Genomic DNA, 60,948 nt, shown 5'->3' on the forward strand with positions numbered 1-60,948 from the left:
ACATCTTCAAAGAAAAACAAGAATGTCCAGTTGCCTCGTGAAAAAGCACCTTTGGGACAACCATGACTGAGAATCTCCGTAGACATTCTGTAGAGCAAGTGTTTTGCTTTAAGGGAATCCTAGACATTACAGAAGATCTGTCTTAAAGCTTATATTTGTCTGCACTTAATGTTATGGAGGGTAAAGAAACAAACACTGCAAATAGTTGTAATAGCTGTATACGACCAAAAACCTGAAGAGCCATATAAAGAGAAGCTATCAGAATCCCATGCAATGTTGGATTATCGTAATCCCTTCTATCTCAGAGCTAAACTATTATGTATGTGTACCTAAGAACCTGTTCTGCCTTTGCTTATCCACAACATATTCTTCTCTAGTAGTTTTCCTGTGTCTATGCTAGATTGCAAGACCCTAGTGATCAGTATAAGATATAGACGTTCTTTGTAAATAACTTTTGCGTACATAGATAGTGCTAGATTTTATGTATATATGTTATTTGTTGGTGTGTTATATGTACTGTATTGTAAAGTAAAGTAAAGTAAAGGGATGTGGTGGCTCAGTGGGTTAGGACACTGAGCTTGTCGATCAGCAGGTCGGCAGTTTGGCGGGTCGAATCCCAAGTGCCGCGTAACAGAGTGAGCGCCTGTTACTTGTCCCAGCTTCTGCCAACCTAGCAATTCGAAAGCATGTAAAAATGCAAGAAGAAAAATAGGGACCACTACGGTGGGAAGGTAACAGCGTTCCATGTGCCTTTGGTGTCTAGTCATGCCGGCCACATGACCATGGAGACGTCCTCGGACAAGCGCTGGCTCTTCGGCTTTGAAACAGAGATGGAAATGACTAGCACGCATGTGCAGGGGAACCTTTACCTTTACCTTTATATGTATTGATCAGAGGAACCCAGCTCTACCTTGAGAGTACTAAAATATAATTTTAAAAGCTATGTAATATAATAATAACAGCATTGTGATGACAACAAAAGCAGAGAATATCAACATGTAATCAGAAATACACATAAATACTGAAATTTTCCAGAAAGCCCATTTTGTACAATATGGAAGAAAGCAAATAGTTTCATTATGAGATTGGAAATTGAGTCCAGCACTGAAAAGGTGAACTGTGTTTTTATTCCAAATCCAGTTTACAAATCCAATCCACCTCATCTTTTAGGCAACTCAAGACTTTAGGCTAAACTTTGAATGTATCAGAAAAATCAGGAAGTGGCCTTATTGTGTTCATGTCTTTTCTTCAAAACAGAATGATAATCTTGCTTTCTCTTTGCTTTCCTTATTTGTTGAATACTGGAGATCTAACAAAAGTTCCTACATTAGCAACAGCAGAACATTTTCTTGAATTTGGGAAAGTAGCAGGAGCATTCACAGACAACAATCCAAATAATCCTATGTCTAAGTGGTGGCAATTATTGCTTGTGGGACTGGAAATATCAACCGTGTTTCAGTGAATGACCAAGATTTACTGGCAGCACAATATGTCTTTTCTCAAATATTGTAAATTTAAATGTTTGTAAGCTCATAAGGTGGTAAAATTAAATATATTACTTAATCTAAGAAATAAAGGTAGACGCTAAGTATGTATGAGGATTGTCAATCAGGCTTCATAGTACAAAAAAGCAGGGAATGGAGAAAGACACATAAAAGTCTAAAAACAGAGGGATTTATTTTCCAAGTGAAGCGGACTAAGCTTGTGCTACTACTGTAGTAGGAGAAGCATCTCATTCTGATTGTGCTTCTGATGGACTAACAACTGAAATTCATTGTGCACTGCATCCATCTTTCCCGCCAAATTGGATTTTCTCCGGAAGACAAAAGATGGAAGAAGCACAAGAACACAGAACAATGACAAATGTTACTCAGTCCTCTTGCAAGATGTAGAATTGCAGCTAAAAGATTTCACAACATAGGCTTGTATGTAAGCAGCCACATTGCATAACGGCAATGCTTAGGGTTACCAAAGCATTGCTCACACCCTAGGTTGCCATTGTGGTGTCCTGCCCTGCACACACCTAACTTATTGTATTATGGATGACAGCATTCAAAGTACACTGATTTCTGAACATGTACAGTAGGTACCTGATTTGCATGTTGTAGAGGTTTTGTATATATTCATATCGACCAACTTGAAAGATTGCTCTGATAATTGTGGCACTGCAAACAGCTGTTTTCTCTTTTACTCTTATTGTAATAGGTGAGATGTACTTTACATCAGTTTCTCTTTGATGTTCCTACTCCTTTCCTGACAACTTATCTTGCTAAAGTGTCAGATGCCAAAAGGCAGTTCATAGAATACAAATCGAGCCCTAAGGTTTTCTGACAAGAGAAATGTGATGGTGCAATGGAACACAAGAAGAAAAGCATCTGTGATGCTCCAAGTGGACATGTTCCTGGCAGTGTTTGGAGGGCCACATGTCCCCTATTCCTCTGAGAATAACTTGAAATGCTGCAAAAATGGAAGAAAACCTAAACTGCTGATTGCATTTTGGGAAAAGGAAGACTATAGTTCGGCAGTCAGAATCAAGTCAGCACAGGCCGCATGAAACCGCAGCATCAGCTTATCACCCAGTCAAGGACAAAGAGCTTATAAGAGAAGAAACACGGACTGAGATTGTTTCTCTTATGGAAGAATGACTTGACAGTGAACATATTCAAACTCCGTAAGGCTCCTCCTCAATGATAGAACCTCACCTCCAAGGCCCCTTTGAAGATATATTGCATCAGAATCGACAACAGTCATATTCTGCCATGAAACTAGCTTAAAATACGTAATGTGTGAGTGTATGTGTAGGAGTATGCGTGTATTTTTAAGAAATACACCTTCGCTCTGGGATTGAAGGATAATTTGGTGCAATAGAGGAACCCTTCTTGTGCCGACAACACCCAGGTCTCCTGAACTTCAGTTCTCTTCATTCTGAACCATCTGGTCTAGTTAGGATGACTGGGAATTACGGTAGCTGAATTCCATATATTGGAAGAACAACAGATCAGGAATTAGGCTGGTCAAGTGTATAGGCCTGGCTAGGTGGGTCATTACAGATGTCCATCTAATCCTGTTTTTGCTATTTTCTTTCTTATTTTACTAGATGCCCAGTATCGTAGGCCATTTATTCTAAAGCTCAACTCAGTGCAGGAATCCAGATTCAACAAACTCTACAGATGGCTACCTAGTCTCTTGAACACACCAACAGGAAGTCCATCTTCCAAGATATTTTTTTTACTTTTAGGAAGGGATAGGTTTTTTTTTCTAATATTCTATGGGTTTCTAGCTTTTTATAACTTAAATCCATTTTTCCTCCCCAGGGGTATGATAAAGAACAGATCTTGACCTTTTATATAGTATCTTTTTTAGGTATTTCAATAATGCCGCCCCCCCAAAGCTCTAAATTCCCTATCATTTTGATGAAAACTACACTTAGCTTCACCTGTCTTAAAATCAAGAACTTCAGCCTTACACGACCACTTTGCCCTGCTGTTCTTTCTGCTTTCTTTTATAGTTCTTCCCAGTGCTTTTTTTGTAAAAGAAAAAGGTGACGGAACTCACACATGTCATACAACCCGCCTTGCCTACCCTACAAGGTTCCATCCAAAAAAGGTGCCGGAACTCCGTTCTGAGCGTTCTATGAGAAAAAAAGCCCTGGTTCTTCCATCTCTCCTAGCTGACAGGGGAAGTGGGGGGGGGAGAAGAAAGATTTTAGGTTGAAATGATGCATACATGAGACATTGTTTGTCCTTCCTTTAAAAAAATAGCAAGCCACAATTCTTATGAATGATTAAGCTGCATTAAAAAAATAAGAGCACAAGGAAACTGGACAATGCCTCTGCCAGATGCCTACAAAACAGTGCCTCTTCATTCAGAACTGGGGGAAAAAAGTCAGTGTGCTTGAGAAGAATGCTTGGGCATTTGCATGACAAGGTGTGGTTTCTTCACTAGAACCATCTTAATTGCCTGTAGTTGAAGAAGCCTCTTGTCGCATGCTATAATTTAGGCTATGATTACAGTGCAGTACAGCCCATTACAAATATGCAGACTCAATTTGTAGCACTTGGGTTGCCTCTCTGCCTAATTTAAAAATGAGTGCCAAGGAGCCCGAGAATGCAAAACCTCTTTTCAGAGGCAGCAAACTGAAGACAGAAAAGAAGGAAGGAAGGAAATAAAACTGCAAGTTTGCTCTTTAGGCAACGCTCAGGCTGCGCTTACCGCTCGGCACTGTTTCTACCAAAGCTACAGATGTCCTGGTAGTGCAAAGCTTGGACGTAAGAGGCAGAAGAGGTCCTATCCTTATCAACAAGGCACCGGATTGGGGAAGGCTAAATTCATGACAGTGGTTATGTAAGGCATTGTGCAATACAAAAATGACTGTCTGCATGGGATGGATACAAGTGGAGCACAGGCTAGAAACTAGTCATAAGGAGCCTTGGTGGAGCAGTGGGCTAATGCCTCCTTAAGTAACACCAGCTGCCTGCAATTAGTGCAGGTTCGCATCCCACCAGGCTCAAGGTTGACTCAGCCTTCCATCCTTCCGAGGTAGGTAAAATGAGGACCCAGATTGTTGGGGGCAATTAAGCTGACTTTGTAATAATGCCGCTTGGGGTGTGTGTGAAAGCCCTAATAAGCAGGCATATACATAGAATGAAGGCTACTGCTAAGCTTGTAAGCCGCCCTGAGTCTTCGGAGAAGGGCGGGATATAAATGGAATTAAAATAAATAAAATAAATAAATCTGGGAAATAGGGGAGATGGAAAACACAGGCTGGCTAGTTTAAAACAATCTTTATAAAAAGTATAAATCTTTAAAAAGGGGAGGAGACAAGTAGAAAAACATTTCCAAGCATGACCAAAAGGGTGACAAGGGAACTGGAGAGTGAAGCAGAGCAATGTATTTTTTTTTTTTTTTGAATAGCACACCAGTCAGTCTGCTGTAACGGCAAAAACAATTGATATGACTCCTAAAAAGCCAATTTCAGCTCATACTTTTGAATAAGGTTGCCAGCTGATCTTGGAAAATGACATAGCTTATTCCTATGTTTTTCACTAAATCTGGTTTAGCAAAAATATTCAAGTGAAGAATTTCACTTGTCTGGAGATAACAAATCTCATTCTGTCAGTGAAAAAGTGTAGTTAAAAGCATCCCACCCTGAGGTTTGGTTGAGCGGCTGTAGCCGTCATTTCTTCAGTTTAACTGACCTCAAAGGAGATGAAAAGCAATAGAACAAAAATAAAATAAGCCACTTTGAAACTTCTTGAAAGATGAGCAGAATGCAAGGAAATCGTCATACTACCAGGAAGTGTTCTCTGGAAATTTCAAAGAAAAATGACATATTTGATGCAATGGATGAAATGTTTGTTTAAATGTCAGCTGGTGATTAAGAAAGAAAAGTGGTCATTTGTTACTGCTATGTTTCTAAAAGCGTTGCTGATATATTGCAAAATCATCAAGACAGAGGTCAGAGGTGCCATCAGGACAAGCCTTTAGCACTGAAATCCCAAGCCCACACAGCTACAAGACCAATGATGTTTACCTTCAGAGAGTACTTATGTAGTCCATTGCACCACTGCAATCCATTTGCAATCAAAGATCCTATCCATGAAAAATATGATAGGATAGAAGACCAGCAATCTTCTAGGCTGGAGCAATCTAGGTAGACAATCACAACATGGAACTTCATGTTAGAAGATAGCACTTAGTTATGGACTTTAGAAAAGGGATGCAGTGGCTCAGTGAGTTAGGACGCTGAGCTTGTCGATTAGAAGGTCGGCAGTTTGGCGGGTTGAATCCCGAGTGCCACGTAGCAGAGTGAGCGCCTGTTGCTTGTCCCAGCTTCTGCCAACCTAGCAGTTCGAAAGCACGTAAAAATGCAAGTAGAAAAATAGGGACCACTACGGTGGGAAGGTAACAGCGTTTTGTGCACCTTTGGCATCTAGTCATGCTGGCCACATGACCACAGAGACGTCCTCGGACAAGCGCTGGCTCTTCGGCTTTCAAACGGAGATGAGCACCGGTCCCTAGAGTCAGAAACGACTAGCACGCATGTGCGGGGGAAACTTTACCTTTACCTTTATGGACTTCAGAGATGCAGGGGGTAAAAAAACAACAAGACCGAGTATATTATAAGATTATAGAAAGAAAAAGGGGAAGAAGCAAGCTCACAATGCAGCTGCATACCATTTTCTTGTTACTTCTTCAATTAGTTTTCTGCTTCTGTGGTCTTCTCTGTTCTTAATGCTTCCAAAATGAGGGTTAGAGGAAAGGTATCTCATTTTTTTAAGCTCTGGGATGACAACCAGCCACTTCTGAGTGCCTTACAAATCTGGAAAATGGTAATTCTTCAAAGGAGATAATAGTGTCCGAAGTAATGAAAATGACTGTGAATAAGAACATGGATAATGACTGTTTTCTTACCACACTTTCTTTCCAGTGTGGGGTGTAGCTTGTCATATAACTGATAATCACTTTTTTAGTTTAAAAATCTATTCCCCGAAACATTCCGAAAGAAATATCGCCTAAGATAAAAGTGGAACTTTGGAATAAAAAGAACAGCAAACCTTTATACTGTACAGACATCTCATAGTGTAATTTCATTTAATGGGATGACTACTGTATGCTAAAAGCATCCTTAATTACTCTTTTTATGTAATGTCATCTATCTCCATTGCCAAACATTATGGAAGCAATAGTATCTTTCATTACTGCACCAACAAAGATCTCAGATTCAAGAATTGTCAACTAACCTTTCTAGCAAACACTCAGCAAATCAAGAACCAGAGGTTCCACACAAGGGAACATAGCTTCTTTTGAAAGTCAAAATTCAATCAAAAGCTTTTTTTTCCCATAAAAAAACATTTATTAACAATTTAGTATAATACCAAATGTGATAGGTGGCATAAATTGGTTCTATATGAATGGAGAAACATTCAAGAAAAGGGATGCCCTTATTATACTGAAGTTTAAGGAAGTATTTTAATTTTATCAGCATATTAATTGGACTCAGAAACTAAATATCAGTCAAGCAATGTCTTCAAGTTCATACAATGTGACTATGACATTCTGTCTTTAGGGATTTTTACTGTTTAGTGATGTCAAACATATTGATAGTTGCTATTTAATGATACAAGTTCTTAAAGAGATGGGAGTACCAGACCATCTTATTTGTCTCTTGAGAAAACTATATGCGGGACAAGAAGCAACAGTGAGAACTGGACACGGAACCACTGATTGGTTCAAAATTGGGAAAGGTGTCCGGCAAGGCTGTATACTGTCGCCTTGCCTATTTAACTTATATACAGAGCACATCATGAAAAAGGCAGGGCTGGATGAATCAAAAATTGGAATTAAGATTGCCGGGAAAATTATCAACAACCTAAGATATGCAGATGATACCACTCTAATGGCAGAAAGTGAAGAAGAACTAAAAAGCCTCTTGTTGCGGGTGAAGAAGGAGAGTGCAAAAGTTGGGTTGAAACTTAACATTAAGAAAACCAAGATCATGGCATCTTGGCCCTCTCAATTCCTGGCAAATAGATGGGGAAGAAATGGAGGTAGTGACAGATTTTATTTTCCTGGGCTCCAAGGTTACCGCAGATGGGGAATGTAGCCAAGAAATTAAAAGATGCTTGCTCCTGGTGAGGAAAGCCATGGCAAACCTAGACAGCACACTAAAAAGCAGAGACATCACCCTGCCAACAAAAGTGTGTATAGTCAAGGCTATGGTCTTCCCAGTTGCAGTGAAAAAGTTGGAACATAAGAAAGGCTGGGCACCAAAGCATTGAGGCCTTTGAACTATGGTGCTGGAGAAGATTCCTGTGAGTCCCTTGAACTTCAAGGTGATCAAACCGGTCAGTCTTAGAGGAAACCAACCCTGACTGCTCTTTAGAAGGCCAGATCCTGAAGTTGAAACTCAAATACTTTGGCCACCTAATGAGAAGGAAGGACTCACTGGAGAAGAGCCTAATGCTGGGAAAGATTGAGGGCAATAGAAGAAGGGGACGACAGAGAATGAGGTGGCTGGATGGAGTCACTGAAGCAGTATGCGTGAGCTTAAATGGACTCCAGAAGATGGTAGAGGACAGGAAGGCCTGGAGGAATGTTGTCCATGGAGTCGTGATGGGTCGGACACGACTTCGCAGCTAACAACAACAACAACATTTAATGATAAGGTTTCTTTCCTGGCTTGACTATTTTAGCAAGGGCCAGAAAATGACATTTTTTTACCCTTCCCAAGTTCTTAAGAATAAAAGAGCCTTAGTGGAGCAGTGGGCTAATGCCTCCTTAAGTAACACCAGCTGCCTGCAATTAGTGCAGGTTCACATCCCACCAGGCTCAAGGTTGACTCAGCCTTCCATCCTTCCGAGGTAGGTAAAATGAGGACCCAGATTGTTGGGGGCAATTAAGCTGACTTTGTAATAATGCCGCTTGGGTGTGTGTGTGAAAGCCCTAATAAGCAGGCATACACATACAATGAAGGCTACTGCTAAGCTTGTAAGCCGCCCTGAGTCTTCGGAGAAGGGCGGGATATAAATGGAATTTTAAAAAAAAACCCTAGAGGTAAAATGAAAGATATCTACAAATAGCAATATTTATGCATGCTGTTATGTATTGGGCTCAGTTGTAACACCATGTGGTAAGCTGGAACAGCTAATGGCTCTCCAGCAACCCAGACTCCAGGTCTCCAGTGCTGCTATTGGCTGTCCCTAGGTGGCAATGGGTTGCTTTAAACCTATTGGCTGCCACCTAGGGGCCAGGCTATAAATTGCTGTAAGCTGCAGTCCAATTCTCAGTTCAGATCCTGCAAGCCATAAACCATGAGTTTTGTTGAACTCACTTGCCTCGTCTCCTTTCCTGCGCGAAGAACTCACTACACAACACATGCCTTCTTAGCATTAAGTCCCTTTATATTCACTGGGATTTATATACAGATAAAGACAAACATAAAGAGCTATATAGCCACGCTGTGTTCTACTAATCTTAATCCAATTAATTTCTAAATCAGTACGATACATTCAGGATTTATTGCATTCTGTCTGAATTCAGAATTCAGAATTCTGTCTAAATTGGGTAGCCTTATAAATCTAAATAAATAATAACTATATGGGTATCTTTAAAATGTGTAATCACAATGATGTTATTTGTTTATTCAAGTTATATCCTGCCTCTCTAACTATACCGGCCTTGCATTTTTCCCTACATTTATTACACTGGAGTGAGTTAAACTATTAAAAAGTATTCTAAATACCCTTCCAAACGATTCAGAAATTTCAACTGGTGCAGAATGCCACTGCCTTAATTGCACTTCCAAGTGGCAGGATTGTGTGGGCTTTTTATTGTATTGTATTAGATGTAATTCAAGACAGTAGCAATTGTAGCAAAAACAATGAAGAAAACCTACTTGAAATAATCTCATTCATTCCCCAATGAATGTATTTAGCAGCATTTAGCTATATAAGTAGAATGAAGCCTTTTTCTCTAATGGCAGATGCTTTAGATCCAAATAAACCAAGCATGCTTTATTAAGAAAGTTGTGTACGGTGACAAATTGCTTCCTTTGTGAGTGTTCTGTCTTATGGAGAAGGAAGGAGAAAAGGGAAATACTTTTATTTTTTCATGGGAAGGAGGCTAAAGGAGTACTAAAAGCAACAGTTTTCAAACCAGCGCAAAGAGTAGAGGAGAGAAAAAACAAAATGGAGATCCCTGGATTGTTAATTCTAGACCTCACAGTGACAGGATAAAATGTACACAGGGAGGAACTGAATCTATAGCAATGATGGCTAGTTATAAATGATGTGATGGATCTGTAACCTGACTTCAGGATATGGAAAGGACGAAAAGTAGGGAGAAAAAGGTAACTCAAAGAGAGAAGATAAGAGATGTAAAAAAAAAATGTCTATGCAGCTTGGACCACAGCCAGCCACAGTAAAGTGCTGTGTTCCAGTCCATGAGCTATCAGAAAAGTATGTTGCCATACATTGCAGAGCCTTCATTGGTCATCCCTACTTAGGCTCAAGAACAGTGATCTAATAATGGTGATTGTTCTAAGGTAGGTCAAATTGAAGTGGCTCGTGGAGTCCCCTATCTTGGTTTCTCTCCTCACATGTAACTCTGAACTATGGTGCTTTAAAAAGGGGGGGAAAATCCTTGCATTGTTTTACCTGCATTATTATTATTTTTAATGGTAACATTAAATGGATTTTGTTAGGAATCAGGTCTCATAAGAAATAAATTACACATTAATGGGTACAATGTTTCGAGCCCATCTATTCCTGTATTGTGTTAGGAAGTTTCTTTAAATCATACATCATTTTAATTATGTCTGTTATTTCACCTCATTAAATTAATTCTAGTTCTTAGCAACGCTCCCAACTTGCCCTATTCTATTATCTCTTAAGTACTTTGGGGATATAAAGGGGGTCCAGGATGGAGTCCTTGAACATAATTTTGAAGTCCCAGCATTCTTTCAGGTTCATCTGCCCATTATTCTGAGTCCAAATTCGGTATGCTTCTCTCGTGCAGAGAGGAAAAAAGTAAGATTAAATAATTATTTGTAAACTTAGACCTCTTTATTTTATTAAAGTCAGAGACTCTAGATGTCAATGAACTACCACTCATGAAGCTTTTCACCACTGGCTTGCTGTTTAGAATAGCGGTGAAAAAACTCTGAAGGGCCTCTGGTTTTCCTTCACTCTACGCATCATAATTTCATATAGAATTTAACCCACATTCAGCCTCTGTGAAGGTAAATTCTGCTACCAAAATAGATTATGGAAACATATGTATTTAATAATTTTTCATTATTCACTCTGTTTTTATTCATAATGAGGAGGAAAAAACCATAAAAGAATTTAGTTGCTTTAATCCAAGTCTAGTTTTTACTTGTGACTCTTTGGCTTTGAAACGGAGATGAGCACCGGCCCCTAGAGTCGGAAACGACCAGCACGCATGTGCGGGGGAACCTTTACCTTTACCTTTTTAATCACACAGAGAGTGTTACTTATTTTATTTTTTTAAAAAAACACACACACAGTAAGAACAGATTTTCCAGGTTGTCTCTCCTGCAGTTAGAAAATGTCAGCACAGAGTTTCTCTGCCTTCTCTGATTCTTCCCAGCAACAACATACCTGTTATTTCAAGCTCACTTTACTGAATCATACATATTTGAATTGGTGCCATGGAATAGCAGGCAGGGATCTGTTGCATTTACCATAAGTTATTTAAGTAGTTGTCTATGTCATTGTTCTTGTTATCCTTACCAGGGCTTTTCTTCTCATAGAACGCCCAGAACGGAGTTCCAGCACCTTTTTTGGATGGAACCTTGTAGGGTAGGCAAAGTGAGTTGTATGACATGTGTGAGTTCCGGCACCGTTTTCTTTTACAAAAAAAGCACTGATCCTTACTATTAACGTATTTTAATCTCAGTTCTGTGTAGTAACATTAAGGTTTAAGATCACTTGATATTTTAATGGAGAGCATTTATATCCCCAAGGTGGTGCAATCATATTGGGGATCTGGTTGCAACTGATTTTTTTATTGAAAAGTTTTAAAATACAGTTTTCCTTTAAAAAGCCCCCCTTCCCCCTCCCCCCTCCCTCCTCCCCCCCTCCCTCCCCCCTCCCTCCCCCCTCCCTCCCCCCCTCCCTCCTCCCCCCCTACCTCCCCCCTCCCCCCCTCCCCCCCGACTTCCCAGAGCTAAATACAAGGTATATATATATAAAAAAGCAATCATAAACAACCATATACTAACAACTATAAATTCTAAAATCCATCACTCTCTAGCTTATATAGGATAAAACAAACCTTAGCAATATTAAATATATATAAAAAACTAAAATAGAAAAAGAAAAAAAAACGAAAGAAGACTTATTCGAATGCTACATAAAACTTCTTAACCCTATACTTGTTCTGGATAAACTCAATCCATTTTCTCCATTCCATAATATAACGTTCTTGCGAATGATCTTTCAAATAGGCCGAAATCTTCGCCATCTCTGCCAGGTCGGAAACCTTTAAAGTCCACTCTTCTATGGTCAGCAGTTCCTCTTTCTTCCAATATTGACCTATCAAAAGTCTTGCTGCCGTAACTAAGTTCAACATCAACTTGGAGTCCACAACTGTAGCGTCGACAATTATTCCCAACAAAAAAAATTGCGTACAAAACTTTATCCTCCGTTTAAAAATCTTCTGCATATTCCACCAGACTTTTATCCAAAAAACCTTAACCTTCTTACATGTCCACCATATGTGAAAATATGTTGCATCTTCATCACCACACCTCCAACATTTAGGCTGGTAATTCGGATACATACTTGCAAGCTTTTTAGGATCTAAATGCCATCTATAAAACATTTTGTAAAAGTTCTCTCTTAGATTTTGAGCTTGAGTAAATTTTACATTCCTCACCCAAATCTTTTCCCACGTGTCCATTGTAATAACTTCCTGAATGTTTTGGGCCCATTTTATCATACAATCCTTAACAAGCTCTGTTTCTGAATCAATCTCTATCAATGCAAGATATATCCGTTTGATATGTGCTGGTCCCTGATTTCTAATTTGCTTTATCAAATTTTCATCAGTCATTGCAAATCCATTTTTCTGGTCTTCTTTCCACCTGGCCCGTAACTGAATATATTGAAACCAAGTTTGAACAACCTTCTCTTCTCGCAAGAGGCTATATGATTTCAAACACCAAACATTCCTTTCCAAGCTTAAAATTTCCTTGTACGTAGTCACATCATGTTTGAAACCAGCATGTATATTTTCTATTGCGTGTTTTGGAATTGCCCACAATGATATCTTGCTGCTTAACTTATGTCTATACTTCTTCCAAACTCTCAGCAATGCCTGTCTTAAAATATGCATCCTAAACACAGTATCTACCTTCTTATCATACAACAAATATGCATGCCAGCCAAACAACAAATCATGGCCCTCAAGATTTAATAACCTCGGTTGCGTCAAATTAATCCAATCGCTTATTCCTACTAATGCAGCAGCTTCATAATATAATTTAAAATTAGGCAATTTAAGGCCACCTCTCTCACGAGTATCCTGCATAATCTTAAGTTTAACTCGTGGCTTTTTCCCTGCCCACACAAATTTATTGATACCACGCTGCCATTCCTCCAAGTTAGAATCTTTCTTAAGAATCGGTATCATTTGAAATAAAAATAAAAATTTGGGCAGGACATTCATTTTCACTGCTGCAATCCGTCCCAACAAAGACAATTGCAATTTTTCCCAACTCTCCAATTCTTTTTGAATTTTCCCCCATAGTTTTTCATAATTATTTTTATATAGCTTTGTATTAGAGGGCGACAAAATCACCCCCAAATATTTAACCCTTTTAACAATCTCAAATCCAGTTAATCCTTCTAAGAGAGCCTTCTGTGAAACTGTCATATTTCTAGCCAAAATTTTAGTTTTCTGTGTATTTACTTTAAATCCAGAAACCTTCCCATATTGTGTTATTATCTCCATCAGGTCCACAACAGAGTTCTCTGGCTGGGTCACTGTAACAACCAGATCATCTGCAAATGCTCTCAATCTATAGTCCTGATCTCCAACTTGTATCCCCTTAATTTTTTCCGAATTCCGAATCTTAACCAATAATATCTCTAATGTTAACACAAATAACAAGGGCGATAACGGACACCCTTGCCTTGTGCCCTTCTCAATATTACATGCTGCTGTCAGGCTATTATTAACTATGATTCGGGCAGTTTGTTTTTGATATAATGCCCTAATCGGTTGTAAAAAATTTTCCCCAAAATCCATTTTGTCTAAAACTTTCAACAAAAATTGCCAATTCAATTGATCAAAGGCCTTTTCAGCATCTAAAAAGATTAGCGCTGCAGAGATCTGGTTGTGCCTTTCCAAAAACTCTAACACATCAACTATATGTCTCACATTATTTTTCATTTGCCTACCACTAATAAACCCCGTTTGATCCCCATGAATCACCTGTTGCAGAACCCTCATCAGTCTATTAGCCAAAACCTTAGCAAATATCTTATAATTTGTATTTAAAAGCGATATCGGTCTGTAATTTTTAACTTGAGTAGCATCCTGGTCTTCCTTCGGAATCAAAGAGATAAAAGCTGTTCTCCAAGACGGTGGCACCTTTCCCCCCCTCTGGATTGTCTGGAACAGTTCCTTTAACGGTTTTATCATCTCTAATTGTAAATTTTTATAATAGGCCGCAGTCAAGCCATCCGTGCCTGGTGCTTTATCCACCTTCAGTTCCTTAATTGCTGTAAAAATTTCTTCTTCTGTAATCAGTTGATTAATCCCCTCTTTTTGTACTTGCGTAAGAACCGGGATGCTAGCATTCTCCAAGTATATATCAATATCTTTTGCATTAATTTCCTCTTTAGTATATAATTTCGAATAAAAATCCACAAAAGCATCCTTAATAAGATTCTGTTGAAACACAACCCTTCCTTTATACTCAATCTTATCTATATTAGAGGCCCTTTGTTTTTTCCTCAGTCTATAAGCTAACCATCTGCCTGGTTTATTAGCGTTGCAAAAAGTATTATGCCTAGCAAACCGCAGATTGGTCGCCACTTGATCAGCCATTAATTTATCAAATTGTCCTCTTAGCAGTCTAATAGCCTCCTTGATCTTCACATCCTCTGGGTTCAAAATCAAAGCCTTTTCTTTTTCCTTTATTTCATTCTCCAGTTCTTTCCTTCTAGTTTCCACTGCACGTCTATGTCTATTATTCATATATATCAACACCCCTCTCATATAGGCCTTGCTAGCATCCCAAACCATATCCATAGAGGTACCCTTATTCATATTAATCTCAAAAAAATCCTTCATCCGCTGTTTGCATTCTTCCACATTTCTCTGATTTCTAAACAAATTCTCATTTACGCGCCACGAGCGCCTATCTCTTTTCTCCTTATCAATCTCCAACCAAACTGGACTGTGGTCAGAGATAGTTCTTGCACAAATCTTCACCTTTTTAGTTCTCAAAAAAAATCATTAGTCAACAAAATAAAATCAATCCTCGAAAAGGATTGGTGTCTGTCAGAATAAAAAGTATAATCCTTCTCCTGCAAGTGTCTCTCACGCCAAATATCTCGCAATTCCAGGTCATCCTTCATTTCAAAAAAAGATTTAGGCAGTCTAGCATGACTTGGAATGCGCTTAAAAGCTCCAGCCTTATCCAACTGTACATCCAAAACACCATTCCAGTCCCCCATAAAAATAAAAGATTTATAATCCAACTGGGTAAGCTTTGTGTGAAGTAAGCTAAAAAAGTCAGCTTGTTGTTGGTTAGGTGCATATAATCCAACTAAAAGCATCTTTTTACCTTCTAACAACAGCTCAATCATAACATATCTTCCATGCTTATCTGCTTCAATTAAGTCTGCTGTTAAGGCACTTTTAACATAAACAACCACTCCATTTTTCTTATTCTCTGCAGAAGCAACAAATTGCGTACCCAGCCTCGAGTTCAGTAAGTGCTTTTGATCCAAAACTCTAATATGCGTTTCTTGCAGACATATAACATCTATCTTAAATTGTTTTAAATATTGAAAAACTTTCTTCCTCTTCTGCGGTGAATTTAGTCCATTAACATTCCAGGTTAAAAATTTAGTTGCCATGCATATCCTCCAAAAGCTCTTGGACCACAGCTTTGATAGGACTAACTTCTTTAGGCCGTGCTCCTCCCACTGCTTGGCTATGAGTACGTTGTGAAGAATCTGAAGACTTTTGCTGATCTTGTTCTTTTATTTTCTTTGCTCGTTTTAAAGCAGCATGCGTTACTCTTTGCTCTCTAGGATCATCCAAAGAAATTGTAGCTTGATCTCCTCCAGCACCATTTTCCTCTGTTTCATCCTCTTGATGTTCTCCTTCTCCAGATCCCTTTACAGCTTCCAGAAGTGTTAATGGGGTTGCTTTTAAGACATTATTGTAGAAATCACGCGCTTGCTTCACAGTAATCAGCCGATACCTTTTACCTTCATGCATCACCATCAGCCCATCTGGAATCTCCCATCTGAACCTTATATCTCTTTGCTTAAGCTCATGCACGAGAAATGTATAGTCCTTCCTTCCCCTTAAAATCCTTGGAGGGATTTCTTTTAAAACCAAGACTTCTTGTTCAGCAATCACAACTTTAGCGTCATAGGCAGCTTGTATAACTTGATCTCTAATTTCTCTTTTTGCAAAATAAACCACCACATCTCTAGGCAACTTTCTCTGTCTGGCAATCCATGAATTCACCCGAAACACTTTATCCATAGCTGCTCTTATTTCAGATGCTGGCTGGTTCAATACCACTTCGAGAGCCTCAGAGATCAGCTGCTTTAAATCTTCTTTAATATTCTCTTTTAAACCTCTAATTCTGACAGCAAACTGCATCTGGTAATATTGGGCAAGGCTTAACTCCCTTTCCATTTTGTCTCTTGCATTTTCATTCTCCCGTGCTTTTACTTCTAATATAGCATTCCTTTGAGCCAGATCATCCATTTTTTCATCTAAATCTTCCACACATTCCGCCACTTTATGCACTGAGGACAAAATGTCTACCTTCATCACGCTGAACTTCTGTTCCATCCTCTCTTCCATTCTCTCCTCCAATTTCTCCAATTTCTCCTCCATCTGTGCAAATTTATCAGCAATTGATTGATTAATTGATTCCAAAAGTACCTGGGCATGTTTATCCAAAGCATCTCGCAAATCCTTCGATGTCAGCACTTCAGGAGGGTGCAACGCCTGTAGTGATGATTGTTGCACCGGCGAGGATCCACCACTCCGAAGAGTTTTAGGGGGAGGTTTCGCCGCCATCTTTTAGTCCTCAATTATGACGCACTTTCACTTAAAGTTTAAAAAGTCCAACAAGCTCGAGAGTATAGTAAAATAATCCTCTTCACCTTTTCCTCTTGTACCGCTATGCCTGCTCCTTTAAACCATAGTCCTTTCTTTAGGCAGGGATGGTTCGCAGACGCCTGGCTCTGCTCCAAGAAGTTCGGAGCAGAGACGCCGGCCAGCTGGGAGCAACCCAGGTTTCGGGGGAGTTCAATCCTTCAGCCACCCAAGCTCCAAGCTCAGGCGGCCCCGGAGAACTCTACCCCTACCTGGGGCCTCACCCCCTCCTCTTCTCCCGAGGAGGGGGCTTCAATTTCGCCCAAACAGCTGATCGGCGCTGTTTCGGGTGAAAAAACAAACAGCTGAGCCGCGGGCAGCCCGGGAAGGCTGTCTTCGGCGCCACGCCACCACCGGAAGTCGGTTGCAACTGATTTTATCTGATGAAGATTGGGAAGTATAGACTGCTACCTTTAAACATGTCAATAGCAAAAATCACAGCTCCAGTCTCAAAGATTGAAATGGGTTTCACAGGTTACTTTTATTCTTTGGATCATTTTCACATTAATCTAAAAGCTAAACAATGGGCTATGTACTCCAGATAACATAAATGGTTCTTTCCCCTTTTTGTTTCCACATGATCAATCTAACTGTAGTCTAATCATAAACAATAAGATCATTTAAGACAGCATGCAAATTTTCTCTTTCAGTCACAAGTGTGTACTAACTATTGTAAAATTCTGATGAAAGAGCCAGCTAGGTTTTTGCTGGCTCTTGCCATTTCCTTAGAATCAGATGCAAATTTGATATAATAAGATGACTACTCTTTTCCAATTTACATTGCTCAGTTTTAATAGTTACAGTTTTAAAATTGTCCAGTTTGAATACTCCAACATATATTTTGATTGTGGAGTTCTGTGGAAGTAGAAGCTATTAATAAGACCATAGTATTTTATTTTTCTTCCTGCATCCCATCTCTCTGAAAATAAAATACAATTACTTCTCTGTGTGCATAATATGAGATAATACTACATCCAGCTGCCTCCTGTTTTCAATGTGACTGGCTTTGTGAGTTTTCCCAGAATATTTTGGATAAACCTTTAAATTAAATTTATTCTCATAATTTCTTCCATTGATGGACATAACATAGAATATGTTAGTATAGAAGAAAATACTTACAAAGTAATTAAAGTGATTGGGATTTGTGTCAAGTTAGGATTATGAAACATAGTTTATTGGGAAAAAAACTATAGGTAGTCCTCTACCTACAACCATTTGTTTAGTGACCATTCAAAATTACAACAGCACTGAAAAAAGTGACTTACAACTGTTTTTCACACTTAAAACCATGGCTTTTTTTGTCATAGAACATCCAGAACAGAGTTCCGGCACCTTTTTTGGATGGAACCTTGTAAGGTAGGCAAGGCGGGTTGTATGACATGTGTGAGTTCCGGCACCTTTTTCTTTTACAAAAAAAGCACTGCTTAAAACCATTGCATCATCCCCAGGGTCACGTGATCAAAATTCAGATCCATGTCCTGGAGACATGTGATCACATTTTGTGACCTTTTGACAACCAAAGTCAACAGGGAAGCCAGGTTCACTTTACAACTGCGTTACAAACTTAGCAACTGCAGAGGTTCACTTAATCGCAAAATGGGGCAAAACCTACTTAGCAACTGTCCTGCTTAACAACAGAAATTTTGGGGTCAACAGTTGTCGTAAGTTGAGGACTAGCTATATAATGACCTAGTTCACATGCAACGTAAAGCTTTAATGGATGGATGGATTCACATATCGTGCTGAGCTAAAAAGAAATTATGTGTCTTATTTTATAGCCTTGAGGAATGCTACAATATGGGAAAGTGCTGCATCTGCTCCAGGAGGGGCCCTGCCCACTTATGGTGCCTGCAGTCTGGCAACAATTCATTGCAGGCAAGCCAAATTCTGGGATGAAGTCATAAGGTAGTCCTTGACTTACAACTGTTCATTTAGTAACCATTCAAAGTTGCAAACTGGACTGGAAAAAGTGACTGTTTTTCACACTTACAACGGTTGCAGCATCCCTGTGGTCATGTGATCAAAATTTAGACACTTGGCAACTGACTCATATTTATGACGGTTGCAATGTCCCGGGGGGTGGGTGGGTCATATGACCTTTTGCAATCTTCTAACAAGCAAAGTCAATGAGGAAGCCAGATTCATTTAACAACTGTGTTACTAACTTAACAGTCCCCAGGGAGAAGGGCGGTATATAAATTAAATAAAACCTTAAAACCTTAAAACTGCAGTGATTCATTTAACAATTGTGGCAAGAAAAGTCATAAAATGGGGCAAGCCCGCTTAACAAATGTTTCACTTAGCAACTAAAATTTTGGGCTCAATTGTGGACATAAGTCGAGGGCTACCTGTAACTGGAACTATAAATAGATGGATGAGAATATTTCTAGACTAACTTTAAGGCACTCAGAGAATGGCTAGCAAACTGCACAGATTGGTGAATATATACAGTAGCTCATTTACCAGTTCTACGTCTTTGGATGTGGAAAACATTATTTATTTGGCCTTATTATTAAAAAAGATGTTCCTTATAATTAGTCAAATGGTAAGTAATGCTTTGGAGGGAGAATTGTTTTACTTTGTCAGTCTTTCCTATGGACCCTTTTTACAAAACCTGTAAAACCGAGCAGCTAGGGTTTATTCCAGTCATGCTTCTTCTAGAGAACTGACTTCTAACTTACTTGTCTAGCAGCAGACATAAAAGGAATTCATCTGCAGTTGGGGGCCTTCTAAACATCTAATGATGAATCACACAGCAAACTCTATTAATGGAGAAAGAAGATGATTAAATCAAATGAATATTGTAGACATGAGAAGTCCAACTAGAAAAAAAAACACACTCTGTCATCTTACGCTAATATAAGGGTAACTAAGTAGTCTAAGTAACTAAGTAGTTTGGCGGGTCGAATCCCGAGTGCCACGTAGCAGAGTGAGCGCCTGTTACTTGTCCCAGCTTCTGCCAACCTAGCAGTTCGAAAGCATGTAAAAATGCAAGTAGAAAAATAGGGACCACTACGGTGGGAAGGTAACAGCGTTCCGTGCGCCTTTGGCGTCTAGTCATGCCAGCCACATGACCACGGAGACATCCTCAGACAAGCGCTGGCTCTTTGGCTTTGAAACGGAGATGAGCAACGGCCCCTAGAGTTGGAAACGACTAGCATGCATGTGCAGGGGAACCTTTACCTTCTTTAAGTAGTCTAACCCTAATCCTGAATTGCTTTCCAAGAATTTTTTCCTTTATGTTGCTTGACCTTGACTTTGAAGAGGGATATTGAAGTCTGTCTTTTGCTGCTCCCAGTAATATGTTGTCGTGGTAGTGCTTTGCATGTTTTTTGCAGAGGAAAGGAAAAACAGAATACATTCCAAAGTGCTTTGAGCCATTCTTGGATATGTAAATGGCCTTTCCAGCAAAAAACTTGGATTTCTTTTCTGGCAGCATTTTTAAATATTGAGAAGCTATAAGGTACACAAAATTTATACATATATGTGGTGGTCAGTGCTAGTGGCACCCGCAACAACTAGTGAAGCTTCCCAATTTCTTGGTATAAAACAAGAACATCAGACAAGCAAACAGTGACTACAGTCAAGCTTTTCTCACTCATGCTACCTTTTTTTAGCATTGTAAACCCCTCCCCTCACCCTTCAAATTAATATGACAAATGTATTGGGCTGTGTTCAGGTAAGATTTCCTTCATGTGGTTAGCTTTTTTTTCCATCTTCTTTTTGTGCAACAGGCCTTCTCTCCACTACATCTTCAGCCTGCTAAACACTGTGGGTGCTTCTTACTCTTTCTGCGTATATAAATGTAAAAGCTAGAAATCCACATTTTTTTAAAGAAAGTCATGGAATTAATCTGGCTAAGCCTTCTTACTTAATATCAGTTTTTTTTATTTTAAAACAAAAAAGCCATTAATAATATAACCTTAGTAAGAGAATTTATTAAGTCAGCTAAAGCAGATGAATTAAAACAAAGCCAAACAATTGTGGACTGCCTGCAACTTTCCTGAACTATCCAAGAAGTAATTATTGACAATTGGTAGTGGCATATATTTTTGTATTTTTAAATGAATTAACTGCAGTTAGTTGAATGTGTCTACTTCACTTTCAAATCCTCAAAATACAAGGACACCCATTCGCCTCATAATGTTGCTCTCTAGCTAAAAAGGCAATAGTTCCAAGATGGTTAGTTCAGATGTCACCTAGAAAGCTGTTAAGTCGCGTGGTCTCCACAATGACGGACACTCGGCTTGGGTATGTAGAATTCTTTATTGCAGTCAGGAACGGAGCTGGGGAAAAGGGGTTACCTGGAGTACCTTTATACCTGCCCAGGTGAATACCAGCCAATGGATTCAAACCTGGGCTTCCCGCCAGTGCAGGTGGCCAATAGATTTAAACCCTGACTTCCCACCAGGACTGGCTATAGCCCGGGGCTGTCAAACTCATTTCAACCAGGCTTTCCCACCAAATGCGGTTATAGTCTGAAGCTGTCCAGCCCCGCGCCTCCTGCTGTGCTGACAGCCTGTGTATGCTTTTAGCTGCATACACTACAAAAGCTATTATCTTGATTCAGAAGATAGAAATTATTTGATAATGTTCTTTACAGTTTTGCTTGATTTTCAGAGACTGAGAACAAAAACAGACTGTTAGAACAGCGAATTGAAACAGTAGAAAAACTAAGTGTCCAAAAAACTGAAGCTTGAATTATGCCAGTTCTAAACTTTTTATTAATAACAGACTAGCTGCATGAAGATTAATAATGTGGTATTATTCCAGTTCTTTGTACTGATGGGCTTTCATCATAAGATTTGATTGTTTAAAGTTTATATATAGCCGTCATTTTGTATGAAAACATAAGTGTGGGCATCATGGAATTCAGTAGGACAAGGGAACTAAAGTATATTTGTTATGGACAATAATCAAAAGTTGGCATCTTCAGATAGTCTTATGGAAAGGAAGCCAAGTCATTTTCTACTGTGCATTAAGAAAAGAATTCTTTGCATTTGTATAATAGGTCTTCCATCATTTTAGATGCCTTGTTTTTTAAAGCCTTTTCCTAGATGCAGGGTAAAAGAACTGGAGATGTGGATGACTCGAAATTTGAAAGAGGTGATGCAAAGAACTAATATTCAATTTTATTTTTTGAAATTCTGGATTTCTCTACACCCTTGAACCCCAAACTGAGGTGTTCAGTAAAGGAGTAAGAGAGGATTGAGCATTGTTGCAATTATGGAGCCACAAATTTATTGAAGAGAAAAATGATGGAACATCCAGATTTATAGTTTTTTTTATCTTACTGAAGAAAAGCTGGGTCAATAACAGCAAAATAAATAAATAAATAAAGATTTCTTCTAGCTTCATTTCTAACACATTGTATTAAAACACACAAGCTTTTGTGAACTACTGTTCACTTCCTCAAATTCATTAAGAATGGATGCAAATACGATAGTGACTCAAAAGAAGGACAAAGTAATATCAGAACATCTCAACTTCCAAATAAGCTTATTTGAAAGATCATTCACAGGAAAGATATATTTCAGTTTGGAGGAGATGGATAAATTATACTCAGAACAAATATGGGACTAAAAAGTTCCATTTAGCTTATGAGTAGATTTTAGTGGGATATTGTTATCGGTACTTTGTTTGTAGTTATGTTAAAGGGGAGTTAAAGCACATTATGAATTTGGTTAATTGTATATTGTGCATAAAGGGACGCGGTGGCTCAGTGGGTTAGGATGCTGAGCTTGTCGATCAGAAGGTCGGCAGTTTGGCGGGTCGAATCCCGAGTGCCGCGTAACAGAGTGAGCGCCTGTTACTCGTCCCAGCTTCTGCCCACCTAGCAGTTCGAAAGCACGTAAAATGCAAGTAGAAAAATAGGGACCACTCTAGTGGGAAGGTAACAGCGCTCCGTGCGCCTTTGGCGTCTAGTCATGCCGGCCACATGACCACGGAGATGTCCTCGGACAAGCGCTGGCTCTTCGGCTTTGAAACGGAGATGAGCACCGGCCCCTAGAGTCGGAAACGACTAGCATGATTGTGCGGGGGAACCTTTACCTTTACCTATATTATGCATAATTTTTATTTAGAATATGATTATTGTAACTATAATCCTATTTTTAGCTCTGGGAAGTGGGGGGGGAAGTGGGTGGGTTTGGGGTGGGGGGATTTGGGGATACTTTGTTTTTGTAAAACTCTTTAATTAAAAAAAAGAACATCTCAACTTCCCTAATGATTTATTGCAGATCTCAAAATGACAATATTGGGGGAAAATGGGACTTTAACTGCACTATTGGTGGACAGTGAGCCTGACGTCTTTGATGCAAGCACGTTCAGCAGTCTGATGAATCCCCATCCTCCACCTCAGTTTCAATCCTATATTAGTCAAGCCAGTCTGTCTATCTAGTAAAGTGAGCTGCCAGATCACAGAAAGCTTATGCCTTTAAAAAAAAATCTCAGAAGGAAATATTAGTCAGATTCTTTACTGGAAAGAGAAATGTGACAGGGAAGGAAAAGGGAAAGGCAAAATGTGGGCTGAGGAGGTGGTTTAGGGTATCCATGAAATAGATGGGTTAACTGGAGACAGTTTTACTCTATGAATAAATAATTCATCAATATATTTATTTATTTATTTATTTATTTATTTATTTATTTATTATTAATTTAATTTGTATACCGCCCTTCTCCCGAAGGACTCAGGGCGGTGAATAGGGCAATACATAATAAAAAACAAGATACAAAAATTAAAAAGTAATTAAACAGCAATGCCCATAATAAATTAATACAAATTAAAAAGTTAAGATCAATTTATAAAACCCGACCCCATCCCATCAGGCCAGGCCAGCTTGTTCAAAGAGGTAGGTTTTAAGATTGCGCCGGAAGGAGCGGAGATCAGGCGCCATCCGGAGCTCGACTGGAAGATGGTTCCATAAATCCGGCACGCCCACAGAGAACGCCCTCCCCCTGGGGGCCACCAGTCGGCATTCTTTGACCGGTGGCACCCTGAGGAGGCCCTCTCTGTGGGAGCGTACTGGGCGGAGGGAAGTTGACGCCGGCCGCAGGTGCTTCCCAAGGTATTCCGGACCCATGCCATGTAGGGCTTTGTAGGTCATTACTAACACCTTGAATCTCACCTATACGTATAGGCAGGTCTTCTTTAAAGGAAAAACAGTTCTTGTGTAGCCTTTCACATTTCTGCCCTGTTGTTTTTCTTCCCAAGAGGTTTGCTGGTAAGGAAAAATGATGGTCTGTGAGTTCAGTCTTACTTTTCCTCTCTCTTAATTGTAAAATGAACTTAGGCGGGCCAATGAAAACTCAATATTTAAAGCCTGAAGGGATAGCTATATTGACAAATATGAAATAAAACAGGTGCCCATGTCTCTACAGCAATGTTTCTCAACCTCAGCAATTTTAAGACGTGTGGATCTTAACTAACAGGACCATGCTAGCTGGGGAATTCTGGAAGATGCAATCACCACATGTTAAAAGTTGCTGAGGTTGAGAAACAGTGGTCTAGAAATAGAGACACTCCCTGCAATGACACTGCATCTCTGGCTTTAAAGTATTCCTCTTTAATTTACAAACAGTTCCTTGATATACTGTCAGCCTTTGCAACACTCTTCCACTGACAGTTTTATTAAAAAGCTATGCTAATGGAGAGCTATTATCTTTGTTCCTACAGGTCTCAAATTGCCTGAATAAGCTTACCGTTTGAACATGCTCGGGATTTTCTGTGGAAACGAAAAAGAATGTTGCTTTATTATTAACAACCCTGTAGGCAAATCTCACATTTTTTCATTCATAACCCTTCTGTTGCACAATCTGGACTCTGCAAGACAGGTTTACTAGAAAAACCAGACTCATGCAAGGTTGTTTTAAAAACCAAGATACCCTGTTGGAGATGTTAGCGAAGACTATAATATTGCAAAGGCCACCCATTCAAAAAGCAAGATAGCAGCCAGTGTTGACAAGTGAGAAAGGGAAACAATTATTAGAGTTTTTTTATGTGTACTTCAAGGCTCTCACCCAGGGAAGAATGAATGGGAAAGAGGCTTTCTTTAACATGACCTATTCCTTTTGCAACCGCTCATTCAAGTTAACACAAGTTCCTTTGTCGACATTTGTAGAAACCACTAAATGACAAGCACTTTCATCGAACTGTATAAAAGAACTTTTCTATCATCCCACTAAGGATGTTTCACACTTTTTATGTTACCTGATTTATATTTTGAAGGGCAAATGTTTTCTCACTGTCTTTCCTAAACATTACTTTATATTTAGGAATTGCAACTGATTCTATGAGCTACTTATGAGCAACCAACAAAATTATGGGATATATATTTTGCTGCTTTATGAACATATATCTCAACTTATGTGCATTATCTCTCTGTTTAGTACTATCCTTAATCTATTGTTTACATTCTGTTCCATTGATCTTGTAACTAAAAGATTATATTGATCAATTTGGGGGTCCAGTTTGTTCCACCTGATATCGTCCTCTCCCATAATCATGACTTTACTGACATCAGCAATGTATCATAACAACTCAGACTTGGCATCAGTTGAAGCAGCAAGTCTTGCATAACTTATTTAAGCAATTGGTGACACCATCGACCAGATGAATTAAGACAGAGTGTCCAGAAATTTCATTTGTCTTGGAAATTACGTATGTGTTGAGAATTAGGGAATAGGTCCTCACATAGGAACTTTCTACATTGGTGTATTTTTCCTACCACAACATTTAGTGTAATGTTGGGAAATTACAAGATGCTTGCCAAGATTAAGCAGTGGTTGTACTAAAATATGAATAACGTGCCTGATATTATTAAAGATAACCTGGAAAATTTTATTTGCAAGAAATTTAATCCTTCATAATTGACAGTGTGGCACCATTCTTTAAACCCAATTTAAATGTTAACACTCTCTCCCCAATACTATACTAAGCAACAGTAAAGACACAGTGTAATCTTTTTTTTTCAATTATCATTTTATTTAAGAGGATGTTGTACTTCATAGTTTTTTATGAAGTCTCCACACAGTCTGCTGCTTTCTACAGCTACTATTCTTGAGTAGCTAGGCAAAAATCCAAACTATCACCAGCCTGCTGACTTATCTTACTGATGCAAAATATGTTTTGTTAGAAACAGCATTCTCACATTTCAAAATCACTATTCAGTCAGATAACTGAATTCTTTTTAAACCAAACGTGAGAATCCATGTACTGTAGCTATATTGTTTCTACTTGATTTAGAACAACCTTCCTAATCTGATCTCTTCCATATATATTGACTATGGCCAATGTCAAGCTTTTATTATGTACATATTGTTCTAGTCTTGGTATAAATGCCCAGTTTGGTTTAAGATGGGTGGCTATACAAATGTTTTAAATAAAATAAATCATCCCAATTGAACCATTGTCTATACTGGTAGGGCATAATGAGAACTGTAATCAAACGTATCTAGAGGCACCAATTTTGGAAAATGGTGATTATAGAATGCAATGGGCAGTCATGTCTAATTCTGTAAGATGGGAATATTCCCTGACAGGAATTATTTCTGGCAGGGATGTGTCTACGATGTAAGCCAAAAACTATAAATTTATAAAATGCAATTGTTCTTTAAATATAAAGCACAACTATTTTCTCAAAAGCCATTTTACAACTTATTTTATTGGTAAAACAGATCACATGTGAACTTCTGAAAACAATGAACATTACAAAAGGTGTATTAAAACATACTCCGACCTAAAAAAACCTCCATTTTCTTCTGTAGAAAAAAGAGCATGCAATGTCCTGAATTATATACACAGTATATTTTTATATTAGTCTATTATGCACAATAAATCTGTTTTGGAGACATTGCTATACCTGTGGTTCTGTAATTTACAACACTTAAAAAGAAACATATAGATACAATCTATTCTTAAATTTAATGAAATAAAATTTTCATGTGCTTATGCACACTTGTACAAATGTTATTGTACTTGTGCTTTCTTCCATTTAATCACATGTTGAAGGTTGAAATATTATGCATATACACTGTATATATACAGAAGCTGGTACTGCATATTAGAAATGATTTTCTAATTAACACAGGGATGCTCAGTTATTGTAAGCATTAGCTGATAGTAATGACCATGGAAAAACTGACCATCAGAGAACTAGAAATGTGTAGTTTTGAAATAGGTACTTCCTACTTTTTTTCAATAATAAAACTGAGATTTTAATTTCTATGTGGCTTTAGGACAATTATCCCTGCAGTACTTTTTCAGGAATGCAGACACTTGTATTGATTGTAAATAGTCAAGGAAAAATCAATTTTAAAAAAACATTCCAGAGTGAGATTTAAAGATACCTCACCCATTGAATGTAAAGAATCATTGAAATATTAGAAACTGACTTTACACTGAAAAAAACAAGGGATAACCCTGTCTCTTTTTTTAATCTCTTCATATCATCTATCCAGTGAGCCAACACCCATGATGTTGAAGTATGGGGAAAGAACATCATGTCTTCACTAAAGGCTTACTCAGTGCTCCTTTACACGGAAGTGTGAGATCGAACCCAGAACTTTATGACTCTTACTCCCTTGTCTGCTTAGTTTATTAAACTGAATTGCCACATTAAGAAGTAGCTTCTGCTAAGATGGAAGTCAGACTTATATGTGAAGTTTAAGCAGATACTCATGCTATAGTCATCATTAGCCTGTCCCATATGTATTAGAAAGCAAACACCTATCTCTGGCTGAGCAGCGTGATAATAGTATTGCTCCCATTTTGTTTAGCCAACTGTAGTGGGGTCTGAAATGCAAAGCTCTGCATATTGATGCAGGCACCGTGTTTTAACAGAACTTCAGCTGTTTGTGTGTGTCCACCTTTTGCAGCAAGATGCAGAGCCACCAAGCCTTCCTCATCTGAATCATTTATATTTTCTAGGTTGACAAGGACGTCTACCACCTCATCATGTCCATTTTCAGCAGCAAGATGCAGTGCTGTCCTGTTTAAAGGACCCCTTGCCAGGATATTGGCACCTTCTTCGATCAACAGCTTGGTTGTGGATAAATGGCCATTACGGGCTGCTAGGTGAAGGGCAGTACAGCCTTCTGCTGTTGTTGCTTCTAGATCTGCTCCACGGTTAAGAAGCAGCCTGGAAGTGCTAGTGTGGCCAGTTTCAGCAGCTACATGAAGGGCAGTCTGAAAAAACACATTTCTTATATTGACATCTGATTGGAGTTCTACTAGTATTCGAGCAACTCTGTAATGTCCTCTCTGGGCTGCCAAATGAAGAGGGGTTCTTCCATCTACAGTCTGTGCATTCACATTGACTCCAGGCTGCTTGGCCAGAAGCTTCACAATGGGTAAGTGGCCTTTCCATGCAGCATAATGTAAAGGCACCCAATTATCGTTTCCTCTAACATCAACATAAACCCCTTTTCTCAGAAAGATGCGCACTACATTCTCTTGACCATGCTGGCAAGCAACATGGATTGGTGCTCTTCCTTTAAAATCCACTTCATTCAGCAAAGCATTCTTTTCAAGCAACATTCTTGTGATCAGTTCATCCCCATTTTGGCCAGCAAAATGAAGAGCTGTCCACTGGTCCTCATCTTTGGCATTCACATTAATTTTCCTTGTAAGAAGCAGCTCAACAATGCTTTTGTTCTTCTTCTCTACCGCAATATGGAGGGGTGTAGAGTTTTTCCCATTGGTCAGATTGGGATTGGCATTGTTCAGTAGTAGCCACTTAACACATTCTTCTTGGCCTGATTCAATAGCCAAATGGAGAAGGCCACCGTTCCCATCCAAAATGAGGTCTACGTCTTGAGGCTGAAGAATTTTCATCAGTTTACCAGTGTCTCCAGATGTGATTGCCTCAGCCAGTTTTCTTTTCTGGATATCTGTGGTACCAATGTCTGGAGAAGCAAAAACAAATTGTTCTATTTCAGTCTGGTTTTCACAGAAACACAAAAGGGCCAAGAGTCCCATTAGATAAAATAGGACAGCTTCCCTGCTAATACTTGGGAAATTCTGAACTCCTCCACACACTTTTTTGACCTCTGGGAAAAATTTCCATGCTTTTATCTCACTATTCATACTTTGGTATCTGACTATTAGTATTTATTATTTATTCATTCATTCATCTTTTGGCTTGTTGACTTACATATAATGCCGCTTGGGGGGGGGGGCGAAAGCCCTAATAAGCAGGCATATACATAGAATGAAGGCTATTGCTAAGCACATTGGTTTGTGCTTAAATTGTAAGCCGCCCTGAGTCTTCGGAGAAGGGCGGGATATAAATGGGATTAAAACTATATATCTATATCTATATCGATAATCTATATATATATACTCAAATTAGTTTGCACAGGGAAGAAGACGCATGCTCACCCACAGAACTATAGTTTAGCTTTTTGACACATTCTTAAATATTTAAGTACTTTATAAGTAATATTCTAATATTCAATATTTTTCATTCAGCTGTATCCAATTCTCAGCAACTACTTGGACAAGTCACAACAGTTTTCTTGGCAAAGTTTTTCAGAAGAGGTTTGCCCTTGCTTTCTTCCTAGGCTTAGAGAAAATGACTAACCCAAAGTCACCCAGCTGGAAAGCTAATTCAGAGATGTTTGACTTAAATCAGTATAGCTTCTCCTTGCATAGAAAGAGTTTCCCTATAACCCCTTGGCAATTGCAAATGGAATGACATCCAGACAGCCTATTTAGCTAATTAATTGTCACAATCATAGTCCATAACATGCCTGGAAATGCATTTAGGAATTCATACACAACATGACATGCCATTCATACAGCTAACTGTCAAAAAGAAAAGACCAGAGGGTACTTTGCACTGCTTTGATCACATCAGTTACCATCTCTTTCTGAATTATTTTGCCCTTCCCCAAATATATACATTTTATTTATTTATTTATTTTTATTTTAATTCCATTTATATCCCGCCCTTCTCCGAAGACTCAGGGCGGCTTACAAGCTTAGCAGTAGCCTTCATTCTATGTATATGCCTGATTATTAGGGCTTTCACACACACCCCCAAGCGGCATTATTACAAAGTCAGCTTAATTGCCCCCAACAATCTGGGTCCTCATTTTACCTACCTCGGAAGGATGGAAGGCTGAGTCAACCTTGAGCCTGGTGGGATGCGAACCTGCACTGATTGCAGGCAGCTGGTGTTACTTAAGGAGGCATTAGCCCACTGCTCCACCACTGCTACACCTTGCCCAACAAAACTTACCACTTCCAGAATTCTCTCTCTCAAACGACAGTGACAGGGAACCTCGTGAAGAAAAGGCCGAGTCTACGGAGGACACTCCTGACAGTCTCTTGTCACTGGTGGCAAGCCTAGATTCAGAGGCACTGCGACTGAGTTCCTCGGGCTGTTCCGTGTGTGAAATTCCTGAGTCTAGCTGGGATAATAATTCAGAGAGGCTGTAATCTTTAACTGACGCAGGATCAGGCTCTTGTTTTAGCTGGGAAATACTGGACATCTCCTGGAAAATAGGGGGTGAGGAAAAGAAATTAAATTAAAATATGAGCTGAGTGAAAGATATGAGAACATATTAAAATTCCCTCAATTTTCCATATATATCGCTGTAATAAATACCTTAGAATAGGTCTGTGAAGCCTTTGCATCCTCCTCAACTGACATTTCCTTATTCTCATACTCTGGTTTTTCACAGAGCTCTTCTGTTTCAGAAGTAATTTCTAAAAAAAAAAAGATACAATTTATTTTCTTCACACTTGTTATAGACCTCCCTTTTCACTAAAGGGATATTTTACAGATAATTCAGATAACGGTTAGTTGTTTTGCCTTGCCTAGTAGCTTGGTTAACTCCGCCAATAAACTAAACTAAACGCAAAAGAACAGCCATTTTCACCAGCTCAATACACACCTTTCCACCATTTTTTTTAAAAAAAAATTCCTCTTAACACACCACCATGAATAACTTCTGCACTATCAATAGAATACAATGTGATCCTGACTGATTCAACTGAAGCAAAATACTAGATGCCAGTTCCCCATTTTAAAAAGATATATTTTATCATATTTTAATCTGTTCCACAAACTGGGGAACAGGGAAGATTGGTCACTGCAGAAGGGTCAAAGTTGATTTCAACTTTAAACATTTTTAGAAAGAGCTGCCAATGCTTCTCTGGCTCTTATTCCCGTTCCCCTCTCCCTAAAAAGATATTTGCAAGATAACTGCAATGGTAGCTTTCTGTCGTCCAAGACTAACCACAGAATGAGACTGTTGCCTTGGGCCGCAGATGCTGCATGTTATGGAGGAGGCAATTCAGCAGCTCCCTACTTCTCTTTTTAGTTGGAAAAAAGGTAGACTCCAATGCCAATTGTGTACATGAACTGGAGGATGAGAATCTCACCTCCGGTTTGGTTGCCCTTGCTATGGAATCTGAATGCTTTTTAAACATCCAGAACGAATTTGCACCACTGAAGCCAGAATCATTTTTTTTTATTTTAATCCCATTTATATCCCGCCCTTCTCCGAAGACTCAGGGCGGCTTACAATTTAAGCACAAACCAATGTGCTTAGCAATAGCCTTCATTCTATGTATATGCCTGCTTATTAGGGCTTTCACACACACCCCCAAGCGGCATTATTACAAAGTCAGCTTATTGCCCCCAACAATCTGGGTCTTCATTTTACCTACCTCGGAAGGACGGAGGCTGAGTCAACCTTGAGCCTGGTGGGAAGCGAACCTGCACTAATTGCAGGCAGCTGGTGTTACTTAAGGAGGCATTAGCCCACTGCTCCACCAAGGCTCATAAATGAGGCTTCCCATATTTTTGCTTTGTGTTGAATATATTGTAGCAAAGCTAATTCAGATTAGAAAGTTCCACCCTAGGCAGTAATTTGGGGAGTTAACTAGATTGGTACACATCTGATGCCTAAATCAACTATTCATGTTTAGACAAGTTCCCCTGTAATCCTTTTCCTGTAATAGGATGTTCCCTGACTATTGCCAGCACAATAATGCATTGTGTTTATTTTGCATTCATCATTTTTAACAAGATTTTGGTGGGGCTCCACTGGGGATTAATGCAGGCTTTTACCCTGAAATGACTCATTATTTTACCAAGGAATTTGATTAGAAGCAAAGTTCACCTTTAAACGTTGGCCTCTTGCTAGGGTCATCTTGCCAGCACTTTTGCATCAGCTTGATCAAGTTATTATATGCGTGAGGTCTGGATTTGGAAACAGGTGGCAGCTCTGGGCGATGACCATTAACCACTTTTACCATAATGTGCAGAATGTTATTTTCTTCTACAGATGGAAAGCAGAAAATACAGATCAGGTAGATGCCTCCTTCTTAGATTCCCTGTCTAGTGCCAGGCAGACATTTTTCCACCAATGAAATTCTTTTTCTTAACATCTAATCCTTCAGTGTCTAGTAACATGTTATACATGTGACCCTATCTATAAATGGACTCTTCTGGAGAGTTTTCTTACTCTATTTGAACAAGATGAAACAAAAAGATGAACGGTATACATCGCTATATTAAAGGAATCAGCGTTGGAGACTAAGCATGGAAAAGACATCCAATGCGTTTCCTTTCAATAGCTGTAAATCATAATCCTCAAAGTAGTAACGTCTAGAGCTAATACTGGTGACAGAAGTCATTTATTTGGCTTTTTTACATGCTATCCCACATTACAAGCCACTCCATATAATCCAACTACTCTTTCTTTAGACTAGAGACTTCATCTCATATACTTCCATGACTAACATGAATGGTAAATGCAATATTCTTTTCTGGAATTTCTCACATCTGATGGCTCCCCAGATAGCTTTTAAGAAAGAAATGATAGCAGGAAAGCCATCCTCATATCATATGGACAATATTTTAGTAGTTGGGACAGACAAATGCAATCAGTTATTCTGGCTGGATATTTTGAAGAGTAATCATATCACAATAAAAACATGTTGTCCAAGGAGGAATTCTGTCTGACATAGTCATTTACAGTATGATTCACAAGAAGAGATGTTACTTGCTTACCTGAAAAAGGCTTCTTCTGTGTCAGAACTCCCCAGATAACAATGGAAAAGCTGCAAAAGACATAATTAATAGATTTATAAAACCATTAATGCATATAGTATGTTGTGTTTATAGCTACGTCATGCAATGCTAATTACATCCGATTATCAGATCCGAAATGGCAATACTTGTCAAGATTTCAAGAACATAAAAATTCTCTTGCAATAGTCTATATGGTAAGTCTTTCAGGTTAAAGAAGACAGCTGATGTGCAGTCCACTTGTGGAAACACACAATCCCAGTCTGCAAGTGCAGAGTCTAATATAATGGAGACACTGGAAATCCACTGCTGCAGTAATTATGGGTTTTATTCTGTGATTCCACTCACAATTTTTTATCAGTTTTTGGTAGGACCTGTCTTCCGAAGCTGGTGAAGGCTTCATAGCACAGGGCTTGCCATAGGTTCAGTTATCCCCCAGTCTATCCAGCACTGTTATATTTAAGGCAGCTAGGCTGTGGCTAGCAACTACCAATGAGAAAGAGATACAACAAGGAAAGGAAAGAAGAAAACAGAATAGACACTTACCTATATACATCATGCTTTGTATCAAAGTATCTATTCTTCTCTTTAATTCGTTCTGGTGGCAGATATGCAATAGTGCCACAAAGTCCATCCATGCTGAGATCATGAGAATGAGAAAGCCCATTGCACTTGGCCAATCCAAAGTCTGAAATCTGATAAAAAATGAAAGGTTTCATTTTTTCCCCAAATATCCCATCTTCTTATTTTGTATTCCTAGACTACTGTGTAAAACTGGAAAGCAAAAATGTGAACCCAACCTGTCCCCATACAGTCCATAACTGGCAAAAACCAAACAAGCAACCAACTAAAGTAGACGACTAATAGCAGAAATAGCCTATTCAAATAATTATCACACCAATGCTTTCAAAGGAATAAAATTTTGGTTACTTCCTAGTGTGTTCACTTCTTTAATTCTTCTGATAATCATAGGAAATGTTGTAATTCTCATCTTATTACAAGGCAACCTCCTATGAATGTATCACAATATGCAAGTATACAACCCTAACACTAACACAACATATGTAGAAAGCTGAACTTGTAGAGATGCACACGTATTCAAGACTAAAAACACAGTATGCCCAGTTGTTTATCATTAATGCATTTTTGCCTTCCACATAAGACAAAAAGGCAGAGATACTAATCTCCCATTAAAAATGAAAATATCCCTCCCTCAAGTGAAGAACACTAAAACTTCTGTACTGCTGCTATTCTTAAGTAAAGGAACCCCAAATAGAAATTTCAAGTGAGCTATAATTTCTCAAGCAGGGACAAAGATTGTGTGTGTATTTTATTATTTAATGTTACATGAATTAATGGGCTCATCAACGCAAGCATGCATGTTTGTGATTTCAAAGTACAATGGTTTTGAAAGGCATCTATCATTGCCTTCTGCATTTCATTTTTGCACACTTCGTTTGTTCCGTGTGTATATTGTACATATCTGTTATTCGGTGTAGCTTTTCAAGTAGCTGACAAACTAGATTTTAATCCAAAGAGACTCAGGCCATTATACAATTTGTCCTTGTGATGCTAAAAAAGATCTCTCCCCCCACCTTATCACAACAAGTACATCTTGTCCAGTACAAGTCCAGCCAAAATTATTTTTTAAAACCCTACAGTATTTTTGAAGAGAAAAATCAAATGCTGAGATTATTTGGTCTTGAACGCTTTACTCTAGTTTGATTCCCAATTGCACTTTCTTCAAAAATTAATGCTGCTTTTCCCTCCAAGCAACAAGCATTTCAAAAATACATGGCAGATTTTAACAGGCTGAGTGAACGGTTTGATGAAGAAAAGATCAACTCAAGAGGATAAGTTTTGCCTAAATGGCAACAAATATTTGGGTCCAGAGAATAAACAAAAAGTTTTATTGTAAGGAAAAAAGAAGTTCTCATCCCTCTATAGCCAATCCAGTGTGTCAGGGAATTATTTGGTAAAATATGAGCAATACTTCTCCAAATTTGTACTTGATTTATTCCCAATACAGAGGACTTTTAAAGGGTGAAAAAGAAACAATTCAGCAGTCTCAAAATAACTGCTGTTAATTGTCCATGCTTCTGTAGCCATTGTGCAGAAGTATTGCCCTTTGCATTCTCTATATTCTAAGAATTTGTTTACTAAAGCACTCTAAGAATATAATGCCAGCAAATCAACTAATGGTATCTTGTACGACACTATACAGGAGCTTTCCATTTCCTGAGTATATAAAGAAATAAACCTCTTCTTATAAGAATCAACTATAAAATTAAATATTTAGGATAAAATAATGTGCAATAGAAGCCATGCCGGGAAAACATGTCCATTCAGAAACTCTGTCAAATTAAATTCAACTGATTTCATATATAGTACAGATGGTCTTCGACTTAACAACAGTTCATTTTGTGACCATTCAAAGTTATAATGGCGCTGATAAAAGTGACACAATCATTTTTCACACTTATAACCTTTACAGCATCCCCATGGTCACATGATCTACATTTGTGATGCTCATCCACTGACTCATATTTATGATGGATGCGGGTATACCAGGGTCATATGATCATCTTTTGTGTCCTTCAGACAAGCAAAGTCAATGGGGAAAGCAGATTCACTTAACAACCGTTTTACTAACTTAACAATTGCAGTGATTCACCTAACAACTGTGGCCAGAAAGGTCATAAAATGGAGCAAAATTCACTTCACAATTGTTTCACTTAACAACATAATTTTGGGCTTAATTGTGGTTGTAGGTCAAGTACTACCTGTACATGTATGGACTGCAATCTGAAGGAGATAAACAGTGAGAGAATTAAAAAAAACAGAATGTTTTGACAATTGCTGATTAAGGACTATTTATTTTGACTTGTAATTTATCATCCCAAAGTTCAGATAGACAACATTATGTACACACTATTGCAAACCACCTACATATGGATTTTTAAAGGTTAGCCAGATGGTGAAGTGCCAATATTAGCTAATGATTAAGTGTTGTTTACAGAGTAAATGGATTGGGGAACTAAAACACATTTAATTATAAACTAACAACAAGGAAGTAGCAAAAGTGGTGGGAGCAGAAAGGAAGAAAGGAAAGATATATTCTAACTTCACTGTTTTTGTAAAGAGTTTAGATTATTAAAAAAACTATGAGGAAAAAAAAAGAAAAACAATCAGTGCCTTAAAGATTTTTTTTTAACAGCATTATGTATTGTTTGCTCATATATTCCCTGTTAAAAGCAAGGGGAATCTCTCTCTCACACATACACAGGCAATTTTTAATTAGGCTACAATTGGATAGGGTCAAAAGCCATGAGTCAGTATTTCGCATTCAACACGAAATATGAGATTTCCAAATTTTACTCAATAACACAATTCTTTCAAAATGATAGCCTGTTTGAGACCAAAACATTAATGGAAGAAATATGATGATGCAACTTAGATAATCTACTAGGTACATTATTCATATACAATGGAAGAAAACCATTGTAAAAAAAAATCACATAAAACTATATCAGAACAAGAGCATCTGTGTCACCACTAAGCCTTCTGAAAATAACTTTTAAGATTCTTTCTTAATTTATTTAGCTAAGTTATCATAAAAAAACCTGAGTCAGCTCACGATGGACAATATATCCCCTCCAAATGTTACTGAACTACAAATCCCAGCTTCTCTCATCATCTCTCAGTCACTCAGATAGAGATGATGGAAAATGGACTTCAACCATGTACTAACTGCTCCTTCCCGTCAGCCCTTTCTCTCAGTGTGTTGGGGATACATATCCAATCATAGGAAGTAGTCCGGTAACAGCAGCACTACACCTCTTATGACATACATGCAGCAAATATGACTGTGAACAATTATGGAGACTGTGCCTATCCACGTATTGGATTGGTGCAAGAAAAAGAAATCTGAATATCTGTTTAGAACCCAAATTCCAGAGCCTGCCTTCAAAAATCATTTCAAAGTAATTTATGTAATGTACTTTAGCAATTCAACTCGCGCCTAGAATTCAAGCCGTTCATAACAATGGTAAGAGATAAACTGGCTGAAGAAAGATATTGGTTGTGATGGATGCAGCAGACTTCCAAACTTACTTAAAGAGGAAGTTGTTAACAATTCTAGACATCATCAACTAGACTGTTGTTGGGAAATACCAGCTACATCTTAGTGACCCTTTATATAGGATTATAATGCAGGAAGTATTGTTTGGCAAATTAATAAACTTTGATTAAAAATTAAGCCCTGTTGCTATGACCTTTGTTTATTTAGTTGTCAGATGTAACTATGCAAATGCGAGTTAGGGCATAGACTTGGATCCATCTGCTTCCTTTTCTCTTTCAACTTTATTACATTCTTGTAAATGCATACTTCTGATTTTATTTACTTGCATTTGTATTCCATTTTGAGTTTTCAAAAGCCCAAGCAGGGCCAGACAAAATGTACACATGATGAATATAATTTATGAATATAATATGTTGTTGTTGTTGCGAAGTCGTGTCCGACCCATCGCGACCCTATGGACAATGTTCCTCCAGGCCTTCCTGTCTTCTACCATCTTCTGGAGTCCATTTAAGCTCACGCCTACTGCTTCAGTGACCCCATCCAGCCACCTCATTCTCTGTCGTCCCCTTCTTCTATTGCCCTCAATCTTTCCCAGCATTAGGCTCTTCTCCAGTGAGTCCTTCCTTCTCATTAGGTGGCCAAAGTATTTGAGTTTTAGCTTCAGGATCTGGCCTTCTAAAGAGCAGTCAGGGTTGATCTCCTCTAGGACTGACCGGTTTGATCGCCTTGCAGTCCAAGGGACTCGCGGGAGTCTTCTCCAGCACCAGAATATAATATAATAATACAATTTATGAATATTCAAAAAAATAAATGCTAAGGTCTGGAGGCTATGGGGGTGTGGATGGGGAAAAATAGGCATCAACGGAAGCCTTGAGTTGCTGTGAGTGCGGGACTCTTTTCTATGTAGGGCTTTAGCTTTTTTGGTCCTGGATGGGGTTGCAGTGCCCTGCCTGGACCTAGTCCACATTCTGGGGATCCTCCTGGACTGAAAACTCCATGTTGTGGGTCAGTTGTATCCTATCCTGGACCGGGAAACCTTTCTCTTAGTCACTCATGCCCTGGTCATCTTCTACATGGAATACTGCAAGATGTTCTACATGGGGCTACTCTTGAAAAGTTTCCAGAAGCTGCCGCTTGTGCGGAATTGGTGACATGCACAGTTATGGGCACCACTAGGACTGCCACATGTAATACCTCTGCTGTGTGAACTACTTTGAGCGCTGGTTTGCTTCCAAGTCCAATTTAAGGTGTTGGTTATGAGATTTAAAGCCCTTCATGGCATGGGGCCAGATGACTTGAGGAACCATCTCAATGTCCTATGAAACATCTGGCCCTTGAAAGTAAGGATGGCCCCCACTTTTTTGCCCTTCCAGAAGAACACTAAGAGCTGCCTGAGTGTCAAACTAGCATGGGGAATGTAATAGTGGTACACAGCCCTGGGAATGGTTGGTGATTTGACAATGCTCTCTCAGTTTTTTAAAATTTGTACATTTTGTAAGGATTTTTATTATCTTTTACTTGTCAGCTGCTCAGAGTCACTTATACAGTGAGATTTACACTGTATAAATTTGATCAATAAATACAATAAATATTTTTAAAAAAGCAGTGGTAAGTGAATATAAGTTTTCTTTGGGATAAATGCTTTCATGAGCGAGATAAATGACATTCTCTTTTTTCATTCTGATTTCTTTCAATTAATGTGTAAGATAACTGTAGGTGTTCTTAGCCTATTCATCACTAAGTTTGCTACTAAGCTTACAAACAAGTCTTGCATGACAGTTGCAAATTTATGTTAAGTGAATCTTTTCTCTCATCCTGAACCAATTGGTAAAAATGGGGCGGTGTGTGTGTGTGTGTCCCATTCTGAAAGACTGTGACCTACCTTAACATGATAGTGAGCATCAAGCAGGATGTTGGCTGGCTTAAGATCCAGATGAAGTAACGGTGGGGACATGCAATGAAGGAAGTTCATGCCCACAGCTGTTTCATGAATGATTCGAAAACGTAGTTCCCAGGGAAGTGGTTCAGAGGCCAAGAGCTTCTCCAAAGATCCTGTTTCCATGTATTCCATGACCAACCCTACAGGTTCTTTACAAATGCCATAAACTGGAAGAATGTAACGAAATTTTGCCATTTCCATTTTCTTTGCTTCCTCCAATAGTTCCATACGTTCCCTAGACAGAAAATGTGAAATACATGATTTAGCTTACCAGTGGGGTACTTGAGTTTTAGTAGCTTTGATATTCTGAATAAAACATTAAATGAAACATTAAATTTAATGGAATTTCATTTGCAAAAACACAGGTGTATTCATTCATTATATTATTTAAAGAGCAGAATATCAAGTTTGGTTGGTAAACCAAATCTAGCTGCAAACTAAGTCCATAAGTCCAGTCATCAATAATACACTCTGCTGAAACATTTGGCCTGTATCTGTATTTAGATTTGGAAGAACTTCTACCAACTTGAAAAAGAGCAGAAGAAATTTAAGCAAAACAAGAAAGCCTCTCCCAAAGAAGTTCAATATCAATGATTAATTATAGATAATTAAATCAAAATTTGGAGACTACACTTTGGCTGTAAAATAAGTGATCACTTAAAATTAGGTGTACCAAATCTGAGGTTCAAAATCAAGGCCACCATTAAATAGTGGTTGTCTACATTTCTGCAGTGTCCAGATCTGCTATCTCTATTCAGATATGGCTCTTAAGAACTGTCTCTTAATTTTTCACAGTCTGGATTTCAAGGACTTTTATGTTTTTATCTGACTTTTATTTCAAGGAGCACACAAAGGTAGAAATAGATATCCCATTTTATTCTTACTGCAAATCTATGGAATAATTTAGCATGCTAAAAGAACAATATTCAATAAGGTTAGTAATTTATTGTAGAGATTGGCTAGGAAAATCTCAGATTCAACCAATTAGAAGCAAAATGCTTGTAATGGTTTCTATATGTCATAATTTGTAAATTATTTCAGAACCTCATGAGGCCAAAGAAAAAACAGTGAATATAAATCAATCTGTATTATAATTAATTGTGGAGGGTGAAATAGAATTCGTGTTGTTCACAATCCTTTCTAATCTCATTATCTGTATTTTATCTTCCAAGAATTAATAATCAGCAATTTTCAAAATAAGAAACAGGAATTAAGGACTTTACAGTGAAAACAATCCAATCATGGTTTCCTAACATGTAACTCTGGAGCACTGGGTAACACAATTAGCAATCAGCTACTTACTGTAAGTTACTGTATTGACTTTTCTAAAAGTAAGAACACAAAACACTCGCTTGCGGAGTACCTCAGGGGTCGGTCCTCTCGCCTCTCCTGTTCAACATCTACATGAAACCGCTGGGCGAGATCATTCGCAGCTTTGGAGTAGGGTACCATCAGTATGCTGATGACACCCAGCTTTTCATCTCAACTCCAAACAACATCAGTGATGCCCTCGACGTGATGTCCCGCTGCCTGAAAGCGGTCCGGGAATGGATGGGGAGGAACAGGCTTCAACTGAACCCGGACAAGACTGAATGGCTGTACGTACCGGCTAGCCAGGATACTCAGAACATCCCATCCCTTAACATCGGGGACGAGTTACTACCCCCTGTTGATAGGGCCCGCAACCTGGGTGTCCTCCTTGACTCGCAGCTCTCCCTGGAAGATCACATAGGAGCTGTGACCAAGGGGGCCTTCTCCCGGGTTCGACTAGTTCGCCAATTACGGCCTTATCTGGACCTGGATGCCTTACGTACAGTCACCCATGCTCTTGTGACCTCTCGCCTAGACTACTGTAACGCTCTCTACTTGGGGCTGCCCTTGAGATCCACTCGGAAGCTTCAACTGGTGCAAAGTGCAGCGGCGCGGACACTCTTGGGAGCCTCCCGATACTCCCATATCACACCTCTCCTCCGTGCGCTGCACTGGCTTCCAGTTGCCTTCCGTGTGAAGTTCAAGGTGCTGACAATGACATACAAAGCCCTACATGGCATGGGTCCGGACTACCTGCGGGAGCACCTTCTGCCAATGTCAACGCCCCACCGTCCTGTGCGCTCCCACAGAGAGGGCCTCCTCAGGGTGCCACCGCTCAAGGAATGTCGGCTGGTGGCCCCCAGGGGGAGGGCATTCTCAGTGGGTGCGCCAGCCCTCTGGAACAGCTTGCCAACCGAAATCCGGATGGCCCCCGACCTCCGCACCTTCCGGCGCGAATTAAAAACTTACCTGTTCCAGCAGTCCGGCCTGGCCTGATAGCTCTTATTGGGGTCCCAATTTGTATTTTACTATTGTTTGTTTTTCACTACGGTTCATTCTGTATGCCTATCTTATTCTGTACACCGCCCTGAGTCCCTCGGGAGAAGGGCGGTTTATAAAAACAAATAAATAAATAAATAAATAAAATAGGCTTGTATGAACGACTGATACAAAAAGATAACATTTCTTTTGAGCAAATTCAACTCCTGATGGCTTCATAGACACATCCATGTAGTATTCTTTGAAAAGAATACAGAAGTGGTTTCCCATTGCTTTTTCCAGCAGATTTTTTTTTTATTTCCCAATTTAGCCTGCAGCACTTACAGTATAGTTCCTAGTAAACAAAACAAAATCAAGTAGAGAATATGTAACTTGCATTTTCTGGCACTAATACTAAAAAATAGGTAAAGGTAAAGGTAAAGGTTCCCCCGCACATGCGTGCTAGTCGTTTCCGACTCTAGGGGCCGGTGCTCATCTCCGTTTCAAAGCCGAAGAGCCAGCGCTTGTCCGAGGACGTCTCCGTGGTCATGTGGCTGGCATGACTAGACGCCAAAGGCGCACGGAACGCTGTTACCTTCCCATCGGAGTGGTCCCTATTTTTCTACTTGCATTTTTTACGTGCTTTCGAACTGCTAGGTTGGCAGAAGCTGGGACGAGTAACAGGCGCTCACTCTGTTACGCGGCACTCAGGATTCGACCCGCCAAACTGCCGACCTTCTGATCGACAAGCTCAGCGTCCTAACCCACTGAGCCACCGCGTCCCTTAACTAAAAAATAGTCTTCCCTAATAAAGGGAAACCAACTCAAATAGATGAACTTATGAGAAATGGTAAAAGCAAATTAATTTCACTTCATCCAGGCAGTATTATTCTCTTTATCAATACAAAGATTCAAGGCAATTTCCTTTGATAAACTACTTCATACTGTCTGGAAGCTTTTGGTGAGAGACTGCTTTGCTTCAATCTTTGTTGAAGTGAAGCATTCCTTTCAAGGTTTGTACTACCCGGGTATACAACAGCAGAAAAGCATCCTCACTTCATCTAACTGGAGAGGGGTGGGGGGGGGGTGTAGGCAACCTTGGCTCTTTTATGACTCATGGACTTCAACTCCCAGAATTCCTGAGCCAGCCATGCTGAGGGGAAAGGGAGAGGTTTCCAAGCTGAGCCATGCTGGCTCAGGAATTCTGGGAGTTGAAGTCCACGAGTCATAAAAGAGCCAAGGTTGCCTCTACCCCTGATCTAGCTGAAAGCCTTTAGTTATAAGCACCTGAGCAAGCCAAATAATAAATAAGAAAACAAGGGATAGGACCTTAAAAATAAATATGCAGACTACTGTATGCAGGGGTCATAATAACCAGTTCTAATAATTCTTGTGGAATTACAGTATGCCATGTAAAATAGGGCCATTCAAGAGGCAATACTACATCATTCTTGCTATATACAGAATTTGTAGACAAAAACACACCAAAAAATCATTTATTTCATGGGAAATAAATGAAATCAGCATTAGTCATTCAAATTATGGTACACAGTAATTAACTAACAAATATCTAGTAGAGTGCTGCTGGTTTTTAGTGTTGATTAGTTATATCCTCCTTGATGACTTGATAATCAAGCTTTCTTAAGACTTAGACCCCCATTTAAAAAAAAAAAATTCACACCCCAGTTCTTTAACTGAAGTGTAAGAACAGATGGTGGGTTATTTTTTCCGTTTTTACAGTGACTGCTTTTTTGCCACAAGGCAAGTATCCTTTGAGAGAGATACCTTCAAAGAGAAATATTACAGTGCTTTGACATGATGTGAAAGAAGGGCGTGTCTCTAAATAAACAGAGGGACAGTCCTTTTCCCTGAGCACATATATATCACACACATATCAGGCTCCAGCTACTTTAGGATTCAGGATGTTGAAGATTTCTTTGATATTGAGATGAAGCTTAACTAAGGTGGACAGATCAGCCACTGCCCTAAACTAACACATAAATGAAACAAGCCAAGCTAAAGAGCATGTTGTAAAATAAGTTTTCATAAGGCACAAAGTTCAAAGTGTTAAGGAAGCTGTGGATAAGATTACTTCAATCTTAACCTCAAAGCTCCCCAATCTGTTTTGTGCTCAGTCTTCCTTCTGGACATGTACCTTTCAATGGGTGCCATTGCTTGTTCCCCTGGGAGAGCAGAAACAAGAAGGGGACTCTTCAAAGAGTGGCAGGAAACCCCACCCCCCCTCCCCATGGAGCTGTGGGGCTTGGTCAATGTGTAACACTAATCCTGATAAAGACATTTAAGTTATACTGTACAATTATATTCAACCTTTAAAAAACTGCACTGTTACTTTTCTTTTAATGGAAAATTTGAAATTTCTGATTACAATCCTGTGCTGTCTGTCGAAGAATCCTTCCCCTGACCTGTATGCACTTGACAGCTTTCTTCCAACATAGGATTCTCAGGACTCAATGCTTTTTCCCATGTAAACCACTGAGGAAGATCATCTGTCCGTTCAAGATAAGGTATAATCAGAATGCTGATACAGGTAGTCCTCGGGTTATGACCACAATTGAGCCCAAAATTTATGTTGCTAAGTGAAACATTTGTTAAGGGAGTTTTGCCCCTTTTTGCAACCTTTCTTGCCACAACTGTTAAGTGAATCACTGCAATTGTTACGTTACTAACCCGGTTGTTAAGTGAATCTGGCTTCCCCATTGACGTTGCTTGTCAGAAGGTTGCAAAAGTTGAACACATAACTCAGGAACCTGCAATCGTCATAAATATGAACCAGTTGGCAAGTGTCTGAATTTTGATCACGTGACCATGTGGACGCTGCATCAGTCTTAAGTGTGAAAAATGGTCGTAAGTCACTTTTTTCAATGCTATTGTAAGTGAACGGTCACAATGAACCATTGCAAGTCAAGGACTACCTGTACTCAGTTACATATTGCCATCCTGGTCTGGTCTGCAGATGCTATAGAAGTCTTGAAGTGATATCTGGAGGCTGTGAAGACTGGATGAAGTGAAGTGAAACAAGCCCAGACTAAAGTAAAGTCTGGAGCTATTTCCATTCATAAGCAACAGGACAATGCCATGATGTAATGGCATCATTCCTGTTAATTGCTCAAAGTGGGCTCTTGCTGCCCCTGAAGGAATTGGTCAGTACTTTAGCATCCTCTCATATTCTTGGCTCCTTCTACGGTAAAACATCAGGTAGAAACTGTGGTCAAAGTTGGTATCATGTACCTTTGGCAGCTAAGGGCAGGACAAAGAGTAATGAGTGGAAGATTATTAAAGAGAGATGTAACCTAGTATTAAGGAGAAATGCCCTGACAGTGAGAAAAATTCAATGGAGCAGCTTGCCTCCAGAAGTTGTGGGTGCTCCATCCCTGGAGGTTTTCCAGAAGAGATTGGACAGCTATTTGTCCAAAATGGTTTAAAGCTCGTGCTTGAGCAAAGTTGGACTAGAAGATCTCAAAGGTCTCCTTTCCAACCCTATTATTCTATGTTCTATGTACTTAACTCACACTTCATCACCAGTCGAGCAACTGTACAGCTCATGCAAACGATGACAGCCAGCTTAGTTGGCAGAAGTACTCTGCCAGCATAATTAATTTTTATTTTATTTATTGAATTTGTTTGCTGCCCACCTCGCTGTGAGGTGACTCTGAGTGCTTAACAACACTAAAGGCAATAAAACCGTGTGTGTGTGTGTGTGTGTGTGTGTGTGTGTGTATGTGTGTGTGTTTAATCTCTGAACAAGCTATTAAAAATATTAAATGACACTCTGAATTATATATTTAATTAACCCTGAACACTAAAGGCAATAAAACCATGTGTGTGTGTGTGTGTGTGTATAATCTCTGAACAAGCTATTAAAAATATTAAATGACACTCTGAATTATATATTTAATTAACCCTGAACTTAGATATTTATTTAAACAATTTCCATTGAAAGAGGCCAATTTATCCATGAACACTTCATTTTTATAACACAAAAGCCTATTTAAAGTGGAAAAAATATTACCATTCTTTAATATTTGTCTGTTTGGCAGGAATGGACTCTGTGCTTTAATTCTCTTGTATACTCTAATAATAAACACAAATTCCTCTGTACAATTATTTTAAGACACTACTTAATCCAGGTTAACATTTGTTCAATTAGTGAAACACCATAAACAGTAAAAAAAATCACTATAAAAAGCATATATATATATATATATATATATATATATATATATATATATATATATATATGTGTGTGTGTGTGTGTGTGTGTGTGTGTGTGTGTGTGTGTGTGTGTATGTATGTATGTATGTATGTATGTACGTATGTATGTATAAACATTTTCTGCTCTCTTAAAAAAGGAATAAAGTCAAAATTATAAATGTGGATATGATGGCTTCTTGTGGGGGAGGAAAAGAGACTGTTTTCTGATTCAGAAACTTTTATTTTAAACTGATTTTCCATTATGAGGCTATTAAAATAAATGATCTGTGACAGATAATGCAAAATCCTTTATCAGTGTCAGTTATTAATTTAGTCAAGCCCAGAAGATACTGTAATACCATACTGTATAGTATTATCCCAGCACAGATTCCAGGAAGTAATTAAGGACTCGTGTTGACTAGTCTAAGCATTTATGATGGAGCAATTGTACATTAACGCCTCTCAGATTGCTAATAATCTAATGTTACTATCAAACAATTCAGATCTCACCCAGACAATGGGCAACGCATGAAGGAGCCCCATGCTATCCTTTTCTTGCCTTTCAGCTACAAAATAAAGGGCTGATCTCTAATTTAAACTTTAGCACATTGTAATAATCACCGGCACAAGATTCCTTTCAGCTTGTTATCAGATTTGACAGAGACTGATTTCTAATATAATGTAGTTCAGTGACATGGCCATAGGCTTTCTATCATAGTCCTTAACATGCTGAATGTCTCTCATGAACACCAAAATGTAGGTTAGCAAGCCATCAGTTCAATTTCTTTTCAAAGAGATTACTGTTTTGCAATCTTTTATTTCAAGAACATTCACTGTCTACTTGCTGGAATGTCATGTTGCAAGGTGATAATTTGTAAGCAGGTAGGTCTGATTCACATATAGCACTGAATTACAATATGATCAAGTTTGGTTTAGTACGAAAGGCAAATCCATCCTAAAAAAAGGGAAATACATTTTTTTTTACAAATCATGATTCAGAAACATGGGTTTCTATTCATTAAACACAGCTTTGCCTGAATCCTGCATTTATTTTATTTAATCCTGGTTTAATCTTTTACCCAGTTTGTTTGTGGGTAACTGGAGGAAAAAAATAGTAAAAACCAGGACTGATTGATTAAACTATAATTACTTTCCTCGTTTGAAAAACTCTAGTTTGTTATTGGTTTATTCAATAAACCATGGCAAAAACAAATCATGGCATTTGGAGGAGACAGTATACATATTTTATACACAGACAAACTCTGAGAGTATTTAGCCAGACATTTCTCTACTTTTCATGTGGCCAAAAGGAGTTTTAAAACTTATGCTTCAAATTTAAATATAGCTTAAGTGTGATGTTGAACTTGATCATTTATCTTAATTGGGTAAAATAAGCCACTTTTAAAGGATATTTTATTAAGCTGATTTACTCCAATTAATCACAATCAATCATTTTTAGGATTCTGGTGCCATTTTTCAAAATGTTAAAAGTGCTTTTTAAATTAAAAAGATAAATTAATTAAAGAAGTAGAAACATTAGATTCAGATTTCATATGAGAATGCACGATGCTGTGAGACTTGGCTAAACTATGAAAACCACACACTGCAATCACAGATGCATTACCAACCTAAATAGTAGCATTTCATTTATTTAAGATTAGAAGCAACCATGAGTTTTGTTCTTCAAAATATGCATAGCATCAGACAAATAAAATTGCTAAAGTGGAAAATTGCCATAGCTTCACAGAATTTCCCTGTGCAAAATCAAACTTTGGTGTGAAGAGAGGACAATGGCTATTTTGGATGTCATAGTTGCTTGATCATTATGATCAGCACAGGTACCAAGCATCTGCAAGAGCCAATTTCTTCAGAGTTTGACACTGGAGAGAGATAATGTTTGGATTAATACTGCAGGTATTTTTGAATAGGCCCCATTGCTTTAGAATTCTAATATTTATTTATTTTTATTTTAATTCTATTTATATCCCGCCCTTCTCCGAAGACTCAGGGCAGCTTACAAGCTTAGCAGTAATATCTGGCTTCTCTTGGTAAATTGACATGCCATACTTAAATGCCACCACCTACTTGTTTTCAGCTGCAAAAGTTCAAACACCTAAAAAGATATACCGTATCTTAAGAAATATGGACATTACCAGAACTGAGATTCAGAAGCTAGCCATGCACCACCTTGTCAGAAAAACTTTAATTTTCAAAATAGTTATTTGAAAGTTAGCTTCTAATAAAGACAAATCAAACTGTCTAAAAGAATCTGCTGTTTATCCATGTTATCCTAGAGATAAAAAAATTACCTTTTTTTTCCAGATCATAGGTTCACCCCTATTTAGCATCTGTTCAATTAGGGATTGTCTAATTATTCCTTACATTCTTCCTCTACTATTAAAAATAAACACCCCCCCTAATAAATAATGGCCCCATAGTTATTTTCATTTCATGGATTACTCAGATGAAAGGCAAAGTACTGTAAAATATTTTCCAAATATTTGGAATTAGGATTACTCAGGCCCACATACAATACTGCATTCATGATCTGATTAAAACCATAATGTGTTTATTTCCTGATATATGTGTTGAGTGAAAGGAGACTGTGAATACATTGATTTCTTTTAGGGCAGTAATCCACAGCTGAAATAATGCTTTCTTACTATCTTCTGACTGCAACTGTCGCTTGAAACAAGATGCAAAGACTGGTTCATGGTTTCTTGTGGTTCCCTGGTTTATTTGCAGTTTATTTTTATGTCCCGTCCAACTCCCTAACCCAGACATGTCAAACACAAGGCCCGGGGGCCGGATCCGGCCCGTGAAGTGGTTTCATGTGGCCCCTGAAGCCATCCTGGAAACAGTGAGGGAGCGGCCCCCAGTGCCTTGGCCCTGGCCCAGAGACCCTCCTTCTGCCAGAGACCCTCAGATCTGTCCCACTCCTGCCCAGGCCCCCCCATAGGCACCCTTGATGCGAACGATGTAGAGCTGGCCACGCCCACCCAGTAGGCCACACGCACTGTAGCCACGCCCACCCAGTAGGCCATATGCACTTTAGCCACGCCCACCCAGTAGGCCACACACACTGTAGCCACGCCCACCCAGTAGGCCACACCCACCCTGGCCATACCCATCTGGCCCCCGGAGGGCAACCGCAATGCTGATGCGGCCCTCAATGAAATTGAGTTTGACACCCCTGCCCTAACCAATGCCAAGAGATGCAAGGCAAAACCAATTAAAAAAACAGGAGAGGAAAACTAGGGATTGGCCTATTAGCCATGAATTTATATTGCCTAACTTCACAAGATAAGGGACGCGGTGGCTCAGTGGGTTAGGACGCTGAGTTTGTCGATCGGAAGGTCGGCAGTTTGGCGGGTCAAATCCCGAGTGCCGCGTAGCAGAGTGAGCGCCTGTTACTCGTCCCAGCTTCTGCCAACCTAGCAGTTCGAAAGCACGTAAAAAATGCAAGTAGAAAAATAGGGACCACTACGGTGGGAAGGTAACAGCGCTCCGTGCGCCTTTGGCATCTAGTCATGCTGGCCACATGACCACAGAGATGTCCTCGGACAAGCGCTGGCTCTTCGGCTTTGAAACGGAGATGAGCACCGGCCCCTAGAGTCGGAAACGACTAGCACGCGTGTGCGGGGGAACCTTTACCTTTACCTTTTAACTTCACAAGGGATTCCAGCTTGTTGAACAAGCCAGAGCACAACATACTGTCTGTTGTAAAATTTCTTTTCTGAGAAAGGTTTAAATTCTTTGAATAAAAATATCTGAATGTGAATAAAATTTCTCTGATAATTGAAGTAAACAGCATGAGTCTGAAGGTGACAAAGTTAAAAGTTAAACAAACTTACAAATGTGTCAGTTTCTCCAGCTCATGATAAATGCCTTGGAGATATAGTTATATTCTTTTTTGTTAAACAGTCCCATTTATGTTTTAAACCACATTACCACAGTAGATAAAAACTGGCACTTTTATTTACACCACACAAACCTAAGTATTCACTAAATCATGAGACTGCTAAAAGACTTTTGCATTTAAGGAAAACCTGCAAAAGTTTTGTGCTTGTGGTTTATACTCTTCTTGATTATGACTCAAAGCAAAGAGATCAAAAGGAAAAAAATAAGACCATATATAGCACCCTCTAAGCTACCTCAAACTGGTCTGAAGTAATGAGTATGTTTTAAAAATAAAAACACACAATGAACAAAATACTGGGATGCAGTCTGGTGTAATGTACTTCTTCAAAATCACATCAATCTATTTTATTTAAATGTGCAAGTCACTCATGTTTACTAAACAATACTATATTGGGAGAAACACAATTCGCAAGATTAGCCTTTTGAATATAGTCATAGTTATCACAGAGATAAAGACTCTGTAAAGGTTTATTTTCTGTTACCTGAAAACAGTCACTCTCTATTCATCCCTGGATCTAATTCTTTGTATTGCACTGTGAGCTGCATGAAATTTTTCACATTTCACTGCATATTGAACATATGCCAACAGATGAAAAATACATGCACTTTGAATTTCTTTATTAAGTGTAATATTTATCTTAGCTATTATAAAGGGTTTGGACATCACCATGTGAAGGGTGCTAGAGCACTCTATTTACTGGCACTTTTTTTATTTTTATTTTTTTATTTTAATTCCATTTATATCCCGCCCTTCTCCGAAGACTCAGGGCGGCTTACAAGCTTAGCAGTAGCCTTCATTCTATGTATATGCCTGCTTGTTAGGGCTTTCACACACACACCCAAGCGGCATTATTACAAAGTCAGCTTAATTGCCCCCAACAATCTGGGTCCTCATTTTACCTACCTCAAAGCATGGAAGGCTGAGTCAACCTTGAGCCTGGTGGGATGCGAACCTGCACTAATTGCAGGCAGCTGGTGTTACTTAAGGAGGCATTAGCCCACTGCTCCACCAAGGCTCTTAAGAAATAACAACACCTTGTGGATAAAGCAGAATAATATTGTGGTTAATATTTAGGCAAGGAACAAGGGTTATCGTGAGTGCAAGACAAGGCAAAGTGGGCGGAGTTCTATGGCACACAAGGTTGAGATTGAGCTTCCCCATTTTTCTATGTTGGGATAAGCACATTTTTATTACCTTTATTGCAGTAAATGCAAAAAACAAAGATTCAATTAAGACAGAGAACACATGTTCAAAGTTCAATGGATACAAAATGTCATTGTATGTGAAGCATTATGTTAGTTATCCTCACTAGCTTGGGTCACAGTCAAGTCAAAGTCAACCAATAGTTTTCATTGTTGATTCAATTACAGGTAGTCCTCATCTTGCGACCACAATTGAGCCCAAAATTTTGGTTGCTAAGTGAGACATTTGTTAAGTGAATTTTGCCCCATTTTATGACTTTTCTTGCCCTAGTTAATTGAATCACTGCAGTTGTAAAGCTACTAATTCAGTTGTTAAGTGAATCTGACTTCCCCACTGACTTTCCCTGTAAAAAGGTGATCACATGACCCTAGGATACTGCAACCATCATAAATATGAATCAGTTGCCAGGCGTCTGAATTTTGATCACATGACCACGAGGCTGCTGCAATGGTTGTAAGTGTGAAACAGTCACTTTTTTCAGCACCATTGTGATTTTGAACAGTCACTAAACGAACTGTTGTAAATTGTGGGCTACCTGTATAACAGTTGTAACAGCGTAGCAGATACCCAAATCTTTCTGTTAAAAGATTACTACTGTAAAGGTTTCACTCACTGTTAGCTCAGCTACAATTTAGTTTACCCCCATTAAAAAGTAAATTCTTCTCTGAATAGGAGTCAACTACTGTTAACCCCATGGCCATACTCATGTTGCTTGTGTGAGAACAAAATGGAATTGATTGGCTATTGCTTCTTCTGAAGTGCTTTTTCAGCTTCATAACCTAATCTACAATTTCCTGGATTTTCTGGCTGTCTCCAAGGGTGAACTGGGTGGGCGGTGTGTGTGTGTGTGTAAAAAAAAATTAATATGCTGGATGCAACTGAAGCCATCCCTTTATATATAAAAAAGATTAGGTTTTGGATTGTGCCACTGCACACACCATTTTGACTTATCCTTGAGGAATGCCCTGTAGTCAGTCTTCCATCCAGCACTAATCTGAACTGATCCTGCTTCTCAAGTGCAACTAGTGTCACCAGATGCTGCAACCTGTAGTGGTTTTATAATGTTTAAAACACTCCTCTGCTCAGAAGCAAGATGCACAGTGCTTTAAGAAACAGAAAATCAGTAATGCCTTATTCCAAGCAGTATATACATATATTACTAACGTATAAAGATAAGGAAAGACCATGGAAAGATAAAATGAAGGGCCATGAATAAAATGCAAAATACTTTTGCTTTATTTGAGGAGGGATACAAACTGAACCATAAAGATTCAGTGGGGAGATATGTGAATAAATGGTACCACAAAACTGATCTGAACAAAAATTACTAATGTATGCAGTACTAAAGGTAAAGGTGAAGGTTTCCGTGTCCAGTGGTGTCCAATAATAAAGGAGATTGTATGAATTCAACAAGACGTCCTTGGGCAGCTCAGGAGAATTAAACAGCATCTTCTCTTTCCTTGTTGAAAATTTTAATGTTTTTCCTTAGTTTTTATTATCTCACTGCCCACCACAATTCCACTGGGTAATAAAAAGTCTGGGAGTATACCATTGGGAGGGAGAATAGTCACAATAATTATCTCCTAAGGTGCTTTGCTGCATTACTCACTTCTGGAAAATGTGTGCTTATCCAACAAGTAGCCCAAAGTGCAGCCTTGTTCCCTGGGTTGATACCTAAAAATTCCAATTCACAACTACATAATCTAAACCAAGTATTTTGGAATAAAGCAGACAACTTTGAGAGAAATACAAATACTGTGACCCAAGACAACTCTTACAACTCAGCCTAAAATACTAAGCCAAAGAACAGATGCCAGAGACAAATACAGGAGTATGAATTACCAATATTAAGAACTCTTAAAAATACTAATTACAGTAATATGATTCTCCTACCCTTCCTGGTATTTCTGTCACCTCCAGATAAATTGCAAACCACCATTTACCTTCAGCAATTTCAATAAAAGATGGAAGAAATATACTTTGAATCGTGTTGAGTTTTTCAGATTCCAAAGAACATGCAAAGATAAAGGTTCATATCAAGCATTTTCTTAAGAAGCCATTCATAAATCAATAATATGGCTGGCTAAGGAATGATTGGACTTGATTTTGAAGGTCAGGAAATAGGGAAAGGTTGGTGTTTTACTCCTAATGTTTACTGATCACAAAAAAATCTCTAGCATGTAGATGTGAACTCTCAATTGCAACAGATTGTCAATACCCACAGGAACTCTTATAAGTTATATTTTATACATGTCTCCTCATTTTTTTAACAGTAAACTTAGCAGAAACAAACAAATATAGGCTTTCCCAGAGATAGGAATAGAATCTATAGATACTTGAATTAAAATGCCATCCATGAAAAATTAGTTCACAATATGTGGAATTTCCAATACTGTATATATAAATTATTTTTTAAAAAAAGACTTGGATTGGAATATTAGCCATGCAAATTAATGCATTAATTAGTGCAGTAATGATTGGGGATTTTTTTCTTCCTAACATTTTCCCACTACAAGGATTGCTTTTTAAATTATTATTCTACCTCAATTCTAGCAGTCTTATGTTTCATAACATATAAGATCTATTCAATAAATATTTCTCCAACATATCTACAGTGTTGAAGCCTTACTACAGGCCTCAAGTAACACAAGTTTTTTTAAAAAAAAAATTACAACAGATCAAAGACAAACTTGCTTATATGTTGTTTTTTATTTGAATTTCAAAACAAGGTCATTTCCTGCTTCTGGGCTGCACATTTTGACCTCTACAACTGCAGAAGGCACTGTTTGATTAGGAGCACACACATAATTGATCATGTGTTGGGAATGGATCCCAGCCAGGAAGATATGCTATTTAACCAAGCAACTGGTGATTTGTAGCTGTCTGGAATGGTTAGTACTCATAATCAACACCATCAGGCCCACCCAGTATTTGATAAGCAATGGGCAATACTATTGGAGTTGCCCTTTTTTTCTGCATTAGGTATTGCACAGGTCATTAGTTGCAAGCAACAGGTTTAACAACAATATTTAGTCACCATTTATGAATGAGGTAGAGATATTCATCATGGCTGAGGCCCAGACACATAATGGTAGGGCCGCTCTGTTTTGCATAGTTGCCTCAACTTCAATTGCTGGAACAATCCGTTCTGAAATGGGGATTGATGTGGAAAAGTGGGGTGCCCTGCCTCAGTGCCTCCAGTTGAACATGTTAATAAGGACTGCTTAACTTTCCCCATCTATGTCATTGGAAATATTTTCTTGCCCTGGGCAAAAGACCACTGAGGATTAACAGAGCAGCCAATCTGATGTGACATGGCAGCTCTGATGCAGTGCGAAATGCTGCTTGGCTTCCTAGAAGCACATTGATGAAGCACATCGCTGAAGCTCTGATCAAAACAAAGCTTCCTTTCGAATCTTTAGACACAGCATCATTATAATTTTTAATATGCATTCATTTAGGGCAGACATGTCAAACACAAGGCCCGGGGGCCGGATCTGGCCCGCAAAGTGGTTTCATGTGGCCCGCGAAGCCATCCTGGAAACAGTGAGGGAATGGCCCCCACTGCCTTGGCCCTGGCCCAGAGACCCTCAGATCTGTCCCACTCCTGCCCAGGCCCCCATAGGCACCCTTGATGCGAACGATGTAGAGCTGGCCACGCCCACCCAGCAGGCCATACGCACTCTAGCCACGCCCACCCAGTAGGCCATGCTCACCCAGGCCACACCCACCTGGCCCCCTTGAGGGCAACTGTAATGCTGATGCGGCCCTCAATGAAATTGAGTTTGACACCCCTGATTTAGGGGCACGGGGGTCAAACTTGCCGCCTCATGTGATGTTTACTGATTTATTAATTACTGAATCAGACTGTTCCATTCCAATCGAAATGGAGCTTAATCTCTGCAGCAAGATAATTTTAGAAAGAAAAATACCCATTGTACCTCTTAGAAGTACAAATGCTATTACAGAAACAATCACATTCCAAAAAGTTAGTTACCTCAAATTCTTTATTTTTACTTAGTGCTTAAATACCCAGATTTGTCTAGACAAAACTGTACAAGAAAAACATACCCTAACCCAGGGGTAGGCAACCTCGGCTCTTTTATGACTCATGGACTTCAATTCCCAGAATTCCTGAGTCAGCTGACTCAGGAATTCTGGGAGTTGAAGTCCATGAGTCATAAAAGAGCCGAGGTTGCCTACCACTGCTCTAACCTAGCTGGTTACCTTCATGGAGTGAGCTGACTTTCACGCCATCCTGCAATCTTTACCATCCGAATATATACAAGAAAAGGCAGAAGATGTTTGTCTTGAAAGAGAACATAGTACAGATCTAGGTATTCTACCTGTTTCCACACTTGCACATTGTTCATTTAAAGAAAACGTTCCCCCTTACTACATCTCATATGTCAAGGGCTTTTGTTTTATATTTATTTAACAACATTTTTTACCTCATTAAAAAGACTCTGGGTGGTGCACAAGGTCAAAAACCTCATGAATAAAACTGATAATAAATTATCAACAATATCACACTCAATTGGGTTACCTTTTTTTCTCTACAACTACTTTCAGGATATTGTTTTAGCTTTTGAACTTCTACCAAAACAGTAGCAACCTTGTTTTCCTACAAACCAACCTTATGAAAATGGTGGAATATCATGTCACCTCAGAGTAATTTATGTGACCAACTGTTATAGTTGTAATTCCCACCATTTTGCTAGTTATTGCATTGGATAAAAGCTGCTTAGAATATTATAGAATACTGTACAGAATATTATACCTAACATACTGCAAGGAACAATATGTAACAGGAGACAAGTGCATACAGGTAATCCTCAGCTTAAAACAGTTCATTTAGTAACAGTTTGAAGTTACAACATTACTGAAAAAAGTAAATTATGGCCAGTTTTCACACTAATGTCCGTTGCAGCATCCCCATGGTCACGTGATCACTTTTTGCGACCTTCTGACATGCAAATTCAACAGGGAAAACCAGATTCACTTAACAATTGTGGCAAGAAAGGTCATAAAATGGGACAAAATTCACTTAATAACTGTCTCACTTAGCAATAGAAAATTTGGGCTCAGTTATGGACATAAGCTGAGGATTACCAGTACTGGATAATGTGTCTGCCATTATCAGCCTTGTTATTTATTTAGTCTTGCAACTAAATTTCCAAAAATGTGTGGAGGCATTTAATCTGTTTTAGGAAATGATTTCTACATATAAAATGAACAATTTTTGCATACTCTTTTGCATTTAATATATAGTTTAACTCTAGAAGCTATCTTAGCCAGAAAAAAATTACAGTTCCACTTAGCATGTGTAGCATGACACAATTTGGATTACGTGGCTCAGCTACAAGAACCAGCAAATAGCCTAAAATAGGCAGAAAGGTGAATGAAGGGCCTCCCAATATAGGCATTAATCAAATTCTACCAGGACAACTTAAAACTACATTTGAGAACATACACATTTCTGAAATTTAGCTCCATGTGTTATCACCTGATATTTTCGCAAACAGCAGTTATTTTAAATCACATACCTTGCAGACAAATTGATTCTACAAGAGCTTTTAACATTTCCTATGTGGATAAATGGCATTACATTAAATCCGCAAAGTCTGCAAACTAAAATACCTAAGAAATATATGTCTAAGATCAGTATGCCTAAAGCAATCTATAGGTATATTATTTGCCACCTACAGGCTGCAGAGGACACGGAATATATTTGTAGAGTTTATTAAAGGTATGGTAATAGATACATCAAATGCAAAATTATATGTAAATTCTCACCACTTTGTTCAGTAGGCTTGGACCCAGAAAGCAGGCATGAAGCAAAGTACATATAGATCCATAAAACAAAAGCCAAAATAGAACACAAAACCTAAATTGAATCAATCAAATGATTATCTAGCTAAGCATTCTGTTCTCATGTGGCCAACCAGATGCCAAGAAAAAGCCCATAGGCAGAAAATAAGCGCAGTGGCACTTCTGTTTCTGTTCCCCAGCAATTGCTTCCTGTAACATGTGAGATCAAGCAAAGGTTATAGAGACGTTTGCTGGTGATGTTTCAGGGCAGTGCTTCTGGCTAGGGAATTCTGGGAGTTGAAGTCCACACATCTTAAAATGGTCAAGTTTGAGAAACGGTTTTAGGAGATTCTTGCACTGAGTGGGCTATAGTTTTTAATGGTCCTAATCTGTTTTTTTAACATAGCTATTTATTTATTTTATTTTATTTTATTTTAATTCCATTTATATCCCGCCCTTCTCCGAAGACTCAGGGCGGCTTACAAGCTTAGCAGTAGCCTTCATTCTATGTATATGCCTGCTTATTAGGGCTTTCATACACCCCCCAAGCGGCATTATTACAAAGTCAGCTTAATTGCCCCCAACAATCTGGGTCCTCATTTTACCTACCTCGGAAGGATGGAAGGCTGAGTCAACCTTGAGCCTGGTGGGATGCGAACCTGCACTAATTGCAGGCAGCTGGTGTTACTTAAGGAGGCATTAGCCCACTGCTCCACCAAGGCTCTTACCAAGGCTATCTTGCCTAGAAGCCTCTAATAGTTTTAAATATATACGTTTTAAGACAAGTATATCCAAACTGATATCATTTCTTTTGGGGGGTAATGGATCTGTTACTACACAACCAAATGATCTCCTCTTATCTGTCCTGAATCTTCCCGCAATGCTTCACAGGGTGACTGATTTCCACTTGATGAGAAAGGCGGTTTTATTCCATGCATAGTTGTTATACATTGTAATTACATCAGATTCCCAAAATGACTAGGAACACAGGGAGATCTGACCATATTTACATTTATTAAGGTGATTTTTAATTACAGTTTGTGGTTAAAAATACATTGAACTGGGCTCAAAAAGAAAACTGTGCAATAGATTGCTTTAAAAAAAAGACCTACTTTAGAAAACTACAATTACTATATAGTAGCTAGTTTTCATATATGTTAAATCATAATGGGTGGTTTCACCTATTGTGCCAGGTCAACAAGATAAAACAAGTAAATCATGTGGCCTCTTCTTAGGTGTTTAATATTAAGACCTGTTTTGACATTAACAGTAATGTCTAATACAGGGGTCTTCAAACTTGGCCCTTTTGTGACTCATGGACTTCAACTCCCAGAATTCCTCAGCCAGGCATGCTGGCTGAGGAATTCTGGGAGTTGAAGTCCATGAGTCATAAAAGGGCCGAGTTTGAAGACCCCTGGTCTAATATTACATGTGTCTCTTCTCCAAGGTCCTCTGGCTGAGCATACATTTTTCTAGCACCAGCTCTGTGATCCTTTTAACCAAAACACATGATCTAACACTCACTGCAATCTAGGGAACAAGGGACACCTTGTGAAGGATAAGCACACTCACCGCTTCTTTGTAAAACTATTTTTATGAGTACTGGTTGGTAACCTCCAAATGGCAGAGCAGAAAATTGGCAGATAATGGAATATAATCCAAGACACTCTGATAGCCCAAGATGGCACGGATTGAGTTCACAGATCACACTATACCAGTGTAATTAATGGTCACGTAAAGTCACTAAGGTTGAGAAACTCTGCGCTATGCCATGCAAGTACACTGTTTAACTACAGTTAACAATAATTGACTAGGTTCACATATTATGCTAAGGTATGAATCATAGCTTTCCAATCACACTAGCTGGGTTCAGGTAAGTCAGGCCAAACACAAGCAAACCACGACAAGAACACAATTCAGGGTTTGTCGCCCTATTCTCAGAAATTCAAATTCAAATTCAAATTTGAGTAAAGCCAGTGAACGCAACCCCACCATCCACCCAGCTTTACATCAGAAAACTACGCAGACCTCTCTCCCTTTTCCTCTTTGCACGCCACCACCCTCTCTCTCTTTTGCGGAATAACTTAGTCCTTTCCACGCAATTCTGAAGGGCAAGAACAGCGCAGGCTGCGACTCGCCGATCGCTTCCAGCGTCCCAGGCAGTTGGGAACTGGCTCTGCTTGTACAGCCTCTTTTTATCGGCTGCGTTACAAAGAAGCCATTAGCGCAACTCCAGAGGCAAATTCGCCTCAGTGCATAAACGCGTCCTTCCTAATCCGATGCAAAACGGCACCGTGTAATGCAAATAATCGTTTTGCACTCCGGGAGCAACATCCAGAGGCAGAAGAACTGCACCGAGTAAATGTGGGAGTTGCAAAAAAGGATCTGTGGGAAGCAACCTTGGGGTGCTTTGATGCAAAGAACATGAAGTGGGATTATGGAACTTTTGAGTCAAACTGAGATGCAGGTGTCTTCCTGCGCTTCTCGCGTTTCCGTTCCTTTCCCTGCCTTTCTTCAGGGCTGCTTTGCAAGCCAACATTAATCTTTGTAGCGCACACGAGAGAACACGCGCCCCACAAGCCTTCTCACCGGTCTGCCCTAAATGCGCCATGAAGCTTCCTAACAGCGCCCAGAAATCGCTACTTTAAACTGGTGAGGAACCAACCCTCTAGTGTCTAAAGCTAATGTGCAACAAGCCCGCAGATTAGCAGAGAAAATCCTTGCGCTAAGACTTAATTGCAAGCAGGTTTCAAAACATACATTCCGAATTATGCAAGTAAAGATTAAACAAGAAAAAAAAAACAACCACCACCACAAGAGCTACAGGAATTCCCTACTAACCAGCCCCAAACTGTTGCAGTGATGTTTATTGTAAACGTCTCTGCTTCCGAAGCGGATTAACTTTTAGAAACGTTCCAGACCTGCCGGGTTATAAAACTCGACGACAGATCGACAAGCATTTTGCAATGGGCTAGCCGTTTGACACCTATGGAATTGCACCAGAGTTCAGCGATCCGGGTTGGGGTTTTGGGGGGGGGGTTCGTCGCTGCCCTGTTAAAACACTGCAGCGGGTACATTTCTAAGCCCTCCCGACCCCCAAACTGCACACCCAATCGTCTCAACCGTGTCTCTTAGCCGACTACGGTCTCAGCTCGCTTGCAGTGTTGTCAGCTTCACCGGCAAGTTTGTCCTTTGGGAGCAGCAGCGGCGGCGGGGTGGGGTGGGGGAACTCGGTTCAGGCTCCCTGCAGCGCAGGCTTGGGCGCGTTGGCGTGCCCGGGCCGCGCCGACCAACTCGGCTCTTCTCCTTCGGACGCAAAGCGGGCACTTACTTCTCATCCACATGCAGGCTGGGCGAACACTTGATGGCGAGGCACGTTTTCCAGTGGACGTGACGGGCTTTGTAAACCTGCCCGAAGCCCCCGGAGCCGATCTTCTGCCAGCTGACGAACTCGCTGGCGTCGAAAGTTTTCAGCAGCCCCATGGCCCACGAGGAGCGACCCTCCGTTTCCATGGGGCCCTCGGAGCGCTCCCCAGCGTGGCAGCGTGGCTCTCTCCTCCGGCACCCAACCCACTGCCCGCCTCGCTCCTCGCCACTGTCTCTTTTTTTTTTTCCCCAGGTGACTCAAGGTGTACTCACGCACCCAGTTCTGACATCACTTCCGGGGTTCGCTGCTCGCCGCTTCGACGGCAGCGTAAGCTGAGGAGTCCCGGGAGTTAGAAAGTGGCTGTTGTAACAAGACAGCTCTTGCACAATCGCCTGCTGGAATAAAAGACGGGTTTTCCACTGAAACGCGGGGGCGCCGGGATAGGATTACTTGATGCGTGCTTTAGAGAAAATGGCTTTTTATCTTCTTTTTATCAAAAGAAAAAAAAACCGGGGAGTGGAGTGGCGGGGGGGGGAACCGAGTGAACGGACAAACTTTTCCAATTAAATATTCTTTTCCAGTGTAAAAACGACCGCTTTTTTAAAAAAATTCCAGCGTTATTCAAAGAGATCTGAAATGGTATTGCGTCTCCTGCTTGAATAGGGACTTAGACTAGAAGACACCCCCCCCAGACACACTTGAATAGGGTCTTGGACTAGAAGACCCCCAACTTGAATAGGGGCTTGGACTAGAAGACCCCAACTTGAATAGGGGCTTGGACTAAAAGACCCCCCAGACACACTTGAATAGGGTCTTGGACTAGAAGACCCCCAATTTTAATAGGGTCTTGGACTAGAAGAACCCCCAACTTGAATAGGGGCTTGCACTAGAAGACCCCCCCAACTTGAATAGGGGCTTGGACTAGAAGACCCCCACCTTGAATAGGGGCTTGGACTAAAAAACCCCAACTTGAATAGGGTCTTGGACTAGAAGACCCCCAACTTGAATAGGGGCTTGGACTAGAAGACCCCCAACTTGAATAGGGGCTTGGACTAGAAGACCCCCAACTTGAATAGGGGCTTGGACTAGAAGACCCCCCAACTTGAATAGGGGCTTGGACTAAAAGACCCCCCAACTTAAATAGGGGCTTGGACTAGAAGACCCCCAACTTGAATAGGGGCTTGCACTAGAAGACCCCCC

General features: G+C 39.4%; 1 protein-coding gene across 1 annotated transcript; it reads right to left on the reverse strand.

Moving 5' to 3' along the window:
- Window positions 1–26,529: 26,529 nt before the first annotated feature.
- Window positions 26,530–59,957, reverse strand: RIPK4 (receptor interacting serine/threonine kinase 4). Its single transcript, XM_083361435.1, has 8 exons — window positions 59,713–59,957; window positions 38,888–39,179; window positions 33,471–33,619; window positions 32,907–32,956; window positions 32,014–32,172; window positions 30,492–30,592; window positions 30,123–30,378; window positions 26,530–28,785 (listed from the first exon to the last, which is right to left on the reverse strand). The coding sequence occupies exons 1-8, from the start codon at window positions 59,892–59,894 to the stop codon at window positions 27,608–27,610; spliced, it is 2,367 nt and encodes a 788-aa protein (XP_083217561.1). The 5' UTR covers window positions 59,895–59,957; the 3' UTR covers window positions 26,530–27,607.
- Between the last annotated feature and the right edge of the window lie 991 nt (window positions 59,958–60,948).

Source organism: Vipera ursinii, assembly GCF_947247035.1.
Source record: "Vipera ursinii genome assembly, chromosome: 4".
Taxonomy (NCBI): Eukaryota; Metazoa; Chordata; class Lepidosauria; order Squamata; family Viperidae; genus Vipera; species Vipera ursinii.

Coding starts and splice junctions, on each gene's coding strand:
- RIPK4 (XM_083361435.1), bottom strand. CDS start 59,894: ATGGAAACGGAGGGTCGCTCCTCGTGGGCCATGGGGCTGCTGAAAACT. Junction 32,957..33,470: donor ACAAAGCATGATGTATATAG/GTAAGTGTCTAT, acceptor TGTCTTTTGCAG/CTTTTCCATTGTTATCTGGG. Junction 30,593..32,013: donor CAAGAGGCCAACGTTTAAAG/GTGAACTTTGCT, acceptor TTTTTTTTTTAG/AAATTACTTCTGAAACAGAA.